At 37.5% G+C, this 72,089-nt stretch overlaps 1 protein-coding gene across 1 annotated transcript; it reads left to right on the forward strand.

Annotated features, from left to right (window-relative positions):
• Positions 1–30,033: 30,033 nt before the first annotated feature.
• Positions 30,034–56,038, forward strand: LOC126412725 (coatomer subunit epsilon). The gene is made up of 6 exons (XM_050082453.1): positions 30,034–30,189; positions 36,142–36,305; positions 36,387–36,539; positions 36,690–36,825; positions 52,047–52,271; positions 55,835–56,038. Exons 1-6 carry the CDS (start codon positions 30,088–30,090, stop codon positions 55,967–55,969), a joined length of 915 nt encoding a protein of 304 aa, XP_049938410.1. The 5' UTR covers positions 30,034–30,087; the 3' UTR covers positions 55,970–56,038.
• The last annotated feature ends 16,051 nt before the right edge of the window (positions 56,039–72,089 follow it).

Genomic DNA, 72,089 nt, shown 5'->3' on the forward strand with positions numbered 1-72,089 from the left:
CATTGCACTAATGATGTATTAAGGTCAGTACTGTGCCGCATCTTCATGGTCTCTGTGATGTTATCTTTGAATAAGATAACGCAAGATAGTATGTTGCCTGTACTGACCTAAGCTGCCTTGATACATCTGTTGCCCATAAACTTACCTTTTTGAATATTATCTCATAAATTACATAGTGTGATGATGCATAATTTGCTAATCATTCATATCATCCCCTTTTCCCAGCAGATAATATGTAAACAATAATATATGTAGCTTGTAGATATCAGTGTACATATTTTGCCCATAAGATACCTGTAAATATTTCATAGTAGCGCTTACATTCCAAACTTAGATTTATTTTATTATCAACATGTTTGTTTTCTGGTGCAGTTTACCTTCATACGCTATTTGTAGTAACCTGTAAGTTCTTAGAAAATAAATTTCTCTTTATGACTTCATTATATGTCAGAAACTAATACCGTTGTATGTTGTTGTTGTGGTCTTCAGTCCTGAGACTGGTTTGATGCAGCTCTCCATGCTACTGTATCCTGTGCAAGCTTTTTCATCTCCCAGTACCTACTGCAACCTACATCCTTCTGAATCTGCTTAGTGTATTCATCTCTTGGTCTCCCTCTACGATTTTTACTCTCCACGCTGCCCTCCAATACTAAATTGGTGATCCCTTGATGCCTCAGAACATGTCCTACCAACCGATCCCTTCTTCTGGTCAAGTTGTGCCACAAACTTCTCTTCTCCCCAATCCTATTCAATACTTCCTCATTAGTTATGTGATCTACCCATCTAATCTTCAGCATTCTTCTGTAGCACCGCATTTCGAAAGCTTCTATTCTCTTCTTGTCCAAACTATTTATTGTCCATGTTTCACTTCCATACATGGCTACACTCCATATGAATACTTTCAGAAATGACTTTCTGACACTTAAATCAATACTGGATGTTAACAAATTTCTCTCCTTCAGAAACGCTTTCCTTGCCATTGCCAGCCTACATTTTATATCCTCTCTACTTCGAACATCATCAGTTATTTTGCTCCCCAAATAGCAAAACTCCTTTACTACTTTAAGTGCCTCATTTCCTCATCTAATTCCCTCAGCATCACCCGACTTAATTAGACTACATTCCATTATCCTTGTTTTGCTTTTGTTGATGTTCATCTTATATCCTCCTTTCAAGACACTGTCCATTCCATTCAACTGCTCTTCCAAGTCCTTTGCTGTCTCTGACAGAATTACAATGTCATCGGCGAACCTCAAAGTTTTTATTTCTTCTCCATGAATTTTAATACCTACTCCGAATTTTTCTTTTGTTTCCTTTACTGCTTGCGCAATATACAGATTGAATAACATTGGGGAGAGGCTACAACCCTGTCTTACTCCCTTCCCAACCACTGCTTCCCTTTCATGTCCCTCGACTCTTATAACTGCTATCTGATTTCTGTACAAATTGTAAATAGCCTTTCGCTCCCTGTATTTTACCCCTGCCACCTTTAGAATTTGAAAGAGAGTATTCCAGTCAACATTGTCAAAAGCTTTCTCTAAGTCTACAAATGCTAGAAACGTAGGTTTGCCTTTCCTTAATCTTTCTTCTAAGATAAGTCGTAAGGTCGTATTACCTCACGTGTTCCAGTGTTTCTACGGAATCCAAACTGATCTTCCCCGAGGTTGGCTTCTACTAGTTTTTCCATTCGTCTGTAAAGAATTCGTGTTTGTATTTTGCAGCTGTGACTTATTAAACTGATAGTTCGGTAATTTTCACATCTGTCAACACCTGCTTTCTTTGGGATTGGAATTATTATATTCTTCTTGAAGTCTGAGGGTATTTCGCCTGTTTCATACATCTTGCTCACCAGATGGTAGAGTTTTGTCAGGACTGGCTCTCCCAAGGCCGTCAGTAGTTCCAATGGAATGTTGTCTGCTCCAGGGGCCTTGTTTCGACTCAGGTCTTTCAGTGCTCTGTCAAACTCTTCACGCAGTATCATATCTCCCATTTCATCTTCATCTACATCCTCTTCCATTTCCATAATATTGTCCTCAAGTACATCGCCCTTGTATAGACCCTCTATATACTCCTTCCACCTTTCTGCTTTCCATTCTTTACTTAGAACTGGGTTTCCATCTGAGCTCTTGATATTCATACAAGTCATTCTCTTATCTCCAAAGGTCTCTTTAATTTTCCTGTAGGTAGTATCTATCTGACCCCTAGTGAGATAAGCCTCTACATCCTTACATTTGTCCTCTAGCCATCCCTGCTTAGCCATTTTGAACTTCCTGTCGATCTCATTTTTTAGACGTTTGTATTCCTTTTTGCCTGGTTCATCTACTGCATTTTTATATTTTCTCCGTTCATCAATTAAATTCAGTATTTCTTCTGTTACCCAAGGATTTCTACTAGCCCTCGTCTTTTTACCTACTTGATCCTCTGCTTCCTTCGCTACTTCATCCCTCAAAGCTACCCATTCTTCTTCTACTGTATTTCTTTCCCCCGTTCCTGTCAGTTGTTCCCTTATGCTCTCCCTGAAACTCTGTACAACCTCTGGTTCTTTCAGTTTATCCAGGTCCCATCTCCTTAAATTCCCACCTTTTTGCAGTGTCTTCAGTTTTAATCTACAGGTCATAACCAATAGATTGTGGTCAGAGTCCACATCTGCCCCTGGAAATGTCTTACAATTTAAAACCTGGTTCCTAAATCTCTGTCTTACCATTATATAATCTATCTGATACCTTTTAGTATCTCCAGGGTTCTTCCATGTATACAACCTTCTTTCATGATTCTTAAACCAAGTGTTAGTTATGATTATGTTGTGCTCTGTGCAAAATTCTACCAGGCAGCTTCCTCTTTCATTTCTTAGCCCCAATCCATATTCACCTACTATGTTTCCTTCTCTCCCTTTTCCTACTGACGAATTCCAGTCACCCATGACTATTAAATTTTCGTCTCCCTTCACAATCTGAATAATTTCTTTTATTTCATCATACATTTCTTCAATTTCTTCGTCATCTGCAGAGCCAGTTGGCATATAAACTTGTACTACTGTAGTAGGTGTGGGCTTCGTATCTATCTTGGCCACAATAATGCGTTCACTATGCTGTTTGTAGTAGCTTACCCGCATTCCAATTTTCCTATTCATTATTAAACCTACTCCTGCATTACCCCTATTTGATTTTGTGTTTATAACCCTGTAGTCACCTGACCAGAAGTCTTGTTCCTCCTGCCACCGAACTTCACTAATTCCCACTATATCTAACTTCAGCCTATCCATTTCCCTTTTTAAATTTTGTAGCCTACCTGCCCGATGAAGGGATCTGACATTCCATGCTCCGATCTGTAGAACGCCAGTTTTCTTTCTCCTGATAACGACATCCTCTTGAGTAGTCCCCGCCCGGAGATCCGAATGGGGGACTATTTTACCTCCGGAATATTTTACCCAAGAGGACGCCATAATCATTTAATCATACAGTAAAGCTGCATGCCCTCGGGAAAAATTACGGCTGTAGTTTCCCCTTGCTTTCAGTCGTTCGCAGTACCAGCCCAGCAAGGCCGTTTTGGTTATTGTTACAAGGCCAGATCAGTCAATCATCCAGACTGTTGCCCTTGCAACTACTGTAAAGGCTGCTGCCCCTCTTCAGGAACCACACGTTTGTCTGGCCTCTCAACAGATACCCCTCCGTTGTGGTTGCACCTATGGTACGGCTATCTGTATCGCTGAGGCACGCAAGCCTCCCCACCAACGGCAAGGTCCATGGTTCATGCGTCTAAATTGGGATTCATTTGACATTCTTTTTGTATGCATTACAACTAAAATAATTCCTGCATTCTGTCCATGCTCCTCTACTTATATTTTTTTTCATAGTAGGGCAAGACTTCAATGCACAAATTCCTTTAAGTCTTTGTGCAGCTTGGGATGTGCTAAAGATAACATCTGGGATGCAGAATACTGGGTGCTCAGAGGAGAATTCTTCTGTAACCAAATATTCACAGGTGGGTTTTAGCTTTTTGTCAAGAAGCTGTTGTCACTGTTCTGCTTTTTCGCTTAAGACTATCAGGGGTCAGCTGATATTTCCTCTTAAGAGATCTTCTTAGTTGGTAACTTCCTCATATGAACTTGGAGGACATCAACATGTGAGGTTGGTTTACTCTGACACTTTGTTTTGTTGACGTAATGCTTGAAGTACTTGTGTAAGCCCCCTTGCTAACTAGTAAAAGGATCATCTTTTAGATGGCGTTCTTGTTTGGAACAGGATCAGAATTTGTCCTTGGCTGTGTGTGCAGCCCAAAGTAAGGCATTACCTTGAATAAACCCTACCAAGTAATGTATCTTCTGGGCCTCAACCAGTTATGAGAGAGCACGTTATGAAAAGATTTTGTAAACACTGTAAGCTGTACCTTTTCTGTCGCAGAGGAAAAAACCTGAAATTGCCAACGTTTCAGTAAACTCGCATTGAGTAATACTGATGAATTGTGGCATGACAAAAGGTGGCTATACTTGGTACTCTACATGAATTGTTGATTAGATCAGAAAATGTTCACATGTGCCAGTGTCTCCTTCTCTATCATTATGTATCAGTGGACTGAATGAGAACCTTCCTGTGTATATTCCGAAGGTCAACTGTAGTTGATTCAGGTGGACTGATTTTGCATGAAGCTATTTCAGAACATATGTGTTGTACCACAGCATTAATTTCATTGTCCACCCTTGTAATAATTTCACCCTCTTTGTCAGGTATTAGCTTTTCAAGCCCTTCAAGACAAGTTCAGTGTTGGTATACTATCTTTTTAGTGAGAATAGTATCACTATCAAAACCTCATACCTCAGAGCAATAATTAAGTTTCTTTAAATCATGATTGACATGTTTTAGCACAAGCTTGAAGAAACTCACTTCTTCTGACAATTTTTATACCCTATTGGGAAGTTTGCTGCAGTTCAGATTCATCTGTCTGAACCACAGACTTCTTTTTGTCAAATCGTCATGAGCGATTGGTAAAGTATTTTATTTCTCTGTAAACAGTGGTGTGCCCAAAGACTGGGCACAGCAGTGACCTTGAAACGAATCCCATTTCTGCATATAGTGTCACAGTGGTTGTATCCATTTGTGGAAGCTCCAAGGAGAAGGAATGTTGCCAGGCTACATTCATTACATATACTGCAGTAGCAAATTTACACCAGCTGGCTCATTTAAGGCTGCATCATCGATCATTGGTGATGGGAATTTTCCCTTAAACATTACTAGTTTTCTGTGTATATGACTGGCAGAAATATCCAATATCTGCTTCTCCTTCCTCAAGACTGTTTCGAGCAACAGAGTTTGATTCAGTAATGGGGGCGATAAGTCACCTGCTACTTTAGTTGGGATTTCTTCTGAGACGTTTGATTCAAGAGGATTTTGTGCTACATTTGGCTCTTCATTTGCCTGGGAAAAATTATCACACTGCTGAGTGTGGATTCACTTTCACTTGTCTACGTGATTCTGCTACTCATGAAATTATTTTGATTAATTAGTGCATTTACATCAACAGATTCATTCATTGTTTGTTCTATGTCAGATATACAGTAGTATTAATATAGCAAATTTAGATAGCATCATCAATAAATTACACAAACTCAAAATTTTACAAAAAACCAAACAAATACATCATATATGACAAAATAATTACTAATCTGTAAAAAGGCAGGCTCTCTGCAATGTAAGCACTTGCAATAGAATGTTCTAGTTACACACCATTTCGCCATTATGAAATGCAACAGAAATATCAGAAAAGTTTTACTGAAACTAACAACATGGAAAAAGCATTCACAGCTGTTAGATAGAACTACAAACTCTTTTTTTTCCATTATGCTGCGACAGAAACACATCTCATACGGTGTGTGTTGATGTTTCTGCACTTTTGACTTTCTTCTTATTATTTTTTAAAAATGCTCTTTTGATAGTTCTTATTTTATATTATCACACAAATAATTATATAATTTTCACTCATGCTTCGAACGAAAGAATAGTCATTATTACATTTGAAATTCTATTGACTCACAAATTTTAAGTACCACAAAACATAATAAAATGAATTGTCAAATTCGTTTGTGTCAGTGGCCACCATTTGTAATTTTTATTTAGGAATAATATCGTGACAAGAGGGAAGTTACTTTTTTGATAGTTTCCTCCTCCAAAGAGCACTATAACTGGTGGCTGTTTGGAAGTTCCCTTGTTGTTTGTAACAGTCATTGTATTTCCTTTTGTGAAAAACAGATGTGCACTTCCATATTAGAGCAGGCATGTGGACAGTTTTATTATACTTTATCACTACAACTTCTTGTGAACATCTAGAGTCATCATTAACCTTTTGCTTGCCATTCGTTTCTCAATGATATCAGACATGGCATCTGGAAATTATAATACATCGATGTGGTGAAAGAAGTGTAAATAAATATCCATTCACTGATCAAAACCACTATATTTCAGTACTTTCTCCAGCTGCTTGATTGATTGATGATTGTTTTATTGGTCCATTTCATCATTTTTGTACGTAGTTACAAACTGATATTTTACAAGTCAGTTTTCGTGAGATGAAGAGATGAGACTATGAATTAATGTGAAGATCATTCATTATTTATCTACTACCACATAAATAAGTTTACCTCACAAAAAATGTAAGCAAATGTATACATTTAGATTACTGTCTTCGTGCTCTTCTCAAGAACTTATTGATACACACGCTAAACCTGCTGGGCAGAACAGGTAATTAGGATTGTGGAAAGGGCCAAACAGGTTGGGGTCAGTGTCATCTTCTAACTGTAATTTATTGTAATTTAATAACACTTTTACAACCAAAGTGGCACAGAGCCAGACCTTTACCGAATGCAACTCTTTCAAGGCTGAAGGCCTTCAAACAAGAAATCTTTACAAATCAATGAGATAAAAATCCACTTTCTTAATAGCAATAAAACAATTTTAAAAAATATCACCGCAAAGTTGATAGAACAAACATATGGAAGGTGCATTACCAATGGCTGAAGGACACAATTAAGTTTCAAATTTTTAAAATATATTACCATTATCTTTTAAAGGCAGAAGTCCGCAATGTTTAAGCTTGAAAGATAAATTTAAGAATTAATTTTGCAAACTTTTTAAGAAAAAAAGGAAAAATATCCATAAGCCTTAAATTTTAAGTAGCTGGAACAGATAATTAAACAGGTGGGAAGGACAATAAGGACAGCAGCGCTCAGACGCCTCCAGGAAGGTCGGTGTGCCCTCGTTGACTCAGACAAGACATGTTGTGAGCCCAACTACACTCGACCCGACGGAACCCAACCAGGGAACAGCCACGACCGACCGACCGACAGAACGACTTGTTTCCCATCAATCAGTTCATGAGAACTCAAACAGAGAAGGTTACAAACGTGATAATCCACAATGGAGTATGTATTAGCTATCAAAATTACACACCATGTTGGACAGCGACTAGGTGAGGAAAGGACACTGGCTGAAATTACGTTAGTGGCCAGGACAGGTAACCGCAACACTGACAGTAATTAGGCAGAAAATTCCGCTCGTATACTTGAATTTGAAACACAGTAATATAGTTAACGTCACCCAAAAGAACACTACCTGAATTTACGTCAGTGCCCAGGGCAGGTAACCAGAACACTAACGGCCACAAGGTAGAAAATTCCACTGGTGCACTCGAATTGTAGTCAACGAAAATAGCTAATTGCACCACATGGCGGCTAAATTTCAGCAGCAGAAACACTCGGTGTTGCTCACAGGAAAACCTCCCCAAGAGCAAACCACCAAAACGAAGAACCACAACATGAATGGTCGTGGTTTGGGTAGTTGAAACCACTACTGAACTTTGACGTCATGGGTCGGTGAACCACGACCACGAAGCTCGTGGCGATCAGACAGCTCCACACACGTTCCGACACTGCCCAGGGGCTGCCAGCAGACGCAGCCGACTGCACCGCGCGGAGATAACTTCCCTCGTCCGCAACAACCGACTGACTCCGCTCAGAATGCCAACAATATCTAAAATAGTCGTCCAACTACACACATAACCTGACAAACACTTGCACGAAGACCTGAACGATACCCAATAGTAACTAAGCACACACCAAGACAAATCTAGAGTCGATGCACACACACACACACACACACACACACACACACACATACACACAGCCGACTCATGAACGATCGGCGAGCCAAAACGTGTCGTCTGGTAGGGCGACTGACCGACGATCCACCAAGACCATGGCCTGGCTCAAGTGATGCGTGGCGGCAATGGTCGGGCGAGCACGGTCGTCGCAGACCTCACTGCTGGTCCAACCCAACTGCACTTGTGTCGCATTGGAACTCCCCGACTGGCAGGTCCGGACTGCACTCCAGACGTGTTCCAACTGACTGGCAGACCCGAACTCGCCACCTGAACTAGACGCAATGCCCACTACAGACAATAACTGGGAAGTAATAGCAGTCAAGAAAGGATACTACAAGAGGGGATATATCGATACGCACTGCTAACGCCGCTCACGGTCAGGCAAAGTAGCAACTCAGTGGCAGTAGTAATTTAAATTAACGTAGTAAGGTGGAAGTACATTAAAAACAGGGTGTAAAATACATGATGGTGAGAGCAAGAGCCATGCACGGCTCACTTATAACAGTTTTCTAGTTAAAAAAGCAAAAGGATTTTTACCATATTTACATAATTGTATTGATCATATCTTACAATTTTTTTTTTTGTAAAAGCAAGCAAATTTATATTAAATAATGACACTTTTCCTATGAATGAACAACAGTTAATCAATTAATTAAAACGGTAGAGTAATGTTTACAATTTTTGTGGCATCTTCATGACTATAGCTTTTGTATTTGCACACAACACACTAATAGTAAAGATTAGGAAATATTTACAATTTATATGAAATACACTAACATTGATTATGTTATTGAGTAGTATTCTACAGGAACTCATCCAGATTTTAGAAGCAGCTAGCATCACTAGCTTCTAAATACTTTGAGATTGAATATATTCATCAACAGTCTAATACAGTTTATTTGAAAGATATATTTTACAGCAAGTTTAAAATTTCTTAAATTTTTTGTGTCTTAATGTGTTGTGGTAACTTGTTGTTAAGTTTTTTCCCAACTAGTAAAGACCCATCTTATCTAAGTCGTCTATTGTACTCATGAACTAATTCATTCTTTGTACTAGCTGGTCTTCAGTGTCTGTTATTTTCTTAATGACACATGTAACTTCCAAAATGTATAAACGATGTAGTGGAAGAATTTGTAGGTTCTTAAACAGTGGCCGCAATGAGCTTCTAGTAGTCATGTCTCCTACGGTCCTTATAATTTTTTTTTGGACAATAAAGTAACTTCTGCTGACAGGTGAGCTGCCCCAAGCAATAGCAGGTGGTACCTAATTTCTTATCGATGAAGCTTGTCTCACATTATGTTTTCTTGGCTCAATAGTCCAAGAAATTTAGTGCTATTTACAGTTTCTAATTGTTTTCTAGATAACAGTATGATGGGGCTTGAGGGGTGTATCCTTTGTGCAGTATGTAAACTCTTAGTTACTGTCTTTTCTACATTTATGGTAAGACTGTTTCTGGAGAAGCAGTCAGTCATGTGGAACATGCATACTTTGATTTCATTCTCCAGTCCATCTATATTCTTTCCTTTTATCAGACTGTTGGTTTCTGCAAATTTTGTACATTTCTGGGAAGAGGATGCTGACTCTACATAATTCATAAACAGCAAGAACGAGATGGGATCTGGAATGGAACCTTGCAGCATGCCAAATTTAATATTCAGTTTCCCTGACTGATACATTTGTATATTGTTCCCTTCTTAATATTTAAGTGCCAATATTTGTTGTCTGTTGTTCAGGTATGATTGTATCCATTGCTGTCCCAGTCCCCTGACACCTACATTCCCAATATTGAGAGCAGTAATTTATGGGCAGTCCCTTGACACCTACATTACCAATTCTGAGAGTAGTAGTTTATGGTTTATGACATCAACAGCTTTGGTGAGGTCCAAACCTATAGCGTATAAGTGCTCTTTATGGTCCACTGAGGTCAGGGCTTCATTTACAAAATCAAATCTGGCAGTTTCTGTGGGGCTATATTTACAGATACCATGCTGTGATTTTGATATAAAACGAACCAACCTCTTATAGGATATTTTTCTAATATTTTATAAAAGCTATACAGTAGAGAGATTTGTCTGTAGTTTTTTTACCTCTGTTCTTTGATCCTTTTTAAACAGAAGCCTCACTTTTACTGTTTTCAATGTTCCAGGAAAAAACCCAGTAGACAGTGAGGGTTTTGCTATAACTACAGAGCAGTTCTTTACAAATTTCATCAGGGATGTTATCAAGGCCAGATGAGAATTTTGATTTTAGTCCTCTAATGACGTTTGATACTTCTTTCTCATCCATTGGATGTAAAAAAAGACACTTGTTGAAACTGTTTGGAACCTGTTCTTTCCTAGCATTTGGTGAATGTATTTTGATAAGATTTTCTGCTGCTTCCTTAAAGTAGGGGTTACATTTATTTGCAATGTTTTTGGGTCTTATATTTTGGGTGAGTTTTCCAGTAGGTCAATATTGTGGAGTTCTTCGCTTTTTTTTCCTATTTCTTTTCTTACTATGTCCCTCATAGCCCTCGCTTCGTTTGGAGCACTTTTTACAAAATTCTTATTTTTCAGTTTCTTTGATATTTTAATGACTTTGTTTAGGATACGCTTATTTCCCATAAAATAAGCACCTGGTCTTTTCTGTTTGTTTTAATACTTCACACAGAAATTTCTTCTTCTTAAGTGATATCAGCATGAAACATTTTGTTTGTGCCTGCAATGTTATAAACTTCGTCCCATTTTCCCTAGTTATGAAATACAGAAAGGAATTTATGTTTTGCTGATTGTAGCTGCTAACAACAACTGATACAGACTGTTCCGAAAGCTGACAATGTGTTTTTGTTCTACAGAAGTTATCTGTGTGTTGTGATCCTGGAAGCCTGTATTGAAAGTTTGTGTACTGTATTTACATGGCATATTTGTAAATATTTGGTCAATGGTTGGCATCAATGTTGCTGTTATCCACGTTGCTGCTTCTATTTTAGGTTTTAAATTCTAAGTTAAAAGGAGATCAGTTTTATGTTTTCATTCTTTCAGGAAGTTAATATTAAAATCCCCACACATAATAAGATTTTTGCACCTTTTTGCAAAGATGTGGAACTATGATTCCAAACTTGAAAACAGGGTAATCCTCAGAGCGTAGGTGTATTGACAGCTGGAGCCCTATACTACCAAATAATCTCTACGTCTTCAGCTACTAATTCTATTCCATATATATATATATATATATATATATATATATATATATATATATATATATATATATATATATATATATATATATATATATTGAGAGGCACCCACATGCCTTGCTCATTCTGTGGCATCAAGCAGTCAGGCCTGCAAGATGAGTGGTCTGCCAAGCAAGTGGATTCAGTCTTATTTATCAAGTAACATGAGCTCTAGTACTCACAATTAAGTTATAAATTTTTCTCCTGTTTGAATATTACGCAACGGATGACGCACATCTGACTGTTAGTAATTTACACAACTCTGAGTGTTCACTACACACTGGCAATACCACATTTTCTTTCTTACCCAACGGCTCTGAACAACACGTGGCCATCGCACTGAATATGAATGGCGCACACATTATAAACTATGGATATCATGACAACATAGTATTCGAAGGAAAAGGCCACCAATCTTTTTCTTTTCACTATCTTTTTTATTCTGATAAATTCTGTAACCTAAACACACCATTACATTTTTCTAAAACAATTACACATGAGAAACTCCGCCCAGAGGGCATGGCTTTACGTTGGTGATTCTCTATCTTATGGTCTCGTAATTATTTAACGCTACAGTGCACTTTCTGGATAGGATGGTGGATCTTTTGCTGTATCTCACACTTCGACTCTCACAAGCATCATCCCAAAACATTCCTCCAGACCGAGCAGTACAAAAAGGAACATGCATAGCCCACTGCCTCTGTACCTATCTTGCGACTCTCCCATGCAAACCACACATATTTAAATTACACGAAATACACTACACTGGCAACATACAATACAACACCAAGTCTAGTCACATCGTTATAATCACAATTTCAGCTTTCCCAATTCAATTAATATTCATCCCAGTTTCACACGGCACTGCCCCACTTCGTAACTTTCCTTTCCTACTACGAACTCTGGAGGATATATGCACGTCTTCCTGTGCAATGCAAGCCAAGTGGCATTGCTGGATAGACGGCTGACTCACCTTGCTTCTCTCTCGGAGTATTATAGTTTGAATCAAGCATCACACGGAAACACAACATGCAAAGTAATATTAAGAACATATTTGTCACACACACAAGTCCTCAACTGATACCATGGACGAGTACTTATCTTTATCCTTCGTCTCACACACAGATTGAGACTCACACAGTAATTCAGCTTAACTTTAGCACTCGGAAGTATTTCAACTTATTGTTACATGTGGTTTCATTGTGACTGTTGGTCACTTCCAAAGATTACTACGATCCCCTTAATATTACCTGCCTGACATTTAATTCTCCCCACAAAAGTTCCTGAAATAGAGAAATTATTATTCCAAACTACTCTTAAGTATTTCACATGCATACCATGTCTCCACTCTTTTGTCTTTACGGAGCACACCTAAGACAGGTCTTACCAACACAAGATCCAGTGGCAGAGTGCTGAAACATGGCCGTTCTTCAGGTCATCTCGCCTCTCCGTCGAGGTGGGGGAAGACCATGCTACCCATTGGTCAGCCACATTTCAGGCGCTCAAAGCTCAGGTAAATTTCATCTCTCGGTTCCACCAAAAGTGACCAAAGGATCGTCTCGAAGATGATCATATATTGCACATTCACTATCTGCGGTTAGCAGACGACCATAGATTCATTCATTTCGCCGATCTCACCAAATTGGATGTAGGGATTTATTTTGTGGGAGTGCACATGTAATCAATTAAATAAATAAATTGTCATTCTTTCCTACACTGGTATCCGGCTTTGCTGTATTAATTGAAATTGAGTTACTGTTAGAAAAAATATGTGGTTCTGACAGGAATAACGAAGAATACAAAATTGTTGAGGCTTTCGTGGCCGCTTGTTGACAAACTGCCTACTGGCTTCTGTCTCGGGTTCTTCGGCCGACGTTCATCTAATGATTTTTCTGACGTTTCGCCAGCATGAGTAGCTGGCATTGTCAAAGCTTCACCCTCCATTGCCGGTGGTGAAATGGAGCCGAGCTCGCGGGCGCAGACTATATGTACCTGGCGCGCCAACGTCCGAGGGCTTCTCCGCGGTCATTTCCGGTGTGGTTCTCCTGTTGCTACCTGCGACGGTCGTTCGCTGCAGTACGGGAAGCCAGGATCCGTTTACCTTAAGGCTTTCCTCTTTCTTGTTCAAACCATTCGCGTGTTTTTGTATTTCCACAGCTTCTCTGAACAAGCGCGTGTGATAGTGCTTCTCTACAGCCATAACTTCCATGTCAGCGAATTTTATTACGTGGTCGGTCTCATTCAGTGCGTGCTCTGCCACGGCCGATTTCTCCACCTGCCCCAACCTGCATGACCGCGGAGAAGCCCTCGGACGTTGGCGCGCCAAGTACATATAGTCTGCGCCCGCGAGCTCGGCTCCAGTTCACCACCGGCAATGGAGGGTGAAGCTTTGACAATGTCAGACACTCGTGCTGGCGAAACGTCAGAAAAATCATTAGATGAACGTCGGCTGAAGAACCCGAGACAGAAGCCAGTAGGCAGTTTGTCATAACGAAGAATGTTGTATTTTCAATGTCGGGTGGTACTGTACCCATTCTATATATATATATATATATATATATATATATATATATATATATATATATATATATATGATGGTCGAGGACCAATATCTCATGCAATTTGCATCAAACAAAAACATTAGAACAGATCTGTTTCTGTGTGACAGGGGGGAAAAAGATGGAGCTATGTATGGCCCACTAAATGGCGCTTCCATAAGTAAAATTAACAGAAACTGCATTTTTTTAAAATAGGTACACCCATTTTTATTACATATTTGTATAGTACATAAATAAATATGAATGTTTGACTTGGAACATTTGTTTCGCTTTGTGGTGGATGGCGCTATAATATTCCAACACTTATAATATGCCTCACCTATTTAGATGAAGAGTTGGTAACAACGTCGTTTTTTAAAATTTAAACAAAAATTAATTACGTTTGGACTTTATTTCTGTTCCAATGTGAGACATTTACTTTTGTGACCTCATTATACATTGTGGGAATGTGTGTTGTTACTCCAAGAGCAACCGTAATAAGCTCATTAATGTAATAAATGCTGAAAATGATGTCCTTCAAATTCAATACGCATGACGAAATTCCTCTCAACAGCGAGTACATCGCCTTCAGTAATTGTCGCACACACATTGACAATGCACTGACACATGTTTTCAGGCATTGCCAGTGGATCATGATAACAAATACCTTTCAATTTTCCCCAAAGAAAGAAGTCCGAAGACGAAAGGTCCGGTGAATGTGCAGGCCATGGTATTATGCTTCTATGACCAATCCACCTGTCACTAAATATTCTATATAATACCACTTCAGCTGAACGTGTGCTGTGTACTGGACATCCATCACAGTGAAAGTACGCCGCCATTCTGTCATGAAGAGAAACACCTTATAGTAGAATTGGTAAAACATTAATTAAGAAATTGGCATACTTTGCACCATTTAGATTGCCATCGATAAAATAAGGGCCAATTAGGTGTCCTCCCATAATTCCACATCACATATTAACCCACCAGGGCCCTTGATGTTCCACTTGTCACAGCCATCGTCGATTTTCCGTTGCACAATAGTGCATATTATGCCAGTCTACGTTACCTCTGTTTGTGAATGATACTTCATCACTAAATAGAGCTCTTGAAAAAAAACCTGTTATTGTCTTGTAATTCATTTTGTACCCAGTGGCAAAAATTTACGCAATGTTCAAAATCATCACCATGCAATTCCTGGTGCATAGAAATATGGTAACAGTGAAATATATGATGTAGAATTCTCAACACCAACATTTTTGAAATTCCTGATTCCCGGTCAATTTATCTTCTACTGATGTGAGGATTAGTCTCAGCTGCAGCTAAAACACTTATTTGGGCATCTTCATTTGTTGCAGTTCTTGGTAGCGTCTTCTTGTTTTGCTGAACACTTCTGGTTTCTTTAAACATATTAACTATCCGACGAAAGGTCCGAAAACTTTGATGCAGTCTGTCAGGATAACATCAACATACATAACACAATTTTGTTGGGCATTTTGATCAAAATAGTCATAAATAAACAGCATATCTATCCTTTCTGTGACTGTTAAACATCCCATTTTAACAAGATTATGTCTTCTGTCTAATTATTATGACTGGACAAGCGTATTATCATACCTAATTTAAGTAATGGATTGCACATAGTGCTATTGGGTGCACTGCTACATTTGTGAGAATATTACAGCGTGCCAGCCGCAGTGGTCTTGCGGTTCTAGGCGCTCAGTCCAGAACCACGAGACTGCTACGGTCGCAGGTTCGAATCCTGCCTCGGGCATGGATGTGTGTGATGTCCTTAGGTTAGTTAGGTTTAAGTAGTTGTAAGTTCTATGGGACTGATGACCACAGATGTTAAGTCCCATAGTGCTCAAAGCCATTTGAACCATTACAGCGTCATTCATCACAAAGTGAAACAAATGTTCCAAATAAAACATTCCTGTTTATTTATGTATTATACTAATATGTAATAAAATTGGGGTACCTATTTATTAATGCAGTTTCTATCAGTTTGACCTATGGCAGTGCCATCTAGTGGTCCATCCATACCGCCATCTGTTTTATTCTTATTATTCTTTCCTATCAATGGACCACCCTATATATATATATATATATATATATATATATATATATGTGTGTGTGTGTGTGTGTGTGTGTGTGTATTTGTGTGTGTACACCCCTTCCTCCATGGGCCTGTATAGTTCTACTGAAATAGCTACCTAAACTTTTGTAGACTCAACATTTTTAGTTTTTCTTCTTCAAGCCAATGTTCTGTTACGCAAAGTTCAGTAACAAATTTTAGTTCAGTCTCTAGAGGAACTTGAAGTTCACTCCCTTTAATGGAACCACAACTGAATTCCCTCTGTAAACAAGAAGCAGTGATGATAATTCTAAATCTCTTGCAATAGGCTGCCTAAACTATTAGGGTAGAATATTTTGATTTAGTACTGAATTGTAGGCCTCAAACAGAAGTACAGAAGTTCCAGGAGAGCATATGTTTATCTTTTGCAGCTAAGTCACAATCGTTCTTTTACTGCTTTGTAGGTGTGAAACTGGCAACATCAGCACGAAAATCATCATTGTTGGTCAACTGTAAAAGATAAACATTATCTCATGCACTTCTCTTCAGCTCTTTTTGAGCTCTGTAATCTGGTACTATATAACTTGATGTAGCTCTTCTGTATTATGTAGCATGTATAAAGAGCTTCCCAGCAGAAAACATTTTTATTTTGCTTGGCTGACGGAATTTAAACAGCTTCACAGACTTTCATGGAACATAGTTAAGAACCATAATGATTAAACCAGTTTTTATATTTAAGAAAAAAAAGAAAACTGTATTAAAATCGGACCTTTCCTCTGGCAGCTACGATACCTCTCACAGATACACATGTCAAACTTACAGTCCCCTTCTGTTTACTTCAGGGTTTAAAAATGAATTACTGCACAAAACATAAATACAAATACAAACATGAAATGAAAATTGAAGCGTAGTATAGCCTTGTTGATCGATAGGGTTCAAGTGGCCTAAATCAGAAACGTTTTCTTTATTTATTTGTATTAGACACCTTCCCTTTGAAAAGAGGGTGTGCTATATATAAAGCATGACTGTTTAGTGTAGCTGACCAAAATCACAGCTTGGAAGTGTAAGGTTGTTTTGTATTGAGAGTGAAATTTGATGCTGGCACAAACCTGTCCTTCTTGGATACCATCGACAAAGCCACCGAGATTAATGGCCTCAATTGATAGACAGGTCACCTTCAACAATGTTACATGCTCACAGGAAAACAGATTGATGAAAAATGCGGTATTATGGACTTTATACCATCACCTCTCGTCTCCTTACTTTCTAAATAGTAGCAACAAAAATTTATTCCATGGCTTGGATTTCAGCTGGCTGTCCACAACCCCAAGGATTTGTTAACAGCCATGTCTTCTGAAACTGTTGAATTTCAGTACATGTAAGCCTCCTGAAAACAGCCTGTCTTTTTCTTTACTGGTAACTGGTCATGATGAGGGCAAGATATGTGAGTTACAAAGGGGAAAAACTTTTTATCAAGATTTCCAATTTTATTCTAAGTCTGTCAGCTTCATCATTAGCTACTACACAGTGATTCAGTGCAACACGTGTTTGTCTTTTCTGCATTTTCCTTGCTGCGTCGTACATTACAGCCAATAATCATCAGTTTTGTATCAATGGTCCACAGCTGCAACAGTGTTTCAGCGTTCATCTAGTATATTCTAATAAAATAAATCTGTCACATATGTTAATAGCGATTTCATAATATCCCGAAAATAAATCATGACCTCTCACTTACTTTGTCCAAATCTGAACTTCCATTTCATATCCCTACACCTAGGTACTTGCATTATCTCGTCCAAATTGCAATCGTTCTTCATTAATCATGTACTATTTTTTTAATATACATTACATCTACAACTTTGCCTCTGTCGTTTTATCTCGAAGTTTGTCTCTTTATCGTGAAAAACTGACAAAAATTTTACAACTCAAAGTACTGGCTGTCGCTGGCCACTACTTTCTCCCATCTTTCGAGCAGTATATGAATCCTATGACGGAAAATCTCGGCGTTTCTTGAGGAGATCCATGAATCGAGTCACTATTGCACTTGTTCATACGATTGGAAGTGCTGGTCAGTCAGACCAGGTGCCACTGATCGAAAAAGCTGGTAGTCAGAGGTATAAATGTCTGGAGAATACGGTGGGAGGGGCAGGCCTTCCTGTTTCATTGTTTCCAGGTATCTTTTGACAGTTTTTGCTACATGGGGTCGAGCACTGTCATCTTGCAAATTCACCTTTTCATATCTATCACTATGTTGTGGCTGCCTGTCTTTTAGTGCTCAGCTCCTTCGAAAGCCGTCTCAATTCCAGCGCCATACAAGTCTTTGACGTCAAAATCGCCGTTCTTGAAGCGTTGAAACCATTCTCTGTACATTCTTTCACTAATAGGTGCCTCATTATAGGTCTTATCTTGCATTTTATCAGGCTCAGCAACAAATTTCTTCATGTTAAAACAGAAAATTAAAACTTCCTGCAAATGACAAGAACTGGGGTGATAAGCTGACACATTCAATTGAGAATAACTTTATGATGGAATCAGAAATCGACTAATATTTTCTTGGCGTTATATTTAGAAATAGCTAAGCTTATTGTATGACACTTATGCCCTACCACCTCCATCACATTTTGACACTACTGCCAACTACTCCAAAACAGTTTAGTGAAAAAAATACGAGCTTACGGAATATCGGACCAGGTTTGTGATTGGATTCAGGATTTCCTAGAAGAAAGAACACAACATGTCATTCTTAACGGTTCAAAATCTGCAGATGTAGAGGTAATTTCGGGAGTACCGCAGGGAAGCGTGATAGGACCTTTATTGTTTACAATATACATAAATGACTTAGTTGACAACATCGGTAGCTCCGTGAGGCTATTTGCAGATGACACGGTTGTCTACAAGAAAGTAGCAACATCAGAAGACTCGTACGTACTCCAGGAGGACCTGCAGAGGATTAATGCATGGTGCGACAGCTGGCAGCTTTCCCTAAACGTAGATAAATGTAATATAATGCGCATACATAGGGGCAGAAATCCATTCCAGTACGATTATGCCATAGGTGGTAAATCATTGGAAGCGGTAACGACCGTAAAATACTTAGGAGTTACTATCCGGAGCGATCTGAAGTGGAATGATCACATAAAACAAATAGTGGGAAAAGCAGGCGCCAGGTTGAGATTCATAGGAAGAATTCTAAGAAAATGTGACTCATCGACGAAAGAAGTAGCTTACAAAACGCTTGTTCGTCCGATTCTTGAGTATTGCTCATCAGTATGGGACCCTTACCAGGTTGGATTAATAGAAGAGATAGACATGATCCAGCGAAAAGCAGCGCGATTCGTCATGGGGACATTTAGTCAGCGCGAGAGCGTTACGGAGATGCTGAACAAGCTCCAGTGGCGGACACTTCAAGAAAGGCGTTACGCAATACGGAGAGGTTTATTATCGAAATTACGAGAGAGCACATTCCGGGAAGAGATGGGCAACATATTACTACCGCCCACATATATCTCGCGTAATGATCACAACGAAAAGATCCGAGAAATTAGAGCAAATACGGAGACTTACAAGCAGTCGTTCTTCCCACGCACAATTCGTGAATGGAACAGGGAAGGGGGGATCAGATAGTGGTACAATAAGTACCCTCCGCCACACACCGTAAGGTGGCTCGCGGAGTATAGATGTAGATGTAGATGTAGAACAGTGGTAGACCTAATGTGTTTCTGTACCTTATTTATTATATATGTTTACGTTTTATGAAGCAGATTGTTTAACACATGTCTAGATGTAGTTTAAATTTTTCAGTTCATAAGCTGAAAATTTTACCCAGGACAAATTGGAAGGTCTTCTGTATATGTGTTGGTTGACATATGTCAGATACAGCTAAGACTTTTGCAGGAACCATTGTTTCTAATCTAACGGTATTTACAAACAGTTTGAGTTTTAATGTCATACATTGTTCCATTATTATTAGTGAAGAAAACTTGTGATATGAAAAAATCTTGAAAAAAGAAATGTTTTGGGTGAAGAAATGGATACAGAGAAGTAGATATTGAAGTTTACAAGCAACATTATTGAATAATCTAGAATCAGAGAACTCCACACAGATTAAAATGTTTCAGAAAATGTAACACACAAATTTTGAAGGCCTCTTGTCTCTTGTACACTTGAACATTCAAAAACAGAATACAGAAATATGGCAAGCTATGTCACTAAGAGATCGCCTTTTAATTACTCTTAGATTTTCAGCAACAGGTAAGAGACTGAAACACTTAAATATCAAACAAACAACTTATTTACTTTCAGTAATTATGTTCGAAATTGTTTAATTTATTTGTTATTACGAGATGTTTTCTTCTTACACATATCCCTCGAGTCTGTATGTGCACAATTTCTCACATTGTTTTCGTTTGCTGTGAGGCTTTATTTTAATGTCTGAAAAGAGGATATTTAAAAGTGAGTATCTTGATACTTTGTAAGTTCACTCAAATAATTCACTTAGTCAAAACGTCTACAGAACAATTACCTTGTGAATGATCCATTTTGGTAATATTAGGCAAAATAATTACATTATGTGACACTGTATACATTGTCAAAATGAAGTTTCTGTCATCAGAAATCCAACTGGTACTGCAAGTAATTAAATTATCATCCTCCAAAGAAACCTCCAAAATTTCTTTTTGTATTATACATTTTAAGGTTTTTACTTGATGTTTGTGCTAATGATCTAAGCTCAGATGCCACACAATTTCCAAACACCAGATATTCGTCAACAGGCTTCCTCATTATTTCTATTGTATTCTGTTGAATAGTATCAGAATTTTCCTAAATGACCTTCCTTTCGAAACGATTCTTGTGGTTTCTGTTACGGTTGATTATACATTTTGGCAGTATCAGATAAAATAATTACATCATGTAAGGGTGTACACATCATCTAAATGAAATTTCTCTCATCAGAAATCCAACTATTACTGCAAGCAGTTAAATCGTCATTCTCTGAAGAAACTTCAAATATTTTTTTGTTGTATTAAACATTTTAATCTTTTTATTTGATGATTGTGATAATGATCTAAGCTCAGATGCCACATAGCCTCCAAACACTGGATATTCATCAATGGGCTTCCTTGTCATTCCTATTGCATTCTGATGAATAGCATCAGAGTTTCCCTAATCGACTTTTTTCCTTTCTTTCAAAAGGATTCTTGACGTTTTTGTTTCAGTACAATTTTCCACCAAACGTGAATTTATATAACATTTATTTTCCTTATTTTCGTTCTTTGATATCTCAAATAAGTTTCATAATGTAGTATATGTCTTATTATTCAAAAGGATAAATTTCACATACAACAGTTGTTTTCTATAATTTTAGGTACCTTTAACAGAAGAAGAATGTTTACAAATTGCTAATGAATTTGAAAATCAATGGCATTTTCCAAACTGTATTGACGCTGTGGACAGAAAATATATAGTAGCATTAATTCCAAAAAGAAGACAGTTTGTACATAAATTATAAAGGCACTTACAGGATTATGTTATTATTTATCACTGATAGTATCTGACTACAGTGTTGCATAATTTGATGTGGACAGTAATGGAAAATATTTCATGGTGGAGTTTTTAATAATAATTGTAAACTATCAGAATGTCTTGAGTGCCATCCTTTGAATTTCTCACTTCCTCAAAATTACCAGACTGAACGGCTTAGACACTATATTTTATTATTGCTGATCATACATTTGCTTCAGAAAACATATATTATGAATCCCTATCCTTTTACAGAGGTCAACTAATGCAAAATCGAGTGTTTGATTATCAGCTCTAATCGTCTGGACTTCGTTTGACACATTATCGAATGTTACCAACTTCAGTTCTTTTAAACCCAGAAAAATTGACAAAAATTTTCAAGATATTTTTTGCTCTTTGCAACATTGTAATAACAGAGAACAGTAAAGATTCTTATTATGCACCACTTGGTGCATTTGACTCTCAAGCTTCACAAACTCAAGAGAAAGACGAAAAATAGAAATAGTCAGAACAAATGTACCACTGGAACCCTTATAAATACATTATTGACCACAGTCATCATGGGTACCACGAAATGAATTTATCTGTTATTTCTTTTCACCATAAACGGAAATGGAAAGACAATATAAACGTCTTTCAATTTTTGGTAAGTTTCTAATGTTAGCATAGCGTTCATTAAATTATGTTTGCAGTAAATTTCAAAAATTCTATTTGTAGAATGTTAATTTGTCTCATTTACCACGTTATCCTCTGTTTCCTTGGGCATGTACATGTGAGACATAAATTTCATTGAATAAAGATATTCCTATTTGCTGTTACACACATCGTCTGTAGTATATCTATTTTTACTTTTTTCCCTTTTATGAATTTCCTGACCGTTTTGAGTCTGAAAGTAATGATTTTTTTCTGCATTTCATCATATGTTGTTATGAAAGCTGCCACAATGCTTTTAAAAACGTAGTGCTTCTAATTCTATTTTTAATGTCCATAAGGTTCATGACTTATACAACAATGTGTCTCACTTCTTGAATTAACAATTGCATTTTCCACAATTCCATAAGCATTTGTCACGTTTAAACAGTGATATTGGCATTTTAATACCTGTATATGCAGACGAAAATGCTGCAAGTTCGAGAGAAACTTCAGCAACCACTAAGTAGTTGCAGAATGATGAGCTATACTGTTCCCACTAACTTCTTAGTTTGTTAGTTCACTGTTCCATGGATCATTTGCACAATAAATCATAATGATGTGAAACGAGTCAATTTACATTCATATCACAAATTATTTCGCAAATATGCATACATGCTAATCATGAACAAGTTTATTATTATTATATTACTATTATTATTATTTCTTTCTTTTCTCAGATGTTACGTCTGTTAAAAATGAAAAGTGATGCGGACCTTGATCATGTGTGACTTCCTTTTAACTGTACAGTATATGTTATATTGCATTTAGGAACTTTTGGGTAATTGAACATGTATCAATAATTACGGATTTCTGTAGCTGTATATATAAGTTTGGATGTAGCTGTATTGCGGTGATGTACTCGTGGATATTGTTTGGTATGACTCCTGTAGTTGATAGTATAATTGGTATAATGTCAACTTTATCCTGATGCACATGTCTTTGACTTCCTCAGCCAGTTGGATGTATTTTTCAATTTTTTCTCCTGTTTCCTTTTGTATATTTGTTGTATTGGGTATGGATATTTCGATTAGTTGTGTTAATTTCGTCTTTTTATTGGTGAGTATGATGTCAGGTTTGTTATGTGGTGTTGTTTTATCTGTTATAATGGTTCTGTTCCAGTACAATTTGTATTCATCATTCTCCAGTACATTTTGTGGTGCATACTTGTCTGTGGGAATGTGTTGTTTTATAAGTTTATGTTGTAAGGCAAGCTGTTGATGTATTATTTTTGCTACATTGTCATGTCTTCTGGTGTATTCTGTATTTGATAGTATTGTACATCCGCTTGTGATGTGATCTACTGTTTCTATTTGTTGTTTTGCAAAGTCTGCATTTATCTGTTGTGGTATTGGAATCTTTAATAATATGCTTGCTGTAATATCTGGTGTTTATTGTTTGATCCTGTATTGCAATCATGAATCCTTCCATCTCACTGTATATATTGCCTTTTCTTAGCCATGTGTTGGATGTGTCTTGATCAATGTGTGGCTGTGTTAGATGATACGGGTGCTTGCCATGTAGTGTTTTCTTTTTTCAATTTACTTTCTTCGTATCTGTTGATGTTATGTGATCTAAAGGGTTGTAGAAGTGGTTATGAAATTGTAATGGTTTAGCCAATGTATTTATATGAGTGATTGCTTTGTGTATTTTGCTGGTTTCTGCTCGTTCTAGAAAGAATTTTCTTAAATTGTCTACCTGTCCATAATGTAGGTTTTTTATGTTGATAAACCCCCTTCCTCCTTCCTTTCTGCTTAATGTGAATCTTTCTGTTGCTGAATGTATGTGATGTGTTCAATATTTGTGGCATTGTGATCGTGTAAGTATATTGAGTACTTCTAGTTCTGTGTTACTCCATTTCACTACTCCAAATGAATAGGTCAATATTGGTATAGCATAAGTATTTATATCTTTTGTCTTGTTTCTTGCTGTCAATTCTGTTTTCAGTATTTTTGTTAGTCTTTGTCTATATTTTTCTTTTAGTTCTTCTTTAATATTTGTATTATCTATTCCTATTTTTGTCTGTATCCTAGATATTTATAGGCATCTGTTTTTCCATCGCTTCTATGCAGTCGCTGTGGTTATCCAATATGTAATCTTCTTGTTTAGTGTGTTTTCCCTTGACTATGCTATTTTTCTTACATTTGTCTGTTCCAAAAGCCATATTTATATCATTGCTGAATACTCCTGTTACCTTTAGTAATTGGTTGAGTTGTTGATTTGTTGCTGCCAGTAGTTTTAGATCACCCATGTATAGCGAATGTGTGATTTTGTGTGGGTATGTTCCAGTAATATTGTATACATAATTTGCATTATTTAGCATGTTGGATAGTGGGTTCAGAGCAAGGCAGAACCAGAAAGGACTTAATGAGTCTCCTTGGTATATTCCACACTTAATCTGTATTGGTTGTGATGTGATATTATTTGAATTTGTTTGGATATTAAGTGTGGTTTTCCAGTTTTTCATTACTATGTTTAGGAACTGTATCGATTTAGGATCTACTTTGTATATTTCCAATATTTGTGGTAACCATGAGTGGGGTACACTATCAAAAGCTTTTTGGTAATCAATGTATGTGTAGTGTAGCGACCTTCGTTTAGTTTTAGCTTGATATGTCACCTCTGCATCTATTATCAGTTGCTCTTTACATCCTCGTGCTCCTTTGCAACAGCCTTTTTGTTCTTCATTTATAATTTTGTTCTGAGTAGTAAGTGTCATTAATTTCTGTGTAATGACTGAAGTTAATATTTTGTATATTGTTGGTAGGCATGTTATGGGGCGATATTTAGCTGGGTTTGCTGTGTCTGCTTGATCTTTAGGTTTCAGATAAGTTATTCCATGTGTAAGTGTATCAGGGAATGTGTATGGGTCTACAATGTAACTGTTAAATAATTTAGTTAGATGTGAATGTGTTGAGGTGAACTTCTTTAGCCAGAAATTTGCTATTTTATCTTTTCCAGGGGCTTTGCAATTGTGAGTAGAATTAATTGCTTTGGTGACTTCATGTTGCAAAATTATCATTTCAGGCATTTGTGGTATCATCTTGTATGTGTCTGTTTCTGCTTGTATCCACCATGCATGCCTGTTATGTTGTACCGGGTTTGACCATATGTTGCTCCAGAAGTGTTTCATGTCTGTTATGTTTGGTGGATTGTCTATTTTAATGTGTGTCTTATTTATTGTCTGGTAAAATTTCTTTTGGTTAGTGTTGAATGTTTGGTTTTGTTTCCTTCTATTTTCACTTTTTTTGTATCTTCTAAGTCGTTTGGCCAATGCTTGTAATTTCTGCTTCTTTTCATATAATTGCTCTATCGCTTCTTGTTGTGAGATTTTACCTAACCTTTTTCGTTTTTTTTCTGACATTTCATTTCTTATAAATTGTGTTAGCTGTCCCATGTCTTTTCTGTTTTTCTATTCTGATCTGTATCCTGTGTTGCCATGCTGGTTTTGTGGGTTTCTTCTGTGTGTTGGTTGGTTCTGATCTCTGCCTAGTGTGTATATTTAGTGTAGTGAGTGCTCCTATATAAACCAGTAGTTGTAACTCTTCCATAGTTGGGTTTTCATTTATTTTGTTGTGTATGGTTGTGTTGATAGTTGTTATTGTTGTTTCGACTTATGGGTTATTTGGTGGTCTATGCAAGAATGGTCTAATGTCTGTATTTGTGTCTTTGTATTCTATATATGTCAGCTGAAATTTTTCTTCTATATCTAACATGCATATCACTTCATGTTCTATTTGTGCACGTTCTGGTGGCTGTCTGAAGATTTCGTTTTCCTCTGATTGTTTAATTGATGTGTGTTGTTCTTTGTTTGTTTGCTCTGGGATGTTTGAATCCATTTCTGTATTTTCTTCTTCTTCTGATTGCACATAATTTTGTTACAGTATTTGTTGTACTTGTTGTTTGATGTTTTCTAATTCTGACTGGGGTATCCTGTTATTATTATTATTATTATTATTATTATTATTATTAAATATACAGATATGATTTAGTAATTCTTACCCACCACCTTTAACACATTACAATAACAGAAATTCTCTTATGGAATAAAAAGAGTTGTCAAGAAGAAACTTCATCAGCTGGCTCTCCCGAACATTTTATATCACTGGTTAAGTGATCAAAATCTTTATTTTCATTATTGTGCACCCTTTTAATGTAAAAAGACCACCTTAATATGTGGTAATGAAGATAATTTGTCCTTCTGGTATTATAATTATGTACATAATTTTTCTTTTGAGCTGCAGTAAATTATTTACAACAAACACCATGAAGGAATAAATACACTGTGAAGCAGCAGTTAGAATTCTAACTCCTTAATCAGATGTCTACAAAATGATCCTTGGTGCACACCACGTATTTTTATTACAATGTGTTTTCAAGGAATGAAGACTTTCTTTCTTAAAGATGAGTTACTCCAGAATATTGAATGAAATATGCAAAATAAGTGATCTCACTGATTTCTCTTCCCAAGATTTTCAATGATACTCAGTGCAAACGTGGCTGAACTAAGTCGTTGTAGAATTTCCAAAATGTGCTTTTTCTGGTTTACATTCTCATGACTATGGACACCTAAGAATTTTGAACTTTCCACACTATTTATTATTTCCTTCCATGTGTTACAGGTACCATTGCTGTTGTACCCCAAGAAATGCAGAACTTAATATGCCATGTCTTTTCAAAATTGGGGGTGAGATCATGTGCTCAAAACTAGTCAATGATACTTTTAAGAACCTTGTTTAACATTCCTTCTGTTGCTGTATGTGTCATCTGTAAAAAGAACTATTTCTGTTTCTTGTATATTAGATGGTTGATACTTTATGTGTATGGGGAACAATATAGTATCTAAAATCGGGACTTGGAGAACCACATATGTTATTTCTCCCAGTCAGAAGAATCTCCCTGATTACAGTGGTTGAATTACTGAGTTCAATTTTCTGTATTGTTTTGGTTGGATAAGTCATTATCTATTGGTTGGCTGTACCATGAGTTCCATAAAAACTACTGTTTATCTTGGAGAATATTGTGATTCACTCAAATGCTTTAGGCAGGTCATGGAAAATACTAAGTGGCCCTATTTTGTTATTTAATACTTGTAAAATTTGGTGAATGAACATGTAAATGGCACTTTCTGTAGAGAAAGTTTTCTAAAATACAAACTGTGATGTACTGAGGATACTATTGTTGCTCAGACAAAATAATATGCAGGAAGACATCACATTCTCAAACATTTTGTTCAGCCCACTTCTGCAGTTTGACAAAACTTGCAGAAGTCGACTTGCTGGGGGTGTTTCCACATCAAATAAATTGCAGAAGTAAGTTCCGCAAGTAACTCACAACAGTTTAGTTGCCAGTGAAATAGCCTATTCTACACAAGGTGAAGCCTTCAATAACACCACACAGATGTCAAAAAATGGTCACAACCACAGTATGGTAGTCTCATTGCACTTTAAAAACAAAGCTTTTTTATTCTCTAATACTTAAAATTGTGTGTTAACTCATACACAAAAGAACAAATCACTGATCAAATCATTTACATATCCACAAATGCAATTTTAACAAGTGTCGGAAGTTATGAACAACATTAAGGGAACATTATGCTCAATGTGGAAATCAAGTTCATTATATGAAAGGACATGTCATGTGTTCATACATAAACGCAATACTATGATTATCACATGTGCACAAGAACGAATTAGTCATAACACTTCCATTTAAATGGGCAAGAATGGAATTTTAAGAAATGAAGACAATTATGTTACATGAAAACTTTATGTTCTGCAGATGTGAAGTATAGTTCAAAATGTATGGTACATACATACATAACATGTTCAAAAACAATTTTTTCAAGGGAAAAAATGTAAAACATGATGACATATTGCTCTCATGTATTAAATACACTGCCAGAAAAAATTAGTACAACCTTTTAGAGGTTCCCAAATCGCTCAAGATTCATTGTTGAAACAGTGCATATGAAGCAAATGAAATGATTACATTTACAGATCAATAGCACAAGGGTTTCTGAAATACGAGGTATCGATGAATGCTGAAACATCCTCATTAGTGTGTGGTGTACCTTCCATGCACAGCAATGCAGGCACTTACTTTAACATTCGGTCGATCATACAGATGGCGAATACTGATCTCAGCGAAGATCAGTTTGGATTCCGGAGAAATTTAGGAACATGTGAGGCAATATTGACCCTAAGAATCCTCACAGAAGATAGCTTAAGGAAAGGCAAATGTACATTTACAGCATTTGTAGACTTAGAGAAAGTTTTCGACAATGTTGACTGGAATACTCTGCTTCAAATTCTAAAGAATTCAGGGGTAAAATATAGGGACTGAAAGGCTATTTACAATTTTGTGCAGAAAACCAGATAGCAGTTATGAGAGTTGAGAGGCATGAAACGGAAGCAGTGGTTGAGAAGAGAGTGACACAAGGTTGTAGCCTCTCCCCAATGTTATTCAATCTGAATATTGAGCAAGCAGTAAAGGAACAAAAAAATTGGAGTAGGAATTAAAGTCGAGGGAGCAGAAATAAAAACTTTAAGGTTCACTGCTGACATTGTAAATCTGTCAGAGACAGCAAAGGACTTGGAAGAACAGTTGAACAGAATGAACAATTTCTTCAAAGGAGGATGTAAAATGAACATTAACATAAGTGAAACGAGAATAATGGAATGTAATCGAATTGTCAGGTGATGATGAGGGAATTAGAGTAGGAAATGAGACATTTACAACAGTAGAAGAGTTTTGCCATTTGGGAACCAAAATAATTGATGATGGCCGAAGTAGCCAGGATATAAATGTAGAGTGGCAATGGCAAGAAAAGCAGTCTAAAGAAGAGGAATTTGTTAATATCGCATGTAGATTTAAGTGTTAAGAAGTCTTTTCTGAAAGTATTTGTATGGAGTGTCGCTATGTGTGTAAATGAAACATGGACGATGAACAGTTTAGACAAGCTTTTGAGACGTGGTGCTACAGAAGAATGCTGAAGATTAGACGGGTAACTAATGAGGAGGTACTGAGTAGAACTGGGGAGAAGATAAATTTGTGGTACAACCTAACTAAAAGAAGGGATCACCAGTTTAGTACCGGAGGGAAGCGAGGGGAGGAGTAAAAATGGTAGAGGGAGCCCAAGAGATGAATTCAGTAAGCAGATTCAGAAGGATGTAGGTCACACTAGTTACTCGGAGATGAAGAGGCTTGCACAGGATAGAGTAGCATGGAGAGCTGCATCAAACCAGTCTTTGGACTAAAGACCACACCAACAATACTAATTAATAATGAGACTGGTACATATGTGGCCTGAGGTACTGCCTCAATGTTACTATTGGCTCTTGAGCAAAAAAATTTGACAACCACCTTACTAGAAGAAATTTAGCCAGTTTCAAAGATACAATAAAAGTACCTCCCGAGCTAGTGCCATACTGAAATTGCATGTGTGAACTCTCAGTTTTCAGTGACGCAGCTTCTCTTATGCCACAAAAAGTTCAACTTGATTGTACTTTGTTGAGCCACTTTTCTTCCACCACTGCCCTCTAGTGGTAGTATTCCGAAACACAAGCTACCTGTCGCAGTTATCGTGGAGTAATTACGGCTAAGTGAACCAGACAATTGTCTTTCAAAATATTGCAGCTGCTGAGAATGCACCTTAGTGGTTTCGAACGGTTCACTTCATATATACAAGATTCCACTCACTGCACTTACCCGGGGCTCCCATTACTGGATTTCCTAAACCGATTGTGGTTAGCAAACTGTCCAGTATTGAATCTGGAAATGCTGTTCTAGTGTTGTCGCTTCCGGATTTCCTCATCGCAATCGATTTTAGCTCCGATGTTGCAAATACTTTGATTCCCATCAGAGAGGTGGCGTAGCGTCTGCGACGAGAGATTTGTTTTGAAATGGCACGTCAGCAGGGAGAGGTAGACGAATTATTTGATGTCAAAAATTCATTTTATATTGGAAACTATCAACAGTGTATAAATGAAGCTCAGAAACTTAAGGTAAGAACAAATATAGACTTTTTCTGGTTGTTGACCTGTATTTCTGTTTTCCTTAACCTGAGAAAGTCATGTAATTTAATATATGATGCACCCATCGCCACGACCACACAGCAGATAGCTGTAAACCATAATTTTTCAGTGTTTGCTACTGGAGTTTTACTGTCTTGATGGCTTTTTTTTGTATGAAACGTGCGTTGCCAAGTTACCTCGAACTTGTTTACATCAACAAACTTGAATAAAGAATCGCCAAATAACGTATGTTCACTGATCCATTATTTAGTTACAATAATTGTATCTCCTTAGCTGTAGTGTTAGGCCTATTTCTAACAAATTAAGTTTGGAATAGATTAGTGAATTAGTATCTCTCCTTCCTTGCCATCCTCAGTTTCTGTCTTCATTTTCCCCTGCAACAGAAAAATTATGGAAGCGTAAATTGTGTCATTGCACTGGAAATGCAGTTCTCCCAAATTGCGTTCGGAAAGAAAGAACACCCAAGCACAGAGACACAGGGAGGGAGAGCAAGGTCTTACTAATAACAAGGCTTTAGAGGCCTACTATCTAAGTTACCACACATTAAAAGTACCATTATGATATTACATAATAGCAAAGATAACTCTGCATTAATATTAAATCAAATTTTGGCATTAAAACTTACCGTAAATATCTCTCAGCCCTGAGCCATTGCAGCCTAAGGGGGAACCCCAAAATAACAGATTATACCAAGTGGAGATCAAATACTAATTTTCAGATGTGGATAATTACCTCTGTAGTGTGTTTCGTGTATCCAGAATTGTTCTCAGGCTGCATGCAAACAGTCTTTCAGCAACTGTGACAAAACAGATGCAGAAAGGTAACATCTAAATATCTACAATTCAGTGTAGCAAGAAAACACAAATATTCACCAACCATAAGGCACCAACACTGTTCTGTGCCATAAAAACAATTAGTGAACAGTAGAGCTGTTAAGTGAATGAAAATAAATGAGATGAAAGTAATGCCGTAGCAGTATAAATATATTCTCATGTTCAACTTGGAGTTGTGAAAAGTCATCTATTGGTCATGTCTTGAGGTTTGTATCTTCACCATGTTGATGTCATAGGTCTATTGGCACCTTATTGCATTGTTTACTAAATCCTACATAAATTATGGATTTGCTATCAGGTTCATAAAACCTTGGTAACTGCACTGCAATTAGAATTGTTTCTGATAATCATTAATCCAGCATTCCAGTATATCAAATCTCTTAATACACATCATGCTTTTATTCTATTTAACTTGTAGAAAAATTGTAATTGCACGCTCCAAGAGAATATTCGCAAGAGGAAAACATTTACATCCACCCATTAGCAAAGTTAACAGTAATGAGAAATAGGTGTCAATCAAAATCAAAGAGTACTGTAGTATTTAAATAGGTCACTTTTCTGAAACCTCCATTAAGTGAGATTGATCACCTTATTGTCAGATTGTGGTTTACTGGTGCTAACTGTGTTTACTGTTCATTTGGCATAGTCCATATCAACTCAAGCAACCTAGGAAAAAATCTTACTTTCATAGTCTTGGATGTTATTGAATTTAGCATATGTTAAAATGAAGGACTAAGTAAGGAACACACATTTTTTTTGTTTTGTTTTCTCCAAAAAACTTTCTGCTCCGAGGTACAGCCCTCCAAAGATGACACTACGCATACCATTTTGAAAATGTGAATTTTGGAAAAAAATTTAAAATGCTGTATCTCTGGAATAATTCTAGAGATTTTGTTGTTTTTTTTATTATTTGAAAGATAATTGCTTTATGATTACAAAGAAATCCTTTTTTTTAATGCTGATCCATAATTATTTTTTTTCTGATGATTAGTACCATATAGTCCACATTCCCTGAAAAAGAGAACTTCCACTTTAGATTGAACAGGTTTTATGTACAATTAAAATTTTTGCCATACATAGAACCTGTTTTAGTACCACATTATCACAAAACAGGTTCATAAAAATCAAAACCTAGCCTTATGTAATGTAATTTTAGTTTTAAAGTATTAGTAAGAGACTCATTTTTTCAAGCATTTTAAATGGTTCAAAAATATATGTGAAAGGTCCAAACACTTAAATGTTTCAATTTTTACAACTTCTGTGCACTCTGTTTTGTACTGAAATTAGCCAGTCAATGAACTAAAAATGTTTTTCACTGCTTCAGTATCTTCCTTTGATAGAGTGATGCCTTCCTGTTGATCCAACAGGAACTGGAGCACTTACAGTCTTCAAAACAGTGTGTAGAGGATGTGAGCACTCATGGTGTTCTTGCTGTCCTTCAGCTGGAAACCTATATCCAGCAGCTGGTCCATGTGGTAGCATATAGTTCACTACAAGTTTGGCCATCACTTTGACTCCAAAAATGTGTCTTCTGAATTCCTTTCACGTGAATAGTTTGTTTGGACCATTCTTCTTTTTTCTGCTCACGGAATTCTTCGATTGCCTCTTTGGACAAAAGAATGAGGGCTGTGGGTGTGTAAGATGTCACAACTCTCATAAAATCCTGAGCATTGTGAATTGCAGCTGTATTTGGTCTGGAAAGATTATGGTTTATAGCATGGTGCTTCAGCAGGCCTCCTACATCATCACAAGGCCCCTTCCCATAACCAGTAGCTATGTATACCCAGTCAGTTGGCACAAGCAACTTACTCAATTCAAACAGCTGGTAACAATTTATAAAATGATTAGGAGCATCATCATAAATAATGATGATCTCCTCTGCTCCTGTTTGCAATTGAAGAATTTTGTGCTTTGCTAGCAAAGCATGTGTTGAGTCATGACCTGTGTCATCACTCATAACTGCAACACTTGTGGTCTTGTTTTGAAAATACGTCACGCCTGTAAAAATTGAAACCTGGTCATTACTCCAATGACACCCTAGTAATTCTTGTATGAGAATTACAGCCCAGTTCTCAGCAAAATCACAGTGAAGCACTAAACATACTTCTTCAGCCTGTACACACCCTTTCACGTCTGCAATGCGTTATTGTTGCAACTTCTTCAGATGCTGGTGTGTTACTACTTTCACTGACCATTTACCAAGTTCATCAATGAAAGTGTCAAAGATGACAGTTTTCTTAATTAGTTTATTTACTTCCCATGTTGCATATGTAATTTCTGCAGAGTTATCTGCTACGTCTTCCAGGCCAAGTGTCTGTAAAGACAGTCCTCCCTTTCCAGGGCAGTCACCACGTTCTTGAAACAAACAAGTCTCTCGCTTTACGTCATAGATTACTAATGACTTCACACGCTCAACCAAGGTGTCATAGGTCACATGCTCCAGTAAGTCTTTCAAAGTTACCACACAAAGTCCAAAATTCACATAGTACACAAATAAACAGGCATCTGTGGGTGGGTGTGGAACTACTACTATGTTGTAGTGCATAAGTGCATAAAATTTTGCTCTTCCAGTATGTGAAGTTGTAGAGTTGCTGTTATAAATTGTAAAAGTTCCTTTAATACAACTGTTACACTTAAAGAGGTTTTTTTTTGTTTGTTTTTTTCCACTCTGGAGAGGACAGTTGCATTTATCTTCCATATAAAATGACTGCAAAGTTTGAACTTGAGCTGCTTCTACAGGATGACCATAATAGGTATCTGGTCTTCCAAAGACTCCTACAGACCTCTCATTTCTTGATTTGTCTACTGTGTACTTTGATACTGATGGAACATGATTCAAAATTGTTTTCTTTGAAAATGTCTTTGGAATAATAGTTAAAAGTTGCACCTTTTTGCATGTGGATGCACAATATTCAACAGCTGAATTGATATTTGTGTAAAATTCCTGGCAAGAAGTGCAAGAGTGCTTTGGTTCATTTTCTTCTGAAGATGAAATTTCTACTTTGAGACGGCCAGTGTGGCCATGCGGTTCTAGGTGCTTCAGTCGGGAACTGCGTGACCGCTACGGTCGCAGGTTTGAATTCTGCCTCGGGCATGGATGTGTGTGATGTCCTTAGGTTAGTTAGGTTTAATTAGTTCTAAGTTCTAGGGGACTGATGACCACAGATGTTAAGTCCCATAGTGCTCAGAGCCATTTGAACCATTTTCTACTTTGAAGAGTGTGGTCAGTTTGGCTGTAGTGTTCATCCATAGCTTTAGTAATTTCTCTGAACTTTCTTAAGGCATAGAGCTTATGGTTCGACTTCACTGACCATGGTTTCTTAATGTGACTAACTCCTACTCTGTAGTTGACTGGTTCACAGTATTTAATTCTTCCTCTGTTGATGCAAAATCTGCACCATTGGAGGCTTCACCTTGTTCACATACTAACATTGTTGTTATTCTGCCAAAACATTTAGAACACAAAAAATTGTCACTGGGAACATCTTCACTTTGAAATAGAGTCTTAAAATGAGAACACTTATTCCGAGCCTGAACAAAGTCTGTTTCTTTGTTTGTCTTATATTTATATCACTCTTTTATCGATATGCAAATATCACACTTCACCCTCCTGTGACCCCAGTCAGAAGACATTTCGAACAGTCCTTTTCATAAAACACACTGCGACTATGTCAACTGGCAAATTCCTCATGAAAACACAGAACTCACTGGATGGTCTCAGATTTCTTAGAAGCCTTTTCACAAATTAGCCCTGAACAACTACAATAGAGAAACCTGCAATGAACAACCATGACAAAGAAACTGACAAGAAACTACAAAAAAGTGAAAAGAAATAACTGCAAGAAAGAAAGTGATAAGAAATAACTGCAACAAAGACAATAGAAAGAGACATTGTAACAGAGAAATCAGTAAGAAACAACTTCAGTGAAAACAAACATTACCCTCGAGTGTTAAAAAAATGATTTTTTAAAAATAAAACCTGTCCAACTTAAAAGTGAAAGCTCTCCTGTACAGAGAATATAGTACTACATGGTACTAATCAACAGAAAAAAATCTAACTTTTCTTGATTGACATTTTTAATAAAAAAATGTTCCTGTAAATTTAAAAAAAATTCAAAATGCGACTGTAAAAGAACTTTGACAGATATGTTCAAATGGAGGATACCATTGAATCATAAAGCATTTATCTTTCAAATAAAAAACCCCTAACAAAATATCTAGAACTGTTACAGAGATACAGCATTTTTTTTTAAATCCGAAATTCGCATCTTCAGAATGGTGTTCACAGTGTCATCTTTGGAGGCCTGTATCTCGAGGCAGGAATTTTTTTGGAGAAAACAAAAAAATGTTGTGTTTCTTACTTACTCCTGAATTTTAGAGTGATGTAATCCCCTACACAACTCTGTCGTGCACCCCACCACCACAATCTCATCCAGTCTCCTTTAGTGTTTTCATGAAGTGATTTGTATTTCAAAGTTGAAGGGTGCCATGTGAGTTGTAATTTCTTATCTTTTTATGAAGTTACACCTTTACTATGGCAAACAAGTGAATCCAGAAGCTAATATCAAACCCAGGATTTTCGTTCATTTAGTAATTATCTAACAAATAAAATGACTGTATTTTAATTGGAATATTAACTTGCTAAACATATTTGTCCATTATGATGTAAGTAAACTGACAAATTTCTAAAAGATGTAATTGCAACAAGGTTATAGATATAGAAAGTAGTGATATCATTTGTAGTGACCAGAGTCTTAGATTGTCCCAGTATCATGGGAAAGAGAGGCAGATAATAGAAGCACGAAAAAGAAAGAATGAGAGACACAAGTATTGGAGAAAAGTGGGAGCTGATCTAACAAATGAATCAGGAGAGATACAAATGAAAGGAAAGGAGTGTTAATACCTGGAAAATGACTGATTTAGTTTTATTGCTTTTTAATCTAAAAACTTTTACATCTACCTCCCCAAAGACAAACTGCAGCACTTTTTTTCTCTCTCTGTAAAATAGCAAGTGTGTTGCAACAGTTAGCTTTATTATGGTGGTTTATGTCTCCTGAATTGTGATTATTTATTGCTGCCCAAATTACAGGTGTCAAATCCAGCATTGCAGACTGAGCGTGACTCCTTCTTGTACAGAGCTTACATAGCGCAAAAGAAGTATCGTGTTGTTATCGATGAAATCAGTGCAGCATCTCCTGCTGAACTACAGCCATTGAAAGTACTTGCTGAATATTTCAGTGACAAACATAAAAGGTTTGTATTAGCGCCCTCAAAAAATTTATGAAAGTATAGTTCGGCCGTGTGATTACTGTGTTTCTTGTGTTTTCATTTCAGACTTTCAATCGTAACAAAGTTAGATGATCAAACATCTGGCAACATAGATCCCAAAAATGTGAATTTCATAATATCAGCAGCAACTATATATTATGAAGAAGAAAACTTCGATTCAGCTCTGAGAATCTTGCATAATACAGATCATTTGGAATGGTAAGCAATACCGAAATGTTTTCATCATTAACTGTAACTCAGTGATTGTTTTCTATAATAGTTTCCACATTTTAAGCAATAATGAAGTGTGTTCAGAATTAACTATAGCTGAATGATATATTGTTTTTATACTGGTTTCCACATTTTCAGCTCAGCACTTATGCTGCAGATATACCTAAAAATGGATCGCCCAGATCTTGCACAAAAAGAATTGAAAGTCATGCAGGAGAAGGATGATGATGCTACTTTGACTCAATTGGCACAGGCATGGGTTAATATCTACATGGTAAGAACTTTGCCAGCAACTTTAACAAGTGTTCTAAAATGCAAACAGATGAGGAAGAGCTGTGTGGTTTTGGATCAGTACAAGTCAATCTACTTTGGCATGCTCGGGATTTTTTTGGTCTCTTCCAGTCTTTGTGATGTAATACAGAACATTCCACATGTAGCCACTGCAAAATGATTGTTGTGTTATGTTGTCACAAATTAATACTTTGAGTCCCAAAGTGATTCCTGCCCCATTATGGGCACAGCCAAATACTCTTTTCACTCCTCAGAGAAAGATAAGGTTTAGTACTTAATGGAGTGAAGTTAGAAAAGTAACAACATTGCTGAATGTTGTGGGCAGGAGAGCAAAAATATTAGAGTTGCCCTACCCTCTCTCTCAACCAGTGAGATGAACAGTCAGAAGAATTTAGAATTTTTGCAAAAATAATAGTGGGAAATCACCAGAAACTATCAGCAAAAAAAAGGTAAATTTCATTTCAAATTTTTCAGTTTGTCAGTGCTTTGAAACTGCCTTCCCCTTTGTCTTAATTTCTTTAAAATGGTAATTTTGTTTGTGCGTGTAAAAACAACATTGATTTTTTATTGTACAAACTCCTGGGACTGTTTCCCTTACAAGAAGAGGTCCGGAGGATAGTGGTAGACTTTCTGGAGCCACGTGTGCAGTTGTGTAGTGTAGAATCCCACATATTATATGACACCCTGCAATCATTTACCCTGGTGGGCTCTCATTTGTGAGTAATAAACAAAAATGAATTTCTTGCAATCCAGTAGGAGACTAAAGCACTAATAACAACACTGATTGTTGAAACTTTCTTGTAGCTTAGTGGTGAGGTTATGTGGCTGGTATGCTAAAAGTAGTGCGTTCAAGTCCTCTCATTAACAGCTCTTTTTACTTCTTTAGAGAAGTGTTTGTCATCATTATTTTTGATCAGTGAACTGTGGCTGCATGTTGTGATACCCACAGAATTGTGTAGATGGTTTTAAAATATCAGTCAAATCCGTGGGAACCTCACTGTGCACAGAGGTCTTTGTTGCTAGAACATTGAATAATTTTTGATTGGCAGTCACATTTCATTTTGGAAATGAAACGTGTTAGGGAAGCCACCACAGAAATAATCTCTAAGTAAAACTTGGATAAACAGTAATGACAGTTGTTTTACTACTGGATCTTTTTTAATTTCAAATTGACTATGAGAACTGATGTGGAATTAGTAGCAAGAAACACCATCATTCAACATGAAACTATCTGTTTTGATTTCACAAATCCTTTAAACTTTCGTTATGCTCTCACCTCAGTTTTTAGTTGTGTATGCATACAATACACAGCAGTTGATAGCTGGTTCTGTGGCCAGTAGGTGACACTGTCACCACCACTTGAAGCATAAACTGATATGTGAATGCAAATGTTGTACCAGCACTGCGTAACATATGCACATTCGTTCATCTTCCTGTGAACAGCTTGCACTTGTATCTATCACCAGAAAAAATTTTTCAATTCAGTGTTTGTTTTTTCCAGCTTTGTGGCGCAGTCTGTAATGATACAACACTACTTAAATATATGCTCTGCCTGCAGCCTATGGTTTGACATGATCAGCATCTTTGGCATTGTCGTTATATATTTTGTGTTTTCCGTATCCTCATTTTTTTTTCAGGCTTTGATATCTACATCTATACTCCTTAAATCACTGCACTGTGCATAGCAGATAGTACAGTCTGTTGTACTGCATATTAGGATTTCTTCCCATTCCATTTGATTATGGAACGAAGGAAGGAAAATAATCAACTAAGCATTCTTCTCAAGAGCTGGACATCCCACATATGACTGATATGTGTTAAGGAAATGATTGCATGTCAGACCATTTAAGTACACAATGGTGCAAGAACTGGAAGACACTGATAAGATTCCTGTTAAGGACTTTTGTGCGGAAATGTTACCTCAGTTGGACAAAGATTTCATTGGAAAAATTATTTTTGGTGATGAGTCAACTTTTTATTTGAGTGGTAAGGTTAATAAATGCAACTGCAGGATTTGAAACAGGAAAAATTCACAAAAATCCCTGGAACATGATAGGCCGAAACTGAATGTGTTTTGTGCATTGAAGAGGAGCAAAGTTTACAGACTTTTCCTTTTCCAAGAGAAAACCTTCAGCAGACTAGGGTACTTAAATATGCTGGAAACCTTTTCAATCTACCCATTTTGACATTGATGGCAAAGAATGCAGTGTACAGTTTATGCAAAATGGTGCACCATCACACTACCTGTCAGACATCCGGAGTTTCCTAAATTTGTGCTTTCCAGCGAGTGGATGGGCCAAGGTGTTTGTTCCACCCTCACTGGCTTCTCTACCAGAGCTGAGCTAGAATCTACCTCATAACTGAACAAGTCCAGCCTGATACACTTCAATGAATTTGGCAAGAAATAGACTTTGGATGGGGTGTGTGGTGCATAACTAATGGAAGTCACATTTTGAAAGTGTGTAGGTATAAGGTAAAAAAAAGTTAAGTATTTTGATATAAAAGGGCACCAAAGTCATGTCAGTAAGTTAAAAAACTAAATGAGTATGAGTTACTCGTATTTGGTAAGGGTCTCACACAGAAGAGCAGTATTTCAGAATGTGGTGCATGAGTGCTTTGTAAGCAATCTCCCCCATTTTATAACCTTACAAATTGTTAGCCCCCCCCCCCCCCCGCCCCCTTGTGTGTGACTTGAATAACTCCAATTGTTACTCATTGATATTGTAGTCAAGGATGCCATAGTTCTTCGTTTTGTGTGGTGCACAATTTTACATTTCTAAACATGTGAAGTAAGTTGCCAGTTTTCGCATATTTTAAATATTTTCAGGATCTGGCTGTTTCTGTACCTTTTTTTAGTCATTACCTAATTTAGATAACTGCTTCATCTGCTAAAACTTTGAGGTTAGTATTAAACTAGTCTGCCAGATCAGTAACATAAAATGTCAACTGCAAGGGTCCCAAAACACTGTGTCGATGACACTCCATCCAAGGTAACATCTGCAATCTCTATTGATAAAACCTCAGAAATTTCATTTGGTACCCCATGTGAACATACATTAATACGTGTTTGTTTGGTACCAAGTCAAATGCTTTTTGGAAGTCAAGAAATGCTGCTTCTACCTGTCTGTCTTGATCCATAACACCCACCAGACATACACAGTGTGTATTTAAATTCACACCCAAGCTCTGCACCGTGAGATGTTCCAAGAGATTTTAAAACAAAAATACACTTTGTTAAAATATCTCGTGGTCCTGCATTTGTGAGAAATCCTATGAGAAAAGTGGCAATTCTGCAGGATGGAGACTCACAGAGTGAAGACATGTTACATAAAAAACAGGAATAGTACCTTCGATACCATTTTAGAATTTAGGGCATCCATGTTCAATAACAACAATGCTCTTGAGGCTACTTTTCCAAGAAATCATTAGTACCATTGGTGCTGCCATGTGCCAGAATGTTCACACCCACATTATGCATCTGTTTAAGGCATATATTGCTTTCCATGGGAACAAATATAAATAAAATTGTGAAATGATGTAAATACTTTGTGTGTGTGTGTGTGTGTGTGTGTGTGTGTGTGTGTGTGTGTGTGTGTGTGTGTGAGAGAGAGAGAGAGAGAGAGAGAGAGAGAGAGAGAGAGAGAGAGAGAGAGAGAGAGAGATTGTAAATGGCTATGCTGTTGTGGTTATGATAGTGTCGAAATTAGTTTTGAGTGTAGAAATTAGCATTGAGCACTATCTTTGTGTAATTGATGAACAGTATGCTTGCTAGAGTCCTGCATCAAAATCAAATCATACGTAGAGTTAAATTTACAATGGAAAGCTATTTGAAAAAAATACATCAGTAGGAAATGATGAGCTTCAAATGCAGAGCCTTTGATAGATGGAAGTACAGCATTACCATTAAACTTCCTTTGCAAGTTGTCCATAGTGTGAGCTAGAACCATGTTCCTATTTTGCAGTGATGTCACGTCACTTATTTGTCAGAGACTTTCTTAAAAATGAATTATATGACCAGAATGAGATTTTTCACTCTGCAGCGGAGTGTGCGCTGATATGAAACTTCCTGGCAGATTAAAACTGTGTGCCCGACCGAGACTCGAACTCGGGACCTTTGCCTTTCGCGGGCAAGTGTTCTACCATCTGAGCTACCGAAGCACGACTCACGCTCGGTCCTCACAGCTCTACTTCTGCCAGTATCTCGTCTCCTACCTTCCAAACTTTACAGAAGCTCTTCTGCGAACCTTGCAGAAGAGCTTCTGTAAAGTTTGGAAGGTAGGAGACGAGATACTGGCAGAAGTAGAGCTGTGAGGACCGAGCGTGAGTCGTGCTTCGGTAGCTCAGATGGTAGAACACTCGCCCGCGAAAGGCAAAGGTCCCGAGTTCGAATTATATGACGTTTGAGAAAGAGTATATTTGTATTAAAATCCAGTCGCACTTTATATGATGGAAAAACCTGGGCACAATTTCGAGACACGTACAATTTACGTGCACATTAAAGTAAATACTTCTGCTTAGAGTATTCTGTTCATAAGGTTTTCTACGTTGGTCCTTTTTTTCTGAAACTTTTGTTGACCTGCTTCTCACTCTGGATTTGGAGCAACTGTACGTTTCAGTCTGGTGCCCTGTAATATGCTCAATCCTGTCTCATTAGTCTGACCACATATCAAAAGAGTGAGTAAGCATCTTTTGGAGCACAGACCTGCAGGAATGGACTCAATGAGGTTCTGGAAGGTGCCAACAGGGATGTGGTATCATCCAGCGCTGTGGCCAACTGTGTTAGGTTTCTCAGTTGAGGATCCAAGTTGTGAACAGTCTGATCAAGGTGGTCCCACAGATTCTTGATTGGGTTTAAATTGGGGGAGTTTGGAAACCAGAGGAGTATGGTAAATTCATCATGGTGCTCTTCGAGCTATGCACATACACTCATAGCTGTGTGACCTGTTTGCACTGTCCTGCTGATAGGTGCCATCAAGATGAGGAAGAAACAAAACTTCATGTAGGGACTTGTACCTGAGAACAGATGCATACATTGTGTTGATCCAGTGTGCATTCCAGAATGACGTCACCCTGGGAATGCCATGACAACATTCCCCAGTCCACGATACTCCCTCCTCAGGCCTGGACCCCTCTGTTGATCATTGCAGGGCCATGCACATCAACGGCCATCTGTCTGATGGAGCATAAAATATGATTTATCTGAAAATGCCACCTGTAACCATAAGTGGACCTCCATTTGCAGTATTGGTGTGCAAATTCCAGCCTTCGTCGCCAATAGACAGCAGTCACCTTGGGTGCATGAACCGTTGCCTGCTGCAGAGGCCCATAAGCACTAGCAGATTCATTTGCTGAATGGCCGTTGAGAAGACACTGTTTTGGTAGCCCTTTCGTTCATCTGGGTAATCAATTGCTCAGTGGTTGCACATCTATTTTCTTGTACACATCTGTGCTCATACACACTTCTGCAGCTGTCAGTGCATCCCTGTCATCTGTGGCCTGTGGTGTACCACAGTTACCTGGGCGTCGATTTTGGATAGTGCGATTTTGCCATAAACAGTATACTTTTACCACAGTGGCATGCAAACAGTGTACAGGCTTAGCTGTTTCAGAAATGGTTTCACCCTTGGCCCAAAAGCCAGTGATCAGACCCTTTTGAACATCAGGAAATCGTTCTGTTTCTGCCTTAGGACAACTGCACTTTTTATATACCCTCCACTGCTAGTCCTGCGTCCGGCCATCCTGATTTAGGTTTTCCGTGGTTTCCCTAAATCACTCCAGGCAAATGCCGGGATGGTTCCTCTGAAAGGGCACGGCCGACTTCCTTCCCTAATCCGATGAGACCGATGACCACGCTGTCTGGTCTCCTTCCCCAATCCACTGCTAGTGCTGCCACCTGCCTTCTGTGAGTTGTTGTTGCACATTGACTCTGAACATAGACGGTGGTCACATTACAAGGTGTTTGTGTGTGGATAAAGCACTACTCACTAAATAAGAGGTGGTGAACAGTGGACAGGAATGTAGAATGGATGAAAAATTCGTTAGCTTTAAGATCAAATCGTGCTTGAGAGAGAGAGAGCGCGAGAGCGAGCATTCCTAGCCCCTACACACACACACACACACACACACACACACACACACACACACACACACACACACAAAAATCGAAGCCTCCTGACTATGTAGTTGGAGAGAGTGGTGGGCAACTGAAAATTGGTGTAGAGTGAGAAGGCAACAGTCTAGATGGAATACGGGTAGGAAAAGTAATGCGTGCAGAGGAGTTAGCAGACCCCAGCACAGGGTGTATTTGTGGTATCCCTTGGAGAAAGAAAGAAAAAAATTGTACATATGGAAAGCAAGGGATATGTACTTGGAGAAAGATAGGGAAGATTACAATGGCAAGCTAGGGTAATGGGATGCATGAATCTCATGTAAGGGTAGTATGATGGAAATGGGGTGGGAACAGTTGGTGAGATGATGACAGATGTAGGACTGGTGATTGAGGCTAATAGGGTTACAACGGTTACTAATAGGATTGCAAAGGTTGGTCATAGAATTCCCAATTGAGCAGTCTAGGAAAACTGCTGTTTTTATGGGTTTTGAACCAGCCATAGAAGTAAAATCACTCTGCACTGCGTGCTCTGCAACTGAGAAGTTTGCTTGGCCCATTGTCACAGCTTGTCAGTAACAGTTGGGGTTAATAATTTATCATCATACCCTTGGAGAATGAGGTGCAGACGTTACATTAATATGCCAGCTGCTTTCACAGGTTTTGCTTCCTGTGATAAGAGTGTGACACTAACTAGGCTGGAATATGGGTGATTGGAAGATCTATTAGTCAGGTCTCACACTTGAGTCTTCCACAGGATACAGCAAATGAGATTGGATATTACGAGCAGGAGAAGAGTGACAGACAGTGATATTTTGAAAGTTGAGTGGCCTATGGATTACATCTACGAGTGAGGGATGAGGAGGATATGTGGGAGGGTATTTGTTATTTCAGTGTATAATGAGAAGTGACCAAAGGCTTTGTGGTAAATGTGCTTCAGTTGTTTCTGTGTAGGGTGATACTGAGTCATGTGGGGGTCGTTTTTTTGTGGGTGGTCAGTCAATGTTTGAGAGGTGTTGGGTGGGTGTGAACATAAGGCACCGAAGATCTGTTTCCAGACAGTGTTGGGAGAATGGTTTTGTTTCTGTGAAGGCCATTCCAAGACTTTCCCCATACTTTTAGAGGGACTAATTGTCATTGCAAATGTGGTGCCTTCATATGGCTCACCTGTATGAGAAGGAAGTTCTGTGTGTCTTGGGTACCAGTTGTTGAAGTGGATGTACTGTGACTCACTGCTAAGTTTTATTTGAATAGATGTTATACTGGTCCCCTCAGTGAGGTAGTGGCCAACATCCAAGAAGATGGCACTTACTGCACTATTGAGGACCAGCAAACACAGGTAAAGGAGAAGTTTTGATGCTCTGGAGGAATGAGAATAGGGTGTCCGTGCCTTTAGTTCAGATCATAAAGATATCATCAGTGCATGGGAACAAGGTAAGAGGTTGATATCCTGGGTGGGCCATGTTTGTCCACATACAGGATTTCATAGGACATTGCATTTGAGAATCTATAACAGTGCTGCATATTTGTTTGCAGGGGATAATTTCAGGAGCACATTAATTGTGAGTGAGTTTATTGTTAAGTCAAAGTTTCTGGGAAATAGGTTGTGACTTTGTAGTCAGCTGGTTGTTGGCAGAAGTAATGTTGAGTGATGATGAACTACGGACATTAAAAATGTTGGTGCAGAGGGAGGTGTTAACAGTGACAAGCAAAGCACCAGTTGTTACATGATCAGAATCCATGGAGGTTAATGTGAACAATATGTTGTAGATTTTGGTCTAAAAGTGTAAGGATTCCTTCAGTTGACATGCAGTAGTGGCACTACCACGTTCTCTGTGACTGGTCTGTTGGTTCCTCATTGTCACCAGAAAATGCAGTGTACTGCAACTGAACTACTTGTCTTTCTAACTCTCTTTAATTAACTGCTGGGTTCAGTCAATATCTTCTTTTTTCAAATTGATTTTCAGTGTTTGTGTTGGATTTTATTGTTTTAACTTTCTGTTATTTAACACACAACCATTGATAGTATGGTTTTAAAATTTTGCTTTAACTGTCATGTCATGAAATAATTTTCTCTCTGTGGAACAATGAATCTGAAGAAGACTGTCAACAGCAAATTCATATAATATCATGAAATAATTTTCTCTTTGTGGAACAATGAATGTTAAGAAGTCTGTCAACAGCAAATTCAGCTGAACGCTGGAAAAGATGCTGAGCATACTTCAGAAGGCTAATGCAAATAAAATGATGGCCCATCATACCTCATAAACCTCATGTTCAACAAGTATGAGTTGAAGTCTTGAACATGACTCTTCAGTATATTAGTGAGGAAAAATGGGTTAAAAGGACTTGATGAGGTTTTATTGTTTTGTTATCTTGTGATTTCTGGAAAACATTGCCATTTATTCAGATAGGTATATCGGATAACACTGCACCTATTTTGTGGAGTTACACAGAAAAATTCCATTTGACACTGCATATCACTGCAGTACTGACTATTCCTCACTTAATGTATTGGAGATAAGTGAGGGAAAGGTTGTTGCTGATGAACAAAGCAGAATTGTTTTTCTACTCAATTTTGAAAATTTTCTTGTATCTAGTGTTGAACTGATTTAAAGATCTTCACCAGTTTGGTATGTAAATACCACTCAGTTTTCAGTAAAAGTAGTCATGTTATGACAGTAAACTTGTCACAACACCTGTTCTTAAATGGGATGGAATCCACAATCCCCCCCCCCCCCCCCCCCAATATTCTCACACATAAAGGGTTAGCTTTATGGAGCTTACTGGAGAGTATTAAGTGGAAACAATGTACATATATTTGGTGCACAACGAAAAACTGTGAACATTGTGTACAAGTGCGATTCGTTACTATAGTCAGTTCATCATAAGAATAAACCTGATGTAAACAAAACAAAACATTGGTCTTCAGCTGTAGCCCTTGTACACTGGTGATGTTCCACTCTTGGAAGGAGGTCCAACTTATGTATTAGACATCTTATTACTGTGTCACTGTAAATGAAACTTTGATATTTCATGTATTAATAGCTGTAAACGCGTTTCTTAATCATACTTTAGCTGAGTAATTTTTATTTCAAAAATCGTGTACAGTTACAGTTGCTGTAAGCACTGCTTGTGCTCTGATTGTCTCGCTGTTCATATGTACTGTGGAAAACGATGACACTGATTGCTGCTTTGTAGTGAAATGTGTGTGAAACACCAGTAATGGATAGAACCAAATTGTTCTTAATGTATTTCAAAACATTACAGAGAAAAATCAGCTTTGACATTTTTCAAAAAACACTTTATAATAAATATAAGAGTAAATATGCAATTTTCATTCGTGGCGTAGTCGGTATCGTCGTTGCTCAATAATCGAGTGGTCTGGTGGGCGGCGGTTCAGAACCCATTGTGATCCATAATGTTTTTTAGTTCAGTTTGAATATCTAAAACATTTAAATATGAAATTTATCAAATATATGATAATTAACTCATACTTAACCACCATTTTTTCAAGAAAAATGCTAGTCTTTTAGTTTTTAACCACATATCACACACAAAATTCTGGTTTTCATTGCAAATACACATTCTTAATTATCAATATTTTAAAATAGATTTTTAAAGATCTTGAAGTTAAGAAAACATTACACTATTAAATTTTTTGGAGAAAAATGAAATATCAAATACTTGTTGTTAGACTGTGCCCATTGTTTTTGTAGGACAGATGTGGTCGCACACGATCTAGAGTGGTAAGTGTTGTAGAAAAATGGAATACAATAATTTTCACAGTGTCGTGCACACTGTACAAATGATGCATTTTTACATTTGTCACCTTAACACTGCAATCTGAGACCAATGGAATTGATCTGGTGCAAAGTTAAGGGATCTATCGCAAGAAATAACAAGACTTCGTGGAGTCCAATATGGAAGAATTTCAAAGATTACCAAACAACTGACTGTAATACATTCAGTGACTTAAAATATTTAACTATGTGGTGAAATCCCAGCAGTGCGGTTTTATGCCACAGGTAGCTCGTGCGAAAAAACTACCCTTGTTAAAGTCATGAATCTTCATCACCCTTGTTTTTAATTACAGTACTATGTTTGCAAATCGCCTGATTGTACCCTTATTTCCTTATGTTCAAAAATTAAATGACATTCAAGGCTATATTGTTCTCTGCTCATCTCTTTTTACATCTTTACTACAACTGTCCACATCACTGCAGGTTAGTTGAACCAGGTGCCTGGCCATTGCTGTCCAAGTTAAATGTGCCAGTAAAGCTGTTGTCTCGTATTATCGCTGAGTTGATGTACGCATGAACCACAGCATAAAACGTATCCTCATTGTCATATTTGATTGTAATCGAGACAGCTTGGCTTCTGCTCCATGTGAAATGAAATCCAATAAGGTTCCAGCAAATGCAGAAAAATACATAGTGTTATGTTTACATGAGGTTTATTCTTATGATGAACAGAGTATAGTTTTAGATGATTTTATTCACTTTAAAAATATACATCAGATATGACATAAAGTTATCTACTTGTGACGTTACACAGTTACTGTTGAGTAGAAGTAGGTGAAATGAGTATTTAGCATTTGTGCTAGCTAGCACTAAATAAGGCACAAGCAGATGGAGTATGCCAGCTGAAGCAATATGACTTTTGATATAATTAACACATTGATTGCCATGATGAAATTTGTACCATGCATTGCTATGCCACATTGAAATCACGAATATTACTTCCGAAACCAAATAGATTTTTTTGCAAGAGATGTCTTCTTTTGAACATGTAGAATTAAGTTGGTTGATAAAATGTCAATTTATGACTGATCTGGACAGATAACAGGTGTGAGCCATATATGGCTCACGTGGCCCAACAACATTTTAACACAATTATAATCTGTGGCACATGTGGCTCATAAGATTTAAAACCACATAGGTACAAAAAAATTGTTTTTCAAGGAATGATTGAAATGCTTAATTTATTTGATTATATTAGCTGCATATAATATTATTTACAATTTTTTTTTACTTGGTCTGACAGTGTTCATGAATAAAGATCTCGGAATATTCTACTTCTACACAGCATTTTCAATATCACTAAAACACTTGTTGCACATAAAACTGTCACATTTATTGCATTTAGTGTATACCCTCTTCACTTTCTTAGCAGCATTCTTTCTTTCTTCTGTTCTTCGCAGACTGTTTATAACATCATCTTTGACTGCTCTGCTTTGGCCCCTCTACTGTCACAAGGCGATGGCTGTTTTCTTCATGGAATGGTTGTAGTGTTGTTCGTGGTTGTGGATCTTTGGCATTCAATAGCAGTAGAGTCAAGTGTCCCCTGAAAGGAATTATTTGTATGCGAGTCCTTGATCCTTTGTTTGCCAAGTTGCACAGCACTTGAGCATTTACAAACATGTTCCAAAAAGGATTTCAAAAATGATCTTTCTGTACCATATAATAGAAGTTAGGAATCACCATGGCTACCAATTGTAAAAATATTGAGTGCTACAAACATGAGTGTTCAGTGGAGCCACCACTTTCAAACCCATAGTTGAAACACATTATCAGTGAGCCGTATTAGGCTCATGAGGCCTCTAAACACAACTCTGCATGTGAACCAGTTATAGCTCATGTGGCCCACAGTACAATGTATACGTGAACCAAATATGGCTCACCTGGTGTCACAACCCGTGTAACTGTGAGCCACCATTGGCTCACGCAACAGTCAATATGTTAATGCTTACATATCTAGATCTGTACTCTACAAGTCATGTCACTTCCCTCTTTTGTGTTCCAGTTATGAATGGTTCACAGGAAGTATGATTTTGGAGAGCCTCCACGTGAGCTCAAATCTCATTTTATGCTTATGTTCATGGTCTTTTCTCAAGATACACTGTATCGAAAGTCTTCTGAAAACCACGGACCGTGGCTTCGAACTGGGTGTTGGTATCTATTGCTTTCTGGATCTCATAGATGAAGGGAGTGATGGTATCTCATCAGGTCCAGTGGCCTTTCCCCTGTTGAGTGATTTTGGTTGCTTTTTTTCTTATTGTCACTTATTTCAATATGTCATTTTGACATTTGTACAATGATTTATAGGAATAATTACAATACAATCTTTCTCAGTGTAATAGTTGGTAAAAAGATGCTTAGTATTTCAGACTTCTCTCCGTCATCCTTCATTTCACAGTGTGTGTGAAAAGTGGCTTCAGTCCACTTATTGATTGAACGTAAGACCAAAACTTGATAGAATTTTCTCTGAAGTCAGTGGGAGAATTTTACTTTCAAATTTGTTACACAATTCAAGCAAGGCTTTCCTTGTACTAGTTTTGGTTTTGTCCAGTTTTTGTTTGACTGTGAGGTTTTGCCTTTGTTTGAATTTGAAGTCTCTCTCTCTTTGCTTTCATAGCTCCTTTCTAACACAGCTGTCATATCAGGCAGGTTTTTCTCATCCTTCACACCTTTGCATGGCACATACCTGTGTAAGGCATATTGTGCAATACTTTTGAATTTTGTCCATTGATGCTCAACTTTTTTGGGCCTGGAGATGAATTTTTCATGTTGATCGCTCGAGTAATCTGAAATCTGCTTTTAAATATATATTGCTAAGCAGAAATATCTTTCTTTCGTTCTTTACATTCCTATTTACAGCTGTATTCAGTGATACCGTAACAGCCTTATAATCTCTGACGCACTGGTCTATGCTAACTGAATTGAGAAGTTCAGGCTTGTTTGTGACCATGAGATCGGCTTATTAGTTCTCTGATTAGCTGGTCAAGGCAGTTTTCAGATGAAGCATTTAGAACAATTTCACATTATTCCTGTTCCTACTACTCATCTTAATCACTTGAGTCTGTCTGTAGATGGTAAATTGAAATCGCCATCTAATACGATAACGTGACCAGAAAAATTACACAAAGTCTTCCTCAAGTTTTCCTTCTAATGTTCCACTACTATGGTTCAGAAATTATTGTTCTTTATTGCTCTTTATACAGTATGAAGTAATGAGTGCTGTCAGCAGAGGATCTCGCATTGGTTCCATATTTCTAGAGTTCCAGAAGCCATTTGACACCATTCCTCACAAGTAGCTTCTAATTAAATAGCACTCCTGTGGAGTATCATCTCAATTGTGTGACTGGGTTCATGATTTCTGTCAGAAAGATCACAGTTTATGGTAATTGATGGAAAGTCATTGAATAAAATGGATGTGATGTTTAGTGTTTCCCAAGGAATTTTTATTCTGCTGTTCCTAATCATTATTTAGGAGACAATCTAAGCAGTCCTCTTAGATTGTTTGCAGACAACGCTGTCATTTAACATGTAGTGAAATCGTAAGATCAAAACCAATTGCAAAATGATGCAGGCAAGACATCTGTATGGTGTGAAAAGTGGCAGTTGTCTCTACGCAATAAAAACTGGAACCATCTGATAGAAAATGTTGAGATGCATGAACCAAAGATTGTGTTTTATTGGTGCATCAGAAAAGTTCAAAGAAGAGCAGCCTGTTCTGTATTATTGTGGATACCCACAAGTTTCAGTGGCAATCATTAAAACAAAGGCATTTTTTGTTGGTGCAAGATCTTTTCACAAAATTTAAATCGCACAACTCTCCACTGAATGCGAAAATATTTTATTGATGCATTCCTACATAGGGAGAAATGATCATTATAATAAAATATGGGAAATCGGAACTCACACAGCAAGGTTTAAGTGTTTTTCCCACACACTGTTCAAGCACTTAGTGTAAATTGCAGAGTAATTGTGTAGATGCAGTACCTAATCCTTTCTCATTGAGGGAGTTGGTACATTAGTGAAGGAAAACTCTTTTATTGAGTAGTGGTGTTCAAATGTCATATGTGTGCATTGATTTTGGTTCTGTGATAGTTCAAAATCACTTGTGGTGAATTTTGAGATTTTCTTCAGTTGATTGATTCATCCCTCTTTTTGCAAATGACTCGGTCATTAGTCTCTAATAATCTTAACATTGAAAAGTAGTCAAATTCTAACATTCCCACCTAACTGCACCACTTCCTACCACCATTGCCATGACTGTCTTTAGTGCAAGTTGTTGATATTGGCAGCAGAAGACAGCTTTGGACAAGGCTGTGTTTTTCATGACTCAGCTTCTTTTCCTGGTCCTCATATTAGCTTATGTAGTAATTTAATTTGCCTCATTCATGTCAATTCCAAGTATTTATGCATCTTATTACATTTCATTTCTTAGCTCGTATCGTGAAATGATATTCAGAATAGAATGACTATAAAAAAATTGCATTATTATAGAAATCTATGTATATATTGATTGATATCATTGCTTATGTTTTTGTATTTGGTCTGTATGATGTTCATAGTCTTTATTTCTTGTATTATTAAGTATATCATCTGTAATGACGTAAAAATAAAACTAGTTTTAGAAAGAGCAGATGCCAGGCTGAGGTTCAGTGGATGAATCTTAATGAAATGTAATTCATTTGCAAAGAAAGTGACTTACAAAACACGTATTTGACCAAATCTTGAGTATTGCTCATCAGTCTGAGATCTTTATCAAGTAGGATTGAGAGAGAGAGAGAGAGAGAGAGAGAGAGAGAGAGAGAGAGAGGGGGGGGGGGGAGAGAGAGAGAGAGAGAGAGAGAGAGAGAGAGAGAGAGAGAGAGAGAGAGAGAGAGATCCAACAAAGAGTGGTGGGTTTAGACAGAGGATTGCTTAGTATGAGAGTGTTACACGGATGCTCAGCAGTCTTCGGTGGTAGGTTCTAGAAGAAAGGCATTTGCAATGGAGAGATGTAGTGTTGAAATTCAAAGAATGTGTGTTCCAGGAAGAAATTGGCAGTGTAGTGTTTCCTCCCACATAAATCATGTTAAATGATCACAGCAAGAAAATTGGAGAATGTACAAGACATGGGAGTCTTACTCTCAGTTGTTCTTCCTATGCACAATTCATGAATGGAGCGGAGGAAGAGGGGCTGGCCAGGGCAGATTGAAAGTGGTACCAGAAGTACCCTGTGCCACACACCATATAGAAGCTTGTGGGGTATACCTTAGATGTAGAAACATTATTGAGATTTCAACACTTTAATTTTCGATTTTCTAGGGTGGTGAAAAGTTGCAAGAGGCGTACTACATATTCCAAGAAATGTGTGACAAATATGTGAGCACACCTTTATTGCTAAATGGTCAGGCTGTCTGCTTTATTGGCATGGCAAAATATGAGGAAGCAGATGCAGCATTGCAGGAAGCATTGGAAAAAGACAGCAATCATCCTGACACACTTATTAACTTGATTGTTCTGTCACAACACATGTCCAAACCAGAAGAGGTGAGTAGCTGCCAAGATCACAAGTATTTGTAAATCCATCCTTCCAAGTGAGAGTAACTCATGTTATACAGAAGATAAATGTGTTTACTTTTGTTGTTAAATTTAAATGTATTTGTTAGCAACAAGTGAAGTGTAAAAATGAATGAAGCGTTTAATTTAATTAAGTATGTTTCACTAATTTTGGGAGTAATCTCATGCTGAGTGGCATGCTCATCGGTTCCATATAATATTGATAGAAATGTTAGGTATGAATAATCTTTCGAACAGGCTGAACACTCAAAGAAACATTGCTCTTAGAGCTTCGTTTTAAGAGTGACTCTTTCTCTTATCAGCTGATTCATTGTTACACCCATAAAGTAGGACAATTGTTAGAGAAATATAACAGTTATACCATATTAAGCAAATGCTGATATTTATACATGTTCATCACAATAGTGCAACTACACATTTGCTGAAAGTGGGTATTTTACATTGCTCCATGAGGTTGCACTCAAATACTCATTATACCATGCCATTAAATGAGACAGTTCATTAGTCCTCTTCATTTCTTTTCCTTTCCTTTCTTCCCCCTCCACCTTCAATTTACATAATTTGATGTCTTATTTATTATAACAATTTTTCAGTCAGCCCACAACTCACTGGTAGTGACGCAAGTTGTAAATTTTTATACAGATTGTACTTGCACTATTCCTTATTTTCAGTATTTAAACCACACGAGTAAGTCAGAGAAGGCATGGGTCTTGTAGAGAGGAAGAAGTTGAGTAGTGACTTCAAATATATGTCAAAGGATTGTACTGTGATAATCATACTTATTTTTACTTTCCAGCCTTCTAAACTTAGTTAATGTGGTGGTGCCATTTTATAATTAGTAGTTGAGGGTTTTGTAATATCTCAGACACATCATAATTTGCCAACTTACTTGTCAATTCTGTTCGTAATTATTACCGGTGAAGTGTCATTTTGAATTGAAACGTAATGACAAACAAAACATCACAACACATTTCATGCTTCTTCCGCCTTACGCCGTAAGTGCAAAAGCTGTTAAGCCTGTTCACAGTACCTTTTGAAAGTACCTGATTGTATGGCACTGTAGTACCATTTCCATTTCCTTCTGTTAGTTTGTTCTTTGTGATGCTATTTGCCTTTTGTGCAGCTATGAAGTATATATTATCCACAATAGTTTAGTCTTCAAATCACTTATTTCTGCCAACACATGGTACAGAGGCTGGAGTTGTGAGTTCTCATCTGGGGAATGTGCGCATCTATTTATGGTACTAGAATTCTATTTTGGGGTGTTGTTTCTCAAGGGGACCTTGCCCAGACATAAATTTCCTAAAGCAGTTTGATGTAGTCATCCAACAAACATAAAATGATTGTCTTTGAAGATCTGTAGAACACTGTTAAGTACAAAATTTTTCATGTGTTTTAACAGAGGCACTGTTAGCTGAGTACATAGCATAGAAGTATTATAATTGTGAATTTGCTGGTTTCATTCTCAAGTATATCAACATTTTTTACCTTTTATGTATATTTTATATTAACAGGCACTGAACCATAATTTTTAATAAAAATAATTTTTGATTTTAGTTACTAATCGCATAAAAAAGTGAGAATTTACAATAAATTAAAATTGGGTACAAAAATGTGAAACATCAAATAAAAAATAAAATACTTTCTTGCCTGTAAAGATTGAATTGTATTCTTCACTTAACGATAAGACATTTTGCATTGCTGTATAAATTTTAATATTATTTTCAGATGATTAGTAAATAGATACAAAATGTTATTTTTTATTTAAAATTTAGGATTCGTTACTTGTTAATCAACATTTCCATTTGAAAATAAATCTACAATTCAAATAAAATAAAAAAATTAAATGATGATGGTGATAGAAAAAATTGCTACTCTCAAGAATCGAACCACCGATTTTGCAGTTGTGACTTCTCTGCTACACACTTAGTTAACAGTGGCTCAAGCCACGCAGAGTAGCTGTCCGGTCTGAGGTGCCTTGCCATGGTTTGTGTGGCTACCTCGCCCCCCCCCCCCCCTCCCCTCCCGGAGGTTCGAGTCCTCCCTCAGGCATGGGTGTGTTTGTTGTCTTCAGCATAAGTTACTTTAAGTTAGATTCAGTAGTGTGTAAGCCTAGGGAGCAATGACCTCAGCAGTTTGGTCCCCTAGGAACTTACACAAATTTCCAAATAACAGTGGCTCCCTTAAAATGTTTGATACAGCACTACAGTGTATTCAGAAGTGATTTCTTTTTTCAAATTTCTTTGGGAAATGTGTTGTACTGCCTTAGCAAATGGATGTCCAGGTGCTGACCCTTCTTCATTAAGTGACGGTAATTGAAGATGATACCTTTTCCTCATCCTTCTTTCTTGTAGCCCGTTGCTTGCTTTACAGTTCAGTGACTTTTCAGTTGTGTCCTTGAGCAATGAGACTATTTACATATTGTACGCAGAACTGTCATGTGGAACTTGATGTGGAACATACTAAAATTCTTAGTACACCTGGAATAAATCATCTTACACATGTAGTAAAAGGTCCCAGCTGTTTTGTGAGTTGCCAGAGTGAAGGATGGCCTACAAACCAATCGTAATTTTACAGTGATTAAGTGAACCTTGTACTGTCGCAACCTGTCTGAGGAGATAGCGTGTTGAGCAAATTTAATGAGTTGCAGTGACATCTCTGCACAGTTCAGAGGGTGTTGACACAAATGAAGCTTGCAGAAAGGAATTTTCTTGTTTGTGTCACACACAATAGATAAAATAACAAAGAAAATATTGAGTATTCTGAAATGAAAGGAAATTAGTTAATTGCCATAGCAGTTCAGAACATTTGTGGGGGATAGGACAAGACAAGACACTGTAACATCTCCATACTTTCACTTTCAGGGATGAATATCTGTGTGTAAGTGAGAGTGTGAGCAGCCACACTTTCATAGGGACAAGCCTCAGAAAGAAACTTTAATATAAGGTCATTAGCTTCCTCCTGTTGTGGGAGTATCCAAGGGCTTCTAGTGCTCTGTTGTACTGTCATAACGACCCCACTTCGGACTATTGCCTTTAATTTATGAGGCAAATGTCTTTATGCTCTCCATTACATACATGAGAGACAAACAAAAATTTTGCATTATTTGCAGTCAATTGTAATTTGTTGGGGGGAGTTAATATGTCAGGATGATTATCTCCTCTTTTTTTCTCAGTATCAACCAGCTTCTCCCTCCCCCTTCTTGTTTAGCATAAATGATTATGGTATGCTGCATGTTAATTGTACTTACACATGTTCTGCTAATGGATGAGAGTGAAGATCATAAGATTTTTGCTGTAGCACAACATACTTAAAAACATTTAGATCAGTGGATCTATAAAGCACTTTCTTCTCCTTGCACTCTGTGTGGGATTTTTGGAGGAATGGAAAATGATGGTTAGTATTTTTCACAGTTTTGAAAGTATAGTGTTGTAACATTGTGAGACTTTTTGTAGGAGTTGCAGATCTTTTATCTTGATAAGTCTTATTAACTTAACACTGCCACAGAATTTAATATTTTTATTTTGTTTCAGGTGAGCAACCGCTACTTGAGCCAGCTGAAAGATTCTCATACAGATCACCCATTTGTGAAAGATTACTTTCAAAAAGAAGCAGAATTTGACCGGTTAGCGCAGCAGTTTGCACAAGAATATGCAACTCCTTCATAATGTTATATGTTTATAATAAATTGATTTAAAAATATGAATTTGAATAAATTTGTACATAAACAGCAAAAACTGTCATTTGCATATTCCTGTTGCATGAATATTTCCTTGGAGAAGCACACAGATTTCAGAATTTTGGAGTGTGGCAGTTCCAGTCCACATCCAGCCATTTTTATTTAAATCCTCCATGGTTTCCATAAATATGTTAAAGCTAATCATCTCTCCACTGGAAAGGACATGGTTGATTTCCTTTCCCAACCTGAGTTTTAGCTCTCTGTCTTGTGACCTAATTGTCAGAGGTGCATTAAACCCTAATCTTCGGTGCTGTAGTGAATGTTACTCTAGATGAATTTGAATGATGGCATTATCATATATACAAGGGAATTCAGAAAAGTAATGCTTCCGAATTTTTTATTCTGTTCTCAGTATCAGTTGAGATTACATGTCATGCCTATTACTCAGTTTACCTTCCTGCTTCACTGATGATAGTTGCGACTCTGTGCCATTAGTGGGCTCCGAATTGTAGCATGTAACATGATGGTGTGTAACGTTAACAATGTCTGTGTACTGTGAGAGCCTCAGAAAACTAAAAGTACAAATTCAAAGAGTTTGTTCACATTTGGAGCACCGTCTCCTTCTGCATGACGGTGTCAGTTAACACATGAACACTGCAACATATGCAACAATTCAATGCCTTGGATTCATTGTCATTGATTATCTTCCATACAATCCCAACTTGGCCCCATCCAATTTTCATCTGTTTCCAAAATTTAAAGACCGCCTCCAAGGACACCACTTTGATAGTGATGGAGTGCAAGCAGATGTGAGGTTGTGGCTCTGTTGACAAAGTCAAACATTCTACTGTATAGTATCAACAAACTGGTCTTTCATTGGCAAAATGTGTCCGTCAGCAGGGTGGCTGTTGAATAATAAATATCTAGATATTAAGAATAACGATATAGAATGTTAATAACATTTGGTTTATTTAAGAAGCCTTGAGTATTCATGCAAATTCAGAGGCATTACTTTTCATCATGCCACCATATTTCTTCTCTTTGATACTGATATGAAAATGCTTGAACACGGTAGAGATGATTAGCTTTCATTAATCTCATCAGTGTAATGTAAACATTTCAAATTACAATGTCTATTGGAGATGCTGTATTGTTACCACAACTCAGTAGATACTAAACATTATCACCAGGAAAGAAATGAAAATTAAGGTAAATATTGGCACACCTGTTGCTGTCTGTCTGAAAAACAAGGAAATTAGCAACATGTGTTTTCTCATTCTATGTGTTGTAATCACTTTATGAATTTGACATTTATTTACTTTAGTAGCACAATTAGTAATCAGGCCATTTGTGAGTGATGCATGGGAGGTTAAACACTGCTTGCCTGGAGTTACAACTTATCATGAGGATTGTGAATTAACCAGAAAAATGACATGACAGGGATGATACTAAAAGTGTATGCCAGGCTTTTCTAGCTCACATGCCCACCAGCAAGCACAGGTGAGCAGGTTGGGTGAACACCTGACATGCAGGCAGGCAGCTGTGCTGTAGCCTAAGCAGTGCTACTGAACCGACTTGGGCAGGGTGACCAAGAACCTCAGGTATGGGCAAAATGTGTGATATTAGCCTGCCTGACAGGTTGCTTGTTCTAGCTGCACCTAACCAAGAGAGAGCCAACAGGCACCTGGTGTATGCAATAGAAGTACAGCACACTATGTTTTCAACTTGGATGTCTGTAACTCCAAATTTCAATGCTATAAACTTCTGAATGCAGATGGAACTGATAGAAAATTGCATGTAATTTTTCTGTTTGTCCATGTATGCTTCCTGGAATTTTGAAACTATCTGCATAGGAAGAGCAGACACAATGTTTGTAATGTCTTTATATGGCTTGAGATGCCTTCTCACTGAGTTCAGTGCTGTATTTTACAAACCGTGTTATGTGGTGTGGTTGTTGAAACATTGAACTCAGCTGCAGGAAGATGTTTAAATGCTCTAAATCACCTTCATTTCTTTGAAATGACTGCCAAGTTTCCTGTCCCATTCATCTCTAATCACATGTTTTACTCTATCTGTAGTGATATTAAAGTCAGTGTCTCATTAAATAAAACCTTCCCTGCTACTTTTATTTTATATCTTTGCAGCACTTTGGTATCCACCTACATAACTTGAGAATTAGTGAAATGAATATTTTGCAAACTGATCTCTCCAAATATTCTGTCAAGTAACAAAACCTGTAATTTGGATTCTTAATAAATTACAGGGATATTAAAATATCTGTAGGAAATAATATTACGTGTTAGGGAATTGAGTCAAGTGGGCTTTTTCTATCTGCCTAAGGAATAGTATTCCAAATATCTTCTATCTGAACCCTAATGTCTTTGCTACTAACTAACGGAAGAGTATCACTAGCAAACTTTAAGCATTGAACAGTACGGGGGGAACATGTAGTTTACATTTTCTTGTAGTGTTGTATTTATTTATCTGTTATTCTCAGTATATTGTTGAGAAGGTATGAAATTGTAATGTTGGGATGCAGTGTGTGTGTGTGTGTGTGTGTGTGTGTGTGTGTGTGTGTGTTTATGGAACAGTAACTGAAACCAAATGTTTTAACAAGTTTACAGTATGAGTTTTCCAGTTTTAAGTTCAGCAAATATTTAATTTACAAAATTTAGAACTTAAAAGCAAGAATTGTTCCACTTCTTGTTTCAGAAGAAATAATAGACATCTGTGACATTGAAGGGGGTTGCAAATACGAGGGTTGTAACTTAAATAGTGGCAACTATTTATTCACATTCGATACAAAAGCGTTACATGTTTGCACCTGTTACTGTCCTTCTAAGTGGTAACCAGCATTGTGTAGATCCCATTGCCAGCGATGTGGAAGGCCTACTATAGCGTTACCAGAGCCTGTTCTGTTGATAGTGTGAATGGAGCAGTCTACTGCCTGTCAAATCTCTGGAATAGTTCTGAAGCGAATGCCACGAAGTGGTTTCTTCATCTTCGGAATCAAATCAGTCACAAGGACTTAAGTCGTATTACTGTTCATTTTTGGAGCATCTCCTGCGACCAGCATTGCAAAAGAAGTAGCGACACTTACTGCGCAACCCACCCATCATTTTGCACAACAATGTGTGGGCGCATACAGCGCAAGCTGTGGCTGCTCTGTTCAATCAATGGAACTGGGAAGTACTGTACCATCCACCATACTCCCTGGACTTGTGACTTTGATTTGATTCTGAAGATGAAGGAACCACTTCGTGGCATTCACTTCAGAACTGTTCCAGAGATTCGACTGGCAGTAGACCGCTCCATTTGCACCATCAACAGAATAGGCTCTGCTAACAGAATACTACGCCTTCCACATCGCTGGAAACGCGTTCTACGCAATGCTGGTGACTATTTTGAAGGACAGTAACAGGTGCAAACATGTAACTCTTTCGTATCGGTTGTGAATAAATAATTGCCACTATATAAGTTCCAACCCTCGTGTTTATAATATAAAATGATAAAAGCAGCTATAAAACTGGTGTTTTGACATTGTTTGCAGCGGTTCGACTAAACTGCTGTGTTGTTGTGATGATATTTTCTACATACTGTCCTATTTCGCCTGCCACGTAAGTTGCAACAGCTGAAGACGCCAAATGAGAAACTGCTGAACAATCTCAGCTTCCTCGAGAGGTGCCAGATCTGGTATCCCGGTCCGACATTTTTGCCAGCTCGCCAGAAGGCATGGACATAGACAACAGCCACTAGGTGGCGCCCCAGTAATCTAAAAGTGCTGTTGTCACCATCACGGAGCTATGCACAGAGCATGCCTGTCACACTGGCCTATCTGCGCACATGGTGGTCCAATAAAGCCAGGAGCGCAGACTGCAGTCATGTTCAGACATTACTCGTGATCATTTATCTATTCATTGTTGCTCTGGTTGCTGATAGTTGTTACTTCTTGTATCCTATTTGGTTTTGCTCTCAGGTCTTGGTATTTCACCGTGTGGTCTGTGTTGTCAGTCATCCCTGTTGTGTGTGACTGCATTGCACCAGCGATTTTCCATTGACGCCGTTGACTTGCTGGCTGATGTGCTCCGGTCTCACTCAGTTCTGGTTACTAGACCAGGGCCATGATACTGTACCAAAATGCCTTTCATTGTACTTTGGAACTTGAAAAACAAATAAATCTACAAATCATTCATTACTTAGAGAAATAGTCCTTCACTTCCATTGTCTTGAATTTTTCTTTAGGAAATATCTATGGCTGGGTGACAGATTATCAACAACCGACTAGGAAAACATTGACAAAATAGACAGAATAGCTTAAGTATCAAGTGAATCAATAAGGAGTAGCCAAAAGCAGAAATTTATAGTGCTCACACAAATGAAATACTGAGCCAAAACTGGAGCATGAGCTGTGGTGAATCCATCGGTGCGGACCATCAGCAAAGCAATTACTGACGTTCTGTTAAAAGGTTTAAATTACTCGCTGGTGCTCCAGTGCATGTCTACAGAAGATGATATACAATCCATGAAAGTACCATTCCAAAAACTGCCTCAACTAGAAGCAAAGATGTGGCAAGTCACACACTCTTGGTGCGTGTGAAACCAATGAAGCAGACTAGATCAAGTGAAGAAACAGCCATCGCAAATAACAAGATATTGAGAGTTTAAATGCAGATAAAGTAAATGTCACATAATAATGGACACTGCAACATATGAAGACAAAATCAGTGACTCCACAGCGAAGACAGTAAAGAAGGTGCAAGCCTTAATTAATGGTTGCAGAATTAATGCTGACAGAACTAACTGGCTCACATCAAAGTTCCAGTGCTACCAAGATTATGTGGGGTACCAAAGTACATAAGAAGGACTGTGCTGTCAGACCCCTCAAAAACAGAACTGACTCATATACTATCTGCTGAAATATTTGGTCCGTAGGTTAAGTTGCCTGGTTGGTCACTGTCAGGTAACGGGTGAGTTGTGGCACCCTGGAAATATTATATGTTTGGAGTTGGGGCAGCCGCACAGGAGGCTTGTCATAGCCGCGGCCCGGCAGCAACCACATGGTGCCGAACGTTAGCTGAGCATGAGGGGAGCCCCAGCACGTGGTCCATTGAGCACATGGATGGGGATTCCTTGATGATGCTGTGCACCATGAGGGCCAAAGAAACCTTAATGGTAGACATTTCACAGTTCATATAGAAATTAATAGTAGCCTCAAAAAGAAACGTGCTTTACTATTATTTGCACAATGATTCTGATGATGTAATCAGAGTTTCTATATCTTTATTAGTTTAAAGTTTGATATCTGACAGTAAATTATACAAGTAACACCCAACAACGAATTTCCAAAAATATAAACGCTTCGTCCGATTTTGTCGATCGCCATGTCTTTAGAAAGCTATTAGTATAAACCTAAATTGGTATGAATTACAGGCATGTAACTTGAATGGTACATGAGTTATTGGGGGTCAAAGTGGCCGATTACTATCGATCGCGTCAGGCTATAAGTACTCCACAGTTACTTGAAAAAACAGTAGCAGCATGCTTATAAATATATTTATTCATCTATGTCTTTGTTTATATCCGATATATACTATTCATGAAGAAATTGGTTACAAATTTACTGTGTTTTAGAAAGCACAGAGACATTAGGCTACTGGCCTACCTTTTGTTCTATTCCTTTGATATATGTTTATTTAATTTGTATATGTATCTAATAATGTGTGTTAGTGCGTGTTTATGGTCCAGCTTTAGGAATATTTATTTAATTTCAAGTTATTTAATTGTAAATCCAGTATTTCGAATGTGTTTCATTATGTTTGTGTGGGTGCGTTGGCTTGTGGAGGGAGCGCTCCAGCCAATCACAGTGCTCATGAATGGGTAGACTGGATGGAAGCAAGTTTGGGAGAGAGGACAGCGGAGTATGGAACAGTACATGGGAGGTGCTGGATGCGACGGTCGTGAGGAAGGACTTGGAGCGTGGAGTGGTTTGCGCATGGTCGCGAGAGGTAGAAATACTTCGGAGTGCGGACATATGAACTTGTGAGATTTCCAATGTTTCTACAGTGAAGACATAGTATGCGTTTCGAAGTGAATATCTTGCTAGCTATGTTGTTGTTCATAACTAATTATGTGAAGTAGGGATCTCTTGTTTCCCTGTAATCCACCTTATATTTTATTTAATTGCTAGACCATCGATACCAATAAGAGTTTTGCAGAAATAAACCGCATTCTTAAAAGTACGTCTACTATCGTACTCATCATTTAAAGTTGTTAAGATAGTACGTGCAGATTTTATTTAATTGCAGTCTTTCATTTATAAATTTATATGTTACATTCATAATTCGACCATTCGATTCATTTGTGTATTCTTATTATATACTGTAGACTCAGCAGTATTTGGCCTGTAATGTGGCAACTATGTATCCCAGCCCCTAGACAACGAAACCAGCTAAAACTTTTAATATTGCAACTCTGAGTTAGAGGGCCACATCATTTCATCATATATTAGTGAAAGCCCGCATCATACAGAGTCATACATTGAGAAATCCATACATTTCATTGAAATTGTACAGGAAAAGCCACTATAAGGTACGGATTTAATGTTCAGCTTTGACGCAGAATCTCTTTTAGTGAACATGCCTATAGTTGATAGCTTTAATGTATTACAGAAACAAATACTGCCAGACATTTACAGCATTGTGAAGTTGTGCATGTCATTGTAGTGACAAGACAAATTCTTTGAACAGACACAGAGTGACAATGGATAGCCCGCTTTCATCTATAGCGGCTGATGTAGATATGGATGTTTTCAGTTGAAAAGCAATAATGTGTTATGCCGATGTTGTTGGTTGAAACATGTGGATGACACAGTTGTCATATGGCTGCACATGGCAGCAGAACTACATAAATTTCAGCAGCAGCTCAGTGGCCTGCTGCAACTTGCCAATGCTTCTTAGGAGAAATTCTCTTCTCCATGGTCTGAAGCTTGAGTGGCACAGGCAAATCTAAGGTATCAGTCTCACATTGTCATGTAGAAAATAAAAAGCTCAAATTATGTGCGTCTTCTCTTTATTAGTTCATCAGCATACCATCCACTATTTACAATAACTTCCTATAACTTCTTCTACTCAAGGACATGTACATTCTTAATTCAAACATCTTGTTACTACTATCAAACATTTCACGTGGTCTCACATTTCGAGAGGTCTCCCTAAACACTCCACTGTACGATCTCTCTCGAAGTTCTTACAAGCTTCACCTTAAAACTAACTAGTACATCACATGCGTGGCAATGAATGCAATACAGACAGAAAAGTAAATACTAAAAACAAGAGTTGATTTTATGGCTTTATCATTTTTCTATAGGCAAGCTTTTCAGACATACTTTCTGTTATTTTCAGATTTGAAAGTAGGATTCTACAATGCTTCTAATAAATTTTTAATTACATAATTAGTCAATTACTGACAACATAGTCACTTATATCTGTATAATTTATGAATTTTAGTCTGCCTAATTTATATGTGACTAAAATGAAGTAGATAGACAGCACCACACCCACATAAGAAATACACGATTCTTCATTCCTAAACTATAAATGAACTGTTTGATACCAATGATTATATTATATAAAAACCTATTTCACACTAGACACAAAGAATAATGACTCAGTTCCTTTCTTGTATGTACCAGTATGTAGAACACCTAACTGTAAAGTCAGATAGAACGTCTCTCTCTCTCTCTCACACACACACACACACACACACACACACACACACACACACACACACACACAGTCACACTGCCATCAAGTTCAAATAATACTGTGTTAAAGGAAACAAGCTAGAAGAATTACTAAACAGATTAAAGGAGAATCAGCAGGCTTATTTTAAAGTTATTTGCTTACTATTCAGTAAAACATTGTACCAGCCCACAGTGGAGCCCCACTGTGATCTTGAACATTGGATGAGTTATGTCCTCGACAGGAAGTAAGGGATCTTCACTATTTGTCCACATGACTGAGAGTGGTGTGACAGTGCTAAGGCTACACAACCTTAGCAGTGAAAACCAGGACCAAGGAGAACTCGGTGTTATATGTCCGTCTCCCTAATTAACAAGCGCGAGGTGATGTCTTAAACTGAAATGGAGTCAGACTCTCTTCACCTTTTGGGATACCTGCTGTGTTCTGGAAGCTGGTTAAAACAAGTGGTAGCAAAGAGATTTTTGGGGAAAATTTAGGCATGTATCAAAAGGAGAGGCTAATAGTAAATGGTGTATTTGGCACAGTAAGCAAGAAATGCATGTCCACCAAGTTAGAAATTGAAACACCATGTCAGATTGTCTGGGGAAGACTTGGAAGGCTGGGCATAAACTTACAATCAGGTCCTTTTATTGACCACCAGACTCACGACCAGATAAAATCCAAAGCTTCATAGAAAACCCAAGTTCACCAGTACATAAGGTCCCGAATCATACCATCATCATTGGATGAGACTTTAATCATCAACAATCAATTGGAAAAATTACTGTTTTATATTGGTGGGTGTAACAAGGCATACTGTGAAACATTACTGAATGTGTTCTGTGAGAACTATTTAGAACAGATTGTTCTGATGACCACTCACGATGAAATTATATTTGATATAATATCAATGAATAGACCCGATATACCGGGTGATCAAAAAGTAAGTAAAAATTTGAAAACTAAATAAATTACGGAATAATGTAGATAGAGAGGTACAAATTGACACACATGCTTGGAATGACTTGGGGTTTTATTAGAACCAAAAATATACAAAAGTTCATAAAATGTCCGACAGATGGCACTTCATCTGATCAGAATAGCAATAATTAGCATAAAAAAGTGAGACAAAGCAAAGATGATGTTCTTTACAGGAAATGCTCAATATGTCCACCATCATTCCCAAAAATAGCTGTAGCCGAGGAATAATGTTGTGAACAGCACTGTAAAGCATGTCCGGGGTTATGGTGAGGCATTGGCGTCGGATGTTGTCTTTCAACATCCCTAGAGATGTCGGTCGATCACGATACACTTGTGACTTCAGGTAACCCCAAAGCCAGTAATCGCACGGACTGAGGTCTGGGGACCTGAGAGGCCAAGCATGACGGAAGTGGCGGCTGAGCACACAATCATCACCAAACGACGCGCACAGGAGATCTTTCACACGTCTAGCAATATGGGGTGGTTCTAATAAAACCCCATGTCATTCCAAGCATGTGTATCAATTTTTACCATACAATAAGCTGTGACAAAGCGCATTCAGTGTGACTGCCACAGGGTTGTGCAAATGAAGAGGGTGTTAGGAGGACAACATTTCAATGATGACACAGAACATAGCAGTTCATGTGCAGATGATTGTTTCAGTAGCTTACATATTTTTTTAAAATGGACGAAGGTTGGTGTTAGTTAGCTTGAGTATAGCAGGTAGGTAAGGAGCTACGTATGGTCAAACACCTGTAGTCATAGGTAGGGTAACTAGGCCTTCTTAGGGTAATTCAGGACAACAGGGAACACTCCCTTAATAGTGTCTCAACCAGTTAAGAAATTTCTTCAACATGTACGCAGAAGATAGAACCTACCACATTGGAATGTATACTCGCCAATTATGAGCAGAGAGAAAAAGGTATCATAAGGACGAACAACACGTATATTATCTTAGAATTATCAATTCTTCATCAAAGTATGCAATTTATTAAAAGTAAAGCACACCAACTTGAAGCAGTATTACAGTCTTTGAACTGCACAGTGGTATTCATTACCGAGCACTGGTGCAGACACACTGAAGTACAACAGATAGTGATATCAGCATATGGTTGTGCAAGTTACTACTGTAGAACTATCTAAAGAAGGGGGGGATTGGTGAATTGTATCAGAAGTCTTGTGCATTTTAAAGCTACGGAATATCTGATCACATGTAATGGGGATAAACATTTTGAACTGACAGCCATTGAACTAACAAAGCTAGACGTCCATGGAAAGTTAAACATTCTATGCATGTACTATATTAGTGGTAGTGTGGACACTGTCTTCAACAAATTAACTTCGTTTTTGAAAGAATCTCAACTCCAAAATCTAACATAATAATTTGTGAAGACATTAATACAAATATAGAAAGTGAAATTAGTAATAACTTCCTAAAGACTTTGGCCACTTTAGGTCTGGCACAAGTAGTAATCACTGCTACAAGGGAATCAAAAAGTTCAGCATTAGTCTTACATCATTCACTTACAGATATTGACAGGGAAATTTGTAAAGTATTTATCTTGGCTGCTCTGATCATTACTGTCAGATGATAAAGCTAAAGACAGGCTCGATAAAACCCACAAAAATGTAGGAATATGTCAATGGTAGGCAATGAAAATCTTGTAACTTTGTATGTCTGTGATTCTAGTAACCAGTAGGCTCCAATATCAAAGTGAGATTTGAAAGTAATGGATTTCTCTAATCTGTCAATAACTAGACTTCTACTATATAGTTACATGTGTAGCAACATTATCTGTATCACTTTACATATTTTTTAAGAAACTGTTTTTGCTGCTCCTGTAAAATGTATCCAAATGGAGTTATGAAGTTTTCATTGCCTACCATCGATGAACAGGTGTTCTTGGGACATAAAATACAAACATTTTATAGGGCAAAGGCAAATCAAACCTGGGATGAAGTGTATATGGAAAGCAATGTAGATCCCAAGTTCTACCCTCTGTTTACATTAAGTTTTGGGGCTGTATTTCCAAAAGTGGCCACTTTAACAGCAGCAGCTACAGAAAATGGATGGATAACTAAAAGTACTATAAATCCTCCCACAAACTTTAATTTCAGTTCACTGCAAAAACAGTATGTCAATCCTCAGTTCTTAAATTACTTTCACAGGTTCAAAAAGAAATAAAGGACGGAACTGCTTGCTCCACATAACACCATTTATTGACAAAATAATACGTAATACAGAAAATATAAGAAAATTAGTATGGGATGTTATGAAATATGAAACTGGGAAAGAAAGATAGACATACAAATCAACTATGAGAGTAACAGAAATCATCAGATAATAGCAAATTTTGTAAATGACTATTTCTCTGGTATTGTGGAGAAGTTGCAATAAAATATTCCTAAAACACATGTAGCACCCACAATGAAATAGAATATAATTGGATAGATAAAAAATTTACCCACCAAGTAGCAGGAGAGAGAGCGCGTGCACACACACACACACACACACACACACACACACACACACAAAAGGTTTCACTTATGCAAGTTTTTGGAGCCAGTAGTTCCTTCTTCAGCAGAATGGCTGAAAGGGAAGGAGGAGGGGGGGAGGGAAAGGAACTTGTGACGTTTATGAAAAGAGGTATAGTTAAAAAAAGTCTCCCAGAACCCCAGGTCAGGAGAGACTTCCGGATGGGATGAGAAGAAAAGACTTTCCCTTCAGCTCTCTTCCTTCCCCTTCAACCCTTTTGCTGGAGGAAGGAGCCACTGGCTCCAAAATCTTGATAAGTAAAACCCTTTTTTTATGTTTGTGTTCTCCTGCTGCCACTTGGTGAGTCAATTTTTTATCTATCCAATTGCATTACAGTGTCAAACATTGACTACCCACACTGAAATAGGATACAAAGCAAGCACAGTGATATGATTCAAAAGAGCACTTGAAAACAGGTAGACAACTCTGAAATCAAAAATAAGAAGTTAGCATGCATAGATGATGTTCCAGTCTCTATTCTGAAGATGTGCATAGGCAGCATACAGACCTCATTAACGAATAAATTACTGAGTCAGTCATACTGGAGTTTTGAGCTTAGTTCTCGTGCTTGCAGAAAAATAATAATGAAGGAAGGATGGCTCCATCATTTTGCAGGTATACAAATTATTGTTTTGTTTTCACCCAAATATGTTCCACCACAGTTGCAGCATTGTCAATGTTTTATTTTTTTTAGTTATTATTTTCCTTTTACTTTACATTCTGTGGTTGCCAACCAAAATCAGCCACATGACGTCATTTTTGTGTAGTTGAGCTGGACATTTTCTCCCGCTTGTTTGTCAGTATTGTGTCCTGCTGTTATGTTGCTGTGGCTTGGATGCACATTCACCATTCAACACAAAGCAACATAAGAGGATACAGTATTTATAAATCATCCGGAGAAAACATTCAGCTCAACTACACAAAATCAGGTTAGGTACATATAAATGAACTTATCACAGCTAAGGACTAGCAAACTACTACAATGACAACATGTTGTACTAATTTAAACCTGTGGCTGATTTTGTTGGCAGACACTGGACACACACAATGTAAAGTAAAAGGAAAATAATAAAAATCCCTCTGAGTGTGCCACAACTGTGGTGAAACATGTGTGGGTGATAAAAAATAATTTATGTACTTGTGAAAAGGCGGACCCATCCTTAATTCATCCTTTAGTTCAGATATTTTTCATTAGTACCAAAAGAATATACAAGTTGTGCTTGTACTAAAGATAGATAATGCAGAAAGTATAGAAAACTGCATGCCAGTTTCACTACCATCAGCATTCTCAGAAATAAATGAATTGATCATGAAAGTTGGACTAATAGGTTACACGGAAAATACAACCTTTTTAACAAAATACAGTTCGGTTTCTGAAGTGAGAGACATACAATATCGACCATTATAGAGTTCACAAAAATGATACTTGAAGCTCTTGACAAGCATGACTGTCTTCCGGGCATATTCTTACAATTTTGCAAGGCTTTTGACACCATTGATCATAAAATACTACTAAACAATGTAGAAACACTACGTGTAAGAGAAATAGCAAATGAGTGAATCCAGCCTTACCTGGATAATTTAGTGCAAATAGTAGAGATAGCTCACACGTCTGCCAATGATAAATTTTTAGCTAAGTAATTGTTATGCGAGAAATATATAAATGGTAGGCGTGTCTCCAGGTAGCGTATTGGGTCCAGTTCCATTCTTAATATGCAGTGTGTAATGGGTATAAGTGCAAATACTTGTATTAGTGATAGAGAAGAGTGCTGAACAATATTACATCAGTAGTTACATCATTTGCAGACTATAATTATAGCTATTACAATTTGCATGGTAAACAAATTTCTTAAAAGTATCACTGACTGGTTTTCTGTGTATGGTCTCTCACTCAACTGTAAATGATGCAACGTATTTGGTTCTGCACATCTAGGGGTACTACATCAATGATAAGTGTAGTACATGCCAAGGAAATAATAAATAGCATGGAAATTCAAAATTCTTAGATGTTCATACTGATGAGAATTTAAACTGGAAAAAGCACACTTTGGAACTCCTAAGCCAACTTAGCTCAGCCACAGTTGCAGTTTTAATCATTGCAAATGTTGGGGAGAGACAGATCAGTAAGTTACCATACTTCGCATGCATTCATTCAATAATGTAATATAATGAAGTTCTGCAGCAAATCATCTTTAACAAAGAAAGTCTTCATTGCTCAAAAATGTGCTTAAGAATATGTGGTGCTCACCTACAATCATGTTGTAGACATCCATTTAAGGAGTTTGACATTCTGATTACTGCTTCACAGTATATTTATTCCCTCACAAGGTTTTTTTGCAAATACTGTAGCCCACTACAGTTCAAAAGGAACAATGATGTACATAATTACAATGCCAGAAGGATAAATGGTATTCATTACTCCACATTCAGGTTGTTTTTAGCACAAAAAGGGGAGAACAATTTTGCAAAAAAAAAAATTTTTTTTGATCACTCATCCACTATAAAATATCTGACAGACAGCAAAGTAAAATAAGAAAACAAATTCTGTAGAAGAATTTGTACAAATTAATTTGTGATGTGAATGTAAATTGATTTGTTCCACATCATTATAATCTATCATACAAAATGATCCACGGAACATGAAACTAACTGACTTAGGCTGGTACACCTCCAAGTGTGGCAAGAGCAAGCCACTAATGCTTATTTTACCCTGGGCAGCAGGTCAAGGAGTGAAACATGAACACAAAACAGTTAGTCTATAGTGGCAGGTGTAGTCCACTTAATGGTGCAGTTATGATCATACAGAAAAAAACACCAGGTAGTAAAATTTGTTATGTGTTTGTCGGAAGACTGTTCGACAAGAGAAAAAAAAACCAGCACTCTGGTGAATGTACATATTACACTACCACAAATAAAAATATCTGCATGTATACACCTATTACACTCTGTAGCTCAATGACTTTCCAGACAGCATAAGACATGGAGAGAATGTTCTCTTTGCTGATGACAGTAACATCATAGTCGATAATAAAACACCAGAACTCCTAATAGAGAAGGCAAGTGAAACTGTGATTAGTTTAGTGTCTGTGTTTTGCGACGGCACCGAAAAACTGTGCGATTAGTAGACAAAAGGATGTGCCTCTCCAATGGGATTATCATATCCACAAGAAAACCTAAATCGGGCAAGGTAGAAGAATCTTTTTACCCATTTGCCAAGTGTACAAGTTACGTGTGTCGACAACATATTCCTGTCATGTGACGCACATGCCGTCACCAGTGTCATATAGAATATATCAGACGTGTTTTCTTGTGGAGGGATCGGTTGACCTATAACCTTGCGATCAAATGTTTTCGGTTCCCATTGCAGAAGCACGTCCTTTCGTCTACTAATCGCACGGTTTTGCGGTGCGGTCGCAAAACACAGACACTAAACTTACTATAGTGAACAGAGATGTCAATGAATGAACGGACAGATCATAACTCTGCAAAAATAAAGAAAGTAAATTTTTCATTCGAGGGACGACTTGAACCAAGGAACTCTCGTTCGACAGCTGCTCATGCTAACCACGGGACCACGGCGCTCCTGAACTCATACCATCCTTGATGTTGCTTATCTTCCACATGGACTATTCAGTTTGTATATTTTGCTTATTTTTTTCATAGTTCCACACAACTTCTTCCTGTTTTCTCGATTGATCTGTGTTCAGGTTTTCAAGGCCTATCCACTGTGCCAACTTATAACTAAATCTGAGGGGGTGCGATGGGGAGGTTCCCTTGTTAGAGAGCTCAGAGTAGGGACAACTACAACAACCGATCACATTACAGTATGTGATCACAATGTAATGCTTTTACAAGAAAATGTGCCAAGATCTGTAGTTAGTCTTATAGTGATAGTAATGTCTTCTCATTCTCCTGAGCTCAATATCTCACTCATCATGGGGATTGCTGGCTCAGTTTTCCAGATAGACTGAATGGAGGCCATGGAGCCCTGCATGGGGTAAAGCAACATGTTTATGAGCGTAGAGTCAGTTTTCCAAACAGACTTAAGAGAGTGCAAGGGGCATAGCAGCATGCTCGATGTCCTGGAGTCACCAGTAGGTATCCATAGTGTGTGCAAAACTATATTTTATTTTATAGGCCCTAAGTTATCTGGTGCAAATTTTGTGTGACCAAAGGAATATATACATTAGAGAACAACTATATGATGCTGAATGATGGAGTTTACTCTGTATGACCATCCTGATTTAGGTTTTCTATAGTTCTCCTAAATCATTTCCGGCAAATGACTGGGAGGTTCCTTCAGCAAGGCCAAGGCTGACCACCGGTCCTTCCCCTGTAAAAACACATTTATATATTCTGTGTGTATGCATATTAAAGCTAATCATTTTCATTGTATTATGACGACAGAGTCTTATCACTCTGAAATGATCCCTGGGTGAATAAATAAATCTATCAGTTGAAGAAAACTGCACATTCCTTTGTAAGAAAATTATGACTCTCTCTCTCTCTCTCTCTCTCTCTCTCTCTCTCTCTCTCTCTCTCTCTCTCTCTTCTTGCTATTTGAATTTGACATTCACTGCTGGTTGAAGGACTTGTGCAGATTTCTCCATGTATTAAGATGTTCAGCTAAACAGCTATATGCAGCTATTACTACACATAGTAGGAAGGGTGGACATAATTAACTGCTTCTGTGAAACTGTTCTTGTTATAAAGAGGCTCACTATGTTTTATTTATTTAGATTTGATATAGAAGATGTTGTCATGAGTAACTGAATTGGAGACAAAAATATCATCATGAGTAACTGAATTGGAGGCAGCTGCTGTAATGGGAAGAGAGCAGTCCTGTTGACATA

Source organism: Schistocerca serialis, chromosome 7, assembly GCF_023864345.2.
Source record: "Schistocerca serialis cubense isolate TAMUIC-IGC-003099 chromosome 7, iqSchSeri2.2, whole genome shotgun sequence".
NCBI lineage: Eukaryota > Metazoa > Arthropoda > Insecta > Orthoptera > Acrididae > Schistocerca > Schistocerca serialis.

Coding starts and splice junctions, on each gene's coding strand:
- LOC126412725 (XM_050082453.1), top strand. CDS start 30,088: ATGGCACGTCAGCAGGGAGAGGTAGACGAATTATTTGATGTCAAAAAT. Junction 30,190..36,141: donor ATGAAGCTCAGAAACTTAAG/GTAAGAACAAAT, acceptor CCCAAATTACAG/GTGTCAAATCCAGCATTGCA. Junction 36,826..52,046: donor CATGGGTTAATATCTACATG/GTAAGAACTTTG, acceptor TCGATTTTCTAG/GGTGGTGAAAAGTTGCAAGA.